A 72,089-nucleotide genomic window follows, 5' to 3' on the forward strand; every position below is an offset into this window, starting at 1 on the left:
GTGACTGTCACTGGGAGATCCCCGAATGACACTAGATTTGACAGTTTTTCGTGTTGTTTCTTTCCGCGGAGTTCCAGAGGGAGATCACCGCTTGCCAGCCTGGAAACTTTATAACCTGGACCAAAAGCTTCAGTCAGTGTTTTTGCAACCAGAAAAGGTGAAATAATTTTCGCTGCCTTTTCTTTTTTCTCATAATGGATTACATGAAATCTAGGAAAATTCTCAGTATTTCGGCCAAAAAACTTGAAAACTTCTTCGGCGCGCCCTCGTTTCAGACGGCGATCAGGGAGTGGGGGGAATGAACTTTCCATAAGTATAGGTGAATGTTTCGGCAGCGGCGCCAGCCACCCACCATGGAGCCCAACGAGGGGACGCTGCAGAGCCTGGAAAACATAGGTCCTGCAAACGCCAGCTGTACGCCGCCACTATAACCAGATATGGAATATCCAAGGTTGGCTACCCACACAAGGTTAACCCTCGCCGCCAGGAATGTTGGAAGTAAATGGAAGAGAAAAGGAGACAGGAAAGATTAAAAGTAAGGGAGAAAGGCGAAGATTGAAGGGAAGAACAGGAAAAGGCGACTGCCGATTTCCCCCGGGTGGGTCAGCCTGGGGGTGCCGTCTACGTGAAGCGGAGGCCAAAGGAGTGTGTTGACTCTGCCGAGGGGCCATAAAGGTCCAAACACCCGGCTTCGGCTCAACTCCCAGGACCCCATTTTCCCCGGACACGGCTAAGCCACGCACGACGACACGCGGGAAGGTCCAGCCCTCATGTGCTCGGGTACGTGGTGTCGCAACTCACCAAACGCCTGCTTACGCAGACGCCCCTGCGGGGATCTAAAGACTGAGCTCAGCAGTATTCGAGAATTTATAATGTGCCAGAATGGCCGAAATACAAAGGAAATTGCAATCTAAAACGTCACACTAACATACAGGTGCTGGGGTTTCAGTGTGAAATAAAATAAAAGGAAGGTTTTGCCGTAATTTTATTAACCTGTCATGAGATTAGGGAAAGTATGGTTTTCAAGTAATCTTTTTAATCGGCACTGATTTAGTGTTTCTGTTTAGTTCGTCTGATTTTCCCTGTACACATTTAGTTTGAGCCTGTTATGAAATTTCTGTTAAGATTTCTGTTCTTTGTGCACCAAAGCAGTGAAACATAGAGCTACTGCTGCTTTCTTATGTTGTGCAGCAGTGATGAAAAACATGGGCCGTGTACGCATGCTCAGTAGGAATTATTTCTCTTTACTAAGGATGCACATTGTAGCGGTCTAAGTGTTTTGATCAGTTGCCTTCTTTCATTTCTTTACAGGCATGCCAAAAGCGGACATGCTCAAGCTTGAAACTGCAATGTGTCAATAAATGCATTCAATTTATGTTCAGAGGTGCAGGATGTAGTGGTTACTTCTTTACTGGGCATGAAACACCAGAAATGGTTTATGCATGCAGAATACATGAGCACAGTATCAGTGTAAGTTCAAATAGTGTATAAGACAGATCACACAGGTAGAGTTATGTACTATTTCTACAGTTGTGTACACAATTATCCTGTAATTATTGTGTGTTGCACCATCTGAAGTGGCATACAGACTTAATAGCTTTAATGTACTACTCAAATTCACATTTTATGGCGTATTTGTGAGATATAACCCTCCATTTGTGTAAAAAAACGCTTGCATGCAGCAGACGCAAACACTGAAAATTCAATGAACGAAATCCTCCGTTTTTCATAATTTAATACAACGGAGAAGATTTTACGGAGCATTCGTTTTACGAAACCCTCCGTTGTTTCTTTCTTAACGAAAATGTGCTGTTTTCAAATAAACGGAGAGAATTTTACGGTGAATCCGCTAAACGAAACCCTCCGTTCTTTTTTTTTAAATAAAGGAAACTTGCTGTTTTCAAATACACAGACAAAATTTTACGGTGAATCCGCTTAAGAAAACCCTCCGTTCTTTTTTTTAAAATAACGTAAAATTTGCTGTTTTCACAACGATGGAAAAAAATTGCAAGGTGTCCGTTTAACGGAAGACACCATTTTTCATTTACGGAAAAGTGCCCGGCAACGTTTTACCTTCAACTTTTGCCGTAAACTGAGACATTTTTTTTTACAGTGTAGAATCCAATGAGTGATCACTCCATCTCCAGAGAACATACATCAGCTTCACCTATTTTCTCAAAGTGCACTCCGATCGGGACCATCCTTGTTCTCTAACCATTAATGATTTGAAGTGTGCAACGCTTTTCTATAATCGACCCTCTATGATGCGGCATTTGTCACTGCGTGTAAGAGAACTCATCGAAGAGATGGATGTCCCACTTCTAGAACATAGCCTAATGCCTCCAGCTAAGATGTCACCGCCCTGGAAGTGGCAGGTGATAGAGTGTGAACTATCCTTTGTAGAGGTGACAAAGCACGCTCCCGATCTCGAAATTGCAATGCATTTCCGCGAACTTCAATCAAAGTACTCGTGATCGGAATTCTACACCGACGCATCCAAGTACCATGCTGGCGTACCTTACGCGGCTGTTGGCCCCTCTTTTTCTAAATCTGACGTATTGAACCCCCTAACAAGTATCTTCACAGCAGAAGCCTACGCAGTACTTTCTGCAGTGAAACATAGTGACAAATTGAAACTACAAAAGGCAATAATATTCACAGACTCGTTGAGTCTTGTAAAAGCGCTAACGTCTTTACAAAAGCATAAGAATCCTGTTTTATTGAGCTTTACTCACTCTTGTGTAACATTTACCTATCTCATAGACAAGTAATAATATGCTGGGTTCCCGGCCATAGAGGAATCGAGGGTAATGTGCTTGCCGACGAAATCGCCAAATCAATGGCACCGCAAGGTATTGGTCTTCCCGCTGCTATCCCTGTTACAGATCTGAAGCCTTTCCTACGAAACAAACTGCGAAGCCACTGGCAACGCTGGTGGGACGCCGAAGCAAATAATAAGCACCACTTGATTAAGCCACAGTTAGGGTTCTGGCCCTGTACAACTAAAACACGACGAACTGATGTCCTATTCTGTCGTCTCAGAATAGGACACACATATGGCAATCACAATTTTCTATTGAATGGTAATGATCCTCCTACCAGTGGTAGATGTGGCGAGAGGCTTACCGTCCTCCACGTCCTCTTGGAGTGTCGGGAAGCCGAAAGAGAAAGAAAGAAACATTTTCCGCTAGCATATCGCTATTGTGTCCCTCTCCATCCCGCTATGTTTCTCGGTAAAAACCGCTTTTTAGCACCAACGCAGTCCTCGCATTTTTGATAGATGTTGTGCTACATGTTATTAGCAAAATAAGTTCATAGCGCATCCTCTTTCCAGAGGATGTTGCTGTGATAGTTTTTTATAGCACATCCCTCCAGGCCCTTGTATTTCAAGGGCTCTGTTTAGGCACTTCTGGCCAATTCTAGCATCTTTAAGATTTTGTAATTCGTATCATTCCTTCGCAATGCATTGTTCATGTCCATAGTACAAATAATTAGTCATTGCCATAATCTTATTACGTATAGATTTTACGCACCTTGCAGCGACTGTTTTTAGGCCCCTTTACAGCCATGTCACATCTAATGTTCATATAGTTCACTATTCATGTACCACTAATAAACCATTACCATCGTCTTGGCGCTCTTTGGCCAGATCTGGTCCTTGCGCCAATAAACCACAATAATCATCATTACCCCTCTGTTTTGCAAGTATTCGGCTGGGGTAAAGGCTACTGAATGACAATAGATTACTTCCTTCATGGCAAAGTGTGGGAACTCTGATGACTGAAATAGAGTGATTCGCGAAAAACATTTGCGCTCCCTCTTCCTCTCTGGATATGGATAACTCTAACAATGCCGACCACTCTGACCTCCAACAAAAAACTCTCGTCCACAAACTACGCATTCCTCCTACGTGCGGTCCTCCCAAGACACGTGGGGTTCCTCTGAAAACTCCTCCGTACCGACAGGAAACGTATTCCTACCAGTAAAAAAAGAAAAAAAAGCGCAGAACGCTTTTGTTAACACTGTAACGTTTCCTCCAGAGCTCTGGTGTTTCGGCAGAGTGCAATTTCATACTATAAAGTTATAATTTCCCGCACTCAGTTGGCGCGCCTGTCATACCCGTCTCGCCAGGGAAGAGGCGCGAATCTCGAACAGGTTTGCGTATGCCAGACATCGCGAACGTACTTCGAAGGCGAAAGATTTCTTGCACACTTTAACAATGCCTCAACCAACGCCTCGTAGTTTATTTAGGAGGCGTTGCCTCAACAATGGTCCCATGAAGAAATATCGGGCCTGCAAGCTCCCCACAAATTTCTGGAATCTTGTTCTATCTACAATGATTTGCTCAATTCCTATTCATGCATGCATTTACATTGTCTACAACTTGAGAGGGGAAATATTTGAGTAAATTGCGCTACTTGTCAATAATGTAAATAGTGTATGCATTTCGTATTGTACGGTGGTTCTCTATGCCTTCTCACATTCTTCTCCCTTTCTTTTTGCTCACTCTGTACTGGCCGGTGTTCGGGTGTTTATAAGCCAACAGAACTTTTGTTTCTTACAACTACTAACTTAATAGCTGCTTTTTGTACAGCCGCCTTGGTAAGTTGACGGGGACGCGAAACCATGAGCGCTTTACATGGCAGTTTCTGTAGGTGCCGTTTAAGCAAACAATTGTGGTCGGTAAGAAGGCTCTTGTCAATCATGTCAAACCAACTAGCCCAACAGCTTACTATTCACAAGGCTCAAGTTTGCCAACGAAGTTACCTTTGTTTGTAAATGGGAGAGAAGCAGAAAAGGTTGGGGTCATTGCCTCGACAAAAGAATGTCTTGTGGAGTCAGGACGCACACACTCGGGGTATCTTTTGTCCTCGTCGGCAAATATATTGAATCCTTCGTCATACCCTTTTATACCTCTTCCGTTGTGTTTTGACAGAAAGCTAGACGACAGCATTGCTTTGGAGCAATCGCGGCGCGCCCAACGCATGCTGTCACCTGGCCTATTCATTTTGCTAAATTCCTGGCGTCCAAAAAGTAAGAGCTGCACAAATTGTTCTTTTCTGCAAGCGTTTTGAACACTTTCCTTTTGGTTAAGAATTCAGAAAAATATGTGCGCGAATTTGAATTCCGCGGAACATAATTAATTGGGCAAGAAGACATTTGACAACTGTGTGCCAACTAGCTTACTACACTGTAAAAAAATTGCTTCAGTTTACGGTGAAAGTTGAAGGTAAAAAGTTGCCGGACACTTTCCGTAAATGAAAAACGGAGTTTCCGTAAAACGGACAGTCTGTAAAAATTTTTTCCGTCGAATGAAAAACGGAGAATTCCGTCAAATGGAAAACGGAGAGTTCTGTTGAATGGCAAACGGTGATTTCCGTCGAATGGAAAATGGTGATTTCCGTAGTTGTGATCACAGAATTGTCTGTATTTTCTAAATACAAAACGGTGAGCTCCGTAGAACGGAAATTCTGTAAATTGAGCCCCGTACTTTCCTAATTAAAAACGGACAGACCGTGGCGAGGAAAGGTATGCACATAAAACACACAAAAATAACAAAAAGGAAGACAAAAGCACCTTTCTTTTTCTTCTACTTGTGTCCATGTTTTCTATGCTTGCGTTCCTGGCACCATGAATCCGTACGAACTTGTTCAGCTTTATCTTGCTTCGTATCAACAGCTGAAAATTTGTTTTGTAAATGATGATGCGGGTGTATATGTCCAGACAATGAAAAAATTGTTTGTTTCATTGAAATAAGTTATACCAAGTTGTACATAACAACATGGCTAACTCACATCAGATATAGCTTGAAATGGGGCAGAAATTAATGCACATAAGCGGACATACACCACGCTGAACATGCTGTGTGTGCACGTTTCCTCCTTGTGTAACTGTCTTTTACACCGCGTCATTTTCGTGTCAGTGTTGCCATGTTGCATTTGAGTTCTGTACATGACGTGTACAAAGCATACATACAAATTCGTGCCCAAAAAGCAACAAGCCACCTGAATCTGAACGAAACTGCATGTTTATTGTGCTTTACTGAAAAAAAGAACTTGCAAGATAAGACACTAGAAATGGCCTGACTAGAAGAAGGATTGGTTGAGAATCGGAATGACTGGTTGCTTGCACATGCCTCCTGCTTTGCCTGAAAAGGGAAAAAAACACCAATCAATTAAGACTCTTTATTAGTAAAATCTCGTTACAAGAGACACTGTTACAAGAGACACTCGGTTATGAGAGACATTTAAAAATGGTTTGGCTGGTTTTCCTATGTTCGCCATGTTAACAACATTGCATACAAGAGACATGGTTACAAGAGACACTCGGTTACTAAGGACAACGTTTTTATGTCCCTAGAGCAAATTCTTCACTATTTATAAGAGACACAACCCAGACACGCTCACGTAATGCGGCTAACGTCGTACTAACCGGTATGTGCTGCAATTTTCATTCCCTTGGCTCGATTTTGTTCCATTCCGCAGCCAGCTGTCATTCCTCGCATGGTTGAGACTACCAATTTCACAGAATTTTCTGCGATTATGCTTCTATAATCGCTGTCGCGCTCCCACACCGACTCTGCGACAGAGTACCACTGAGTTGAATTTCCGTCACAGCGTCTGCGGTGCTGGTCGCTTCGTATGCCGGTAGTCAAACTCCGGAGCCATTGCCATGTTTCCATGAGACAGCTATGTTCGCATCAAAGATGTGTTTAAACACACTTTGGTGCTGATGTATAATAAAGTGGTCTAGTCCGACTCCTCAGTATTTTTAGAATTTTTGGTTACAAGAGACCTTGGTTACAAGCGACATGTTTCCCGGGTCTCTTGAGTGTCTCTTGTAACAAGGTTTACTGTACCACCATCATCACCGTTTTTAGTCAGATACATCAACAATAAATGATTTCCAAGTCACAAATATAATTACCAGTGCTCTGGTCAAAACAAATGGTTCATAAAAAAATGTCATACTCCCCCTTGTTGGTATATGTTCCTAGCCTTATAACATGAAAAGCTTCAGATGAAACCTACCCAAGTCATTTGATAGCTCACTTGGAACAGGCAAAGCTCTGACGAGCACATTGACATTCAGAGATTACATTTTCTGCATGTAGGTAGAGCTACCACGACCACATACTGCGGACCACGGTTTTCAACCTTCACTGCCCTAACAGAAAACCTTGCAGATTCCACTGTTTTCCAAAAACAATGAAGCACTCTTGAAACGAGCTCAAAGCACTCATGTTGTACAATTCCGATGCAAAACAACCAAGCCAGAGGTACTGTCCAGATGACAAGCTTATAAATTAGTAACAATATGAAGAAAGCATGCCTTGCACCACAACATGCGCGCCTTTTAGCCTCTTTCAGATTTGGTTTGTTTTATCATGAAAATAGCAATGTGCAATATACTTTTTACTTAAGCAATGATAATTGAAAGTTATGTTCGTCAGTGCGTCAACATGCTATCTCCATCTCCTTAAAAAGTTATAATTATGCGCTGTGTTGACCCAAAAATTAGCCGTTTTGTCAGTCTGTGCTTTTCGAAGCAACCTGTAGCACTTTCGCGACGTAAAGGAACCTGCAACAAGTACACATGGACCCCATATGTGGCAGCTACAGGCAGTACACCGTTTATTCTGTCCATTCCTTGACTTGCAACCCCACAACCAAACAAATTATGCAACATGTCCTTTCCAGACAGCATTACTTCCGTGACGTGCTTAATTTAGGAATTTTTTTAAAATCCCGCCTCTCCTAAAGAAATTTTTAAGTAAAGCTGAAACTAAAGCAATGCCCAAACGTGAGCGCTTCTCGTGGATTTTGAAAGTCAACGAGGGCAGAGCTATTTGCCCCAAATGTCTGGGACTTTAATGGCAACAGGATGGCCAAATTCCGTGCTGCTAATAGATGCAGATAAAAACACACATATGGGCGTTGTGTTTTCGAAGGTTTACGTCTTATCGTAGCAGGTATACTCCGTGGTAATTAGTTGGAATTCATGCTATTTGCCTGCAGTCTGAGCCAAAATATTCTTAGAGCCATAGCCACAACACTTTTTCTTTGGGATAATTCAAAATGCGGATTCGGCAAAATTCAGAAAGAATGCTTCCAATTCAACAGGTGCTTCTATATTGTATTTTCAAATACAATTCTTTTTCTTGCGAAACTAACGATGAGGGTAGCTATGGGGGCTTGTTTGTATGGCATCTTTTATTCTCTTGTAGCGCAAGGCTGAACACAGGTACAACAGAAAGGCATATTTGGCATGCACACAGTGTTAACTTCCAACAACAGATTTATTTCCCGTTCTCGTCACTATATATACCCTCAAAACGTCATACAACATAATATGTGTAAAGGCTCGGTAAACATGAACTAAAGAAAACCTGGAACCACACGCATGCAGTTTTTTTAGCCACAGAGATTGAGACATGTACACGTTTAACACGAACAAAGATGTACAAGCTCTTTCGAGGATAATGAAATTGAAGGCTTACTGATGCATGCGTCACCAAATGTTGATATGTTTCTAGTGTCTATAGTTAAGCGCTTTATCGTGCACCTGCTTCTGTTCATGATAACTGCTTTTTTGAATATAGGTTTGCACTTGCATCTTTGGCAATGAAGAACAAGAAAACCGTCAGCAGCCAGGGTATGTAATTTGTTATTGTGTTCTCATAGCCTGTTATTTATACATCTACCAGTTTGACCAATGTAGGACCCTCCACACCCAAGAGGAATGCGGCATACAACACACGCGATATAATCAATGAATTTGCTTTTATGTTCCTTCTGGCATGCAGTATCCGAAATTCTTTCTGGCCTTGACTTCCTACAAGGGCTCATAAATTTATTAGTCGTCGAAAAAACAACATTGATGTCACTCCTTCCAGCAATCTTTAATCTGTGGGAGAAACTATGCATGTAGGGGATGGCAGCAATCCTTTTCTTTATGTCGGTACTTGTACGATATACCTGCTCGGAACCTTTTTGCTGTGCCTTTTTAAGCAGTCCTGCTGCGACTGACACGAGCACGTGGCTCTGGTAACCAAAGCCGCTTAAACGTGAGACTCGCCATTCGAAGCTATGGTGCATTAGATGCAGGATAGCCATGTGGCGGGAAGATTATATTCCTTGACATTAATTTTGTGCTCACCGATAACAAAACCTGCTGGTGTTAAGAACCTAGGGCAAGTAAGCCCCTTTTACCATTTCATTCCACGCATACAAAACTTGTGAAGAGGGGAATCACGAAGGTGTGTTTCAGTGAAGCGCTGTAGAAGCCATGCCAGCACCTAATGGACAATAGCTTCGGACGGCAAGTCTCACATTTAAGCGGCGCTGGTTACCCGAGCCAAGTGGAAAAAGGTTCCGAGCAAGTGGATGGTACAAACACCGACATAAAGAAAAGAAAGGTTGCTGTCATCCCCTTCATACATAGATTCTCCCACAGAATAAAGATGACTGGAAGGTGTGACATCAACATTGTTTTTTCAGCTCCTAATAAATTGGGGAGCCAGTGTAAGAAGACAAGGCAAGAAAGAATTGCGGATACTGCATGCGAAAAGGAACATAAAAACAAATTCATTGATTGCATCACGTGTGTTGTATACGACATTCCTTTGAGTGTAGACGGTCCTACATTGGTCAAACTGGTAGATGTATAAATGACAGGCTACGAGAACACAATAACAACGTAAATACCTGGCTGCTGACGGTTTTCTTGCCCTCCATTGCCAAAGATGCAAGTGCAAACCTAGACAGTTATCACGAGTAGAAGCAGGTGAAAGATGATGCGATCTTTGTTCGTGTTAAACGTGTATATGTCTGTCAATCTGTGTGCCTAAAAAACTGCATGCGTGTGGTTCCTGTTTTTTTTAGTCCATGTTTACCGATTTTTTACACGTTTTGTATGATGTTTTGAGGGTATATATAGTGACGAGAACTGGAAATGAATCTGTTGTTGAACGTTAACGCTGGGTGTGCGTCGAACTTGCCTTTCTAGTTGTCCCTGTCATTCAGCTTGCACTACAACAAAATAGAAGATACCATTGATTTCATTGTCATCAGGCGCGGGCACCAAATAAAGTTTGTTCACCAAAATTAAGTGGTCACCAGGAATGTCTAGTTGAATTTATCTGAACATGCTCTACTGTCAGTGGTGACGATGTTGCCAGTCTAAAGGCCTGCAAGAAGGCACTAGTTATGTTTTCTAGGGCACGAAGGCAACAGAGTATGTTGCCTAAGGCAAGTAGTCACAGGAGTCCTGTATCAGTAGAAGAAAATTTAGAGAATAATAATTGGTCGGAACACTTATGTCACGCACTTCTGAGTCACGAAGCGCTTGTCTTTGTCTCCCTTTCTTGTGCCCGTGTATTTTTATTGCGCTAAGTTACTCGTTCATTTATGCACTATGATGATGAACTTGTTTTGGAAAACTTCAAATGTGTACCTGACCTTTGACTCACTTTTGCACGTAAGTAAACATTATGAACTTGTCGCTGTGACCAGTCATCTCTATCTGCTGTACACTTGTGAGATGGGGTTAACAGTATTTGAAGGTTTGTGCATTAAGGCAGGAGAGCAGGACTTGCTGGATGGCTCATCATTTAATTTGCAGAAAAATGCAGCAGTGTGCAACAATTGTATCACTAATGACCTTGAAAATCTTGTTAGTTATTAATTTGTAAACACCTGTTGTCAAACAGCCTGCTGACTAAAGGTCTGAACACATTATACACAATTATAGCACGTACTACTACACGAAAGAAAACCTATAATAGAACCTACCAAATACAGTATCAGTGTAGTGGCAGGTGAAATGGTTCCTCAATGCTTGTGTCCTTCCTGGGAGAAGGAAAGAAATGTTAAGCTTACACTGACAGCACCAAACCACACAAACGTAACTGCCACAGAACATCAGGAGTTGTAACTAGATACAGCCAACCTGCTTAACTATCTCATGTACATTCAATGACAGAATGTACCTTCATGGAGCCTTTAATCTATGACATTCATGCTGTAATACAAACATGCTAGCAGACAGAATCAAAATTGCATGTATGAAAATTCTCAGGAAAACTATATTTCCTACCTACCACAGTCCACTCTTTGTGAAGTACAAATAAGTGACTGTCTAAGCTACAATCAGAAGGTGGAAAATTCGGGATCCTTTCTAGTAAACAACTAACCATATCTCTACCTGTACTCAGCAATACAAAGGTGAATCGCAAGTACTATACCGATAAAGAACAGTTCAGAACTGCTGCCAAGTGAGTGCAATAAATAAATGATTTTGAATTTATCTTCACGTAAGACTAGACGTGCTAATTTTCGTTACATTACAGGAAAGACTGGTCAGAAAAATATTGCATTCAGTCAATATTGGGATTTGCAAAACAGTAGTAACAAGTTGAGGTGGGAGTCCCTCAGGTGGTATGTTGCGATGTTTCGAGAAATTGTTTCAAGGAGCGTCTTTCCTTAACCCTTTCATGTGCCAATTAGTTGTGTTGATTGAAAACTTAGCTTCCCCACATTTCTTACATCTTCAGATTCACTAAATTCTTACAGATGCACAATAGATTAAGAGTATTCAGTTCTTTAGTAAGTTTGTCAAGTTTATAAAATGTGCACACCATGCGAAAACTCAGTGCAAGTACATGAGATTTGCAAACATCAACTATTTCATGTCTACCAGGCTTGAACAGCACCTATCCAGCCACTCAAAAATTATGACTGGTGCAACACACTGTGAAAAACGATGAAAGAAGTGACTTACACCAAGCAATGTACCCAACCATCTACCTTCATACTTCCTTTACTAAAACAATTTGCCTGTGTAATTCAATCTTGCAGCACTATTTCAATCAGAAGAGTTCCAAGATGTACGGGACACATTTTAAATATCCTTACTTTAATCAATGCTATTGCTATTAATGCACTATCTTGGTGTATTGAATTGCTTGCATAGCGTCTGAAAGGATTAATCATATTCGAGTAATCTTTACTGAAACTCAAGGCATAATACTCATATTTGTTTACAGTTTTGTGATGAGACAACACGATAGATGCGGGAGTTAAAAAACAGCTTTATAAAATGCTGTAGAAAGCAAATTTCTACAACCTCTCGCAATACCGAGCTATTTCCTATGAGTGTTCTAACATTTCCTTGTAACATGATGCAGTGTTTTCACAGACATAGCTTGAATCGTTGTATCTCAAGTTTTGGAAGCAACTTAAGAATTGCTATAACAAGCAGATTTGAAGCCCTACCCAGACTGCACAGCCACTTACTTTCTTTAACACCAACACGTGTAATGAATTATGTCATCCACATGGCACAGTTTCCGATTATATTCTCAAGCATGAATCTCATAATTGCAAGTTATGCAAGAGTGTACCTATATGATTACTTGGGGACAGCACGAAAAGACAGGAGAAGGCTAGACAACACGAACGCAGGCAAAGAATTTTGTTTACAGACAAACATCTATATATACTAGGCCTGTGTGTCCTGCGTAGTTGCAGCTGCAGGATAGCGGGATAATGTAAACAACCGCACAGTTGATGAACTGCTGTTCTGCCTTTTGCTACACTTTGCGTCAAGGCTCGGTCCGAGTCACCTTTTCGCACAATGTACCCCGATTGCTCGACGTGAAAAATAAAAGTACAGTTCCAGCTTTCCCAACAGTCTATTTGAGACTATAACTGACCTTGTGAATATGATGAATAAGGATTATAAACAGGGATATGGTGCCTCAGAAAGGCTGGCCAACGTTTCGATAGGAGGACCTATCTTCGTCAAAGGCGGCCTCGTCATCCTCGGCGGGTTAGTTTTAAAGGGTTAGTGGAGTGACGTCACTGTCGATGTCCGCTGTGGCTGGCTGTAAAGGGAGAGACTGAAAAGAAAATGAGCGCCGGCGCTTGACTGGCTAGGCGCGGTTTCTAAGACGAGGGGACAAGAGCGGGAGAGCGAGAAAGTGCCAAAAAAATTTATAAAAAAAACCGTCAGAGGGGGTTGGGGGAGCGAGAGGCGAGTGAGCGTTCGGAGGAGTCGTGGTCGGCGTGCGTTTGGGGTCCCTGAAGAGCCGGTCAGTGTGCAGGTCACAATACGAGTTGAAAGCATGACTTGATTAGCGTAGCATCAAGGCATCGGGTAATTTTGTGGTTGACAGGGAGCAGCTTGGTCCGTCAAGGGACGTTAGCCTCACTAGTTCGCCCTAGGCGTCGTCGCGGCGGTATACAGAATTGGCGAGACCTTGTGTGGTCAAGGCGCCGAAAAAAGTATCCTGGCGTCTGGGATTTTGGACTGTCTCGGTGTGGATCTTGTGTGGAGAAAAAAAAACCGGCGCAGGAGGATGACAGTGTAGAAAAAATATAATTAGAAATTTAAACATGGGGGGGGGGGGAGACAGGTGTACCTGGAAAAGCGCTCTTATGGTTGATCAATGCGTAAAAGCATGGAGGACGATAATAAATTGAGTGGTAGGGGAGATGCAGGGAAGAACTGTAAATGGAAGAATAGGTGAGGTTGAGGGGAAAAAGAAGAAAAAAAGAAAAGAAAAAAAACTATATATAAAAAAAACGGCACAGGAGAGTGACAGCGGAAGAAATATAATTTGAAACATGAACACTGAGGGGACAGGTGTACCTGGAAAAGCGTTCGTATGCCGGGTTTTTTTTTAAATAGTTTTTTTTCTTCTTTTTTTTTCTTTTTCCCCTCAACCTCACCTATTCTTCCATTTCCAGTTCTTCCCTGCATCTCCCCTACCACTCCATTTATTATCGTCCTCCATGCTTTTACGCATTGATCAACCATACGAGCGCGTTTCCAGGTACACCTGTCTCCCCCCCCCCCCCCCCCATGTTTAAATTTCTAATTATATTTTTTCTACACTGTCACCCTCCCCTGCGCCGGTTTTTTTTTTCTCCACACAAGATCCACACCGAGACAGTCCAAAATCCCAGACGCCAGGATACTTTTTTCGGCGCCTTGACCACACAAGGTCTCGCCAATTCTGTATACCGCCGCGACGACGCCTACGGCGAACAAGTGAGGCTAACGTCCCTTGACGGACCAAGCTGCTCCCTGTCAACCACAAAATTACCCGATGCCTTGATGCTACACTGATCAAGTCATGCTTTCAACTCGTATTGTGACCTGCACACTGACCGGCTCTTCAGGGACCCCAAACGCACGCCGACCACGACTCCTCCGAACGCTCACTCGCCTCTCGCTCCCCCAACCCCCTGTGACGTTTTTTTTTATAAATTTTTTGGCACTTTCTCGCTCTCCCGCTCTTGTCCCCTCGTCTTAGAAACCGCGCCTAGCCAATCAAGCGCCGGCGCTCATTTTCTTTTCAGTCTCTCCCTTTACAGCCAGCCACAGCGGACATCGACATGACGTCACTCCACTAACCCTTTAAAACTAACCCGCCGAGGATGACGAGGCCGCCTTTGACGAAGATAGGTCCTCCTATCGAAACGTTGGCCAGCCTTTCTGAGGCACCTTATCCCTGTTTATAATCCTTATTCCTCGTGTGCTACTCCATTAGTCAGCCATCTTTTTTGATTTTGGACTTGTGAATATGATATAACAGTGGCCACCACACTGCAAGCAAATGTTAGACATGAGTTCAGAAGCTCTCCTCCACTTGGTGATGCCTCGATTTCTTGAGGACACCTTTGGTGTTCCTGTGATGAGCTTCACAGCCAAAGAGTGTGCCGACGCGGAAGGCAGAAAAGCCTCCTCCAAACATTGGGCATAGCTCCAGCACACATAACACTAACCAAAGAAAACCCTGCGGTCCAGAAATGGAAGATCACTGTCGAATGGTAGTTTTTCTCCGCACGTGAACTCATCTAGCACTGCAGAGAAGACATAAAAAAATCCCTCTACCCATTTAGTAGCCTTACTTCACCTAATATAGAGGAGAAAGTTGCCAATGAAGCAAAATAACTTTACTACACTGGTGCCCACAATAGCTAGTGTTTTACGGTTACCTGACAGTGTTTTTGTCTGTGAGAAGTTGCCAAGCAAGGCTACTCAAGGAGTTCAGCCATTTTTTTAATGTCTCCTCCACAGTGCCAGGTGTGCTCAGGGAAGTAAAACTGCTGGAAAGCAAGCTCCAATATCTAGCGTCAAGGTTTTCTGTGGTGAGCATCGTGCTGGATCTATGATCCACACTCAGAAGTGTCTTGGCCTTTCCTATTATCGCACTTGAGGCCGGCAACCCATCGGCCAATCAGGGGACGAATTCACAGTACCTCGGGATGCGCTATCTTGGGGTGCTATTCTGGAAATGGTCCAAATTCGCCATCTTGTCATCTCTGATTGGTTCAGAAGGGGTGCGAACACTGAAGCGTGTTGTTGCTACAGGAACACGCTTGGCACCACCACGAAGTGGAGGGGAGCTTCCAGACCCAAGAACGGTTGCTTTTAACAGTGTGTTCGCACTGCCTTTCGGCATGCGTTGCCAAGAAGCGTTTAACAGAGCTGAACATAGGTGGCCAAGAAGCATTTAACGGAGCTGAACATAGGTGAAGTCTCCAGTCGGAGTACTTCAAGGAAGCCAAGGCCTAACACTGCTATACAATATGTTCACAAAGGAAGCTGTCAATTCAAGCAAATTGCTGGGGACAGTTGGAACTACATTTTTATTTTCAGGGCCAAACAAACTGGGCAGGTACAAAAATGTCAACCGGACCAGGCCAAGATGTGAAGTTTGCATCAAGATGTATGTGCTGGAGGTCATAGGAAGTGCAGTTGGTGCTGTTTACAACATCCTACTGCCCTGCAGCAGCAATTATGTAGGACAAACAGGACGAAAACTCAAGGACTATCTTAGGAAACACTCACAGACCCTCGATACAAGATGGGGAAGCAATGTAGCTATCGATGCTGCTTTGTGCAGTTGTATATCAAGTTTTGAGCAAAGAAGAATCCTCATGGCACATGTTCAAAACATACAAAACTCGCAGAATAGCCCCCACATATGCTAGTGTGTATACACTTCTAGACAAATTAAGGTATACAGATGAACTGCTAGAGCGTTCTGAACTGGGCTGGTTGGTGCATGTATAGGAAGGAACTGAATGGTGCCATATACAGGATAAAGGGAATGTGTTGCTGTGCCCTTCACCTTCACTTTGTTCTGGCAGTAGTGCTGTTCATTCGCTTCAAAATATTCATATATTTTGGTCACCTGACCACGTGACACAGCTGCGTGCTCAGGCTATATTTTACCTTGTTATGATACTTTCCAGTGTCACACGCAAATCCGTCGAGGCATCTTCACCTATCATAGTAAGCTGAACAATGGCTAACAGTGAGCTTAACTGTGGCTACACTTCGTTACCATGGGGCCCATGCATGACAGTGTTAGAGGTCAGTATGCAGGTGTTTTTGCATACTCATAGAGGCAAACTGGACAAAGAATTAACATATTGGTGCGTGTTTTATCTGTTGCCTCAAATCCCGAATTCCGGTGCTATTAGTGTTTTTTGAACACCACTCATGTGCAACCTAGACAAGTCTGAAACAATACCACTTTCAAGTCGACGTCCTCATGCTGAACCAATTGGTTGCCCCAGGAAAAACAAAACATCATTTATATTTTGGATGCATCTGCAACAAGTATACTTGTATAGGCGTTGTCATTCCAACAACATTTGCAGTCAATGTCCATTAGGACTGCATATGCATGACTGATATACGATAGAATGGCCCAGCTTACCAGAACAAATAGCACAATGCAAGACTGCTTTGCCACTGGTGTTGCAAGCAGGCCCTCATGGCTGAGAAACTGAATGCAAGGCGGCACACAGACATCCTTCACTGGTGCAACAGCTGCAAATGAAATACTGATATCAGTTACTTTCTGGCCGGTCATCCAAAGCAAAGCACAAACATTTTTATATACAATTACACTACGCATATAAGCTCGTAACTGAGTTGCTGTTATTGCTGCGAGATAGCTCACAGCATTTTATAAAGTGCTAATGGCCTCGTTTAACTTATTTGCAAAAAAACTTTATGAAGCACCTTCTATTCGAAAAATTAGCTGACAAAATATTTTGCCCTGCATAACTTACAATACATGCACACATTTTAGAATTATGGCAGTATTGTTATGCAGAATTATTAAGCGGCAATCCTCCCTCCCAGAATACGTGATATCCTCACGTACTGCGTCAGAACGTTAATCGTCAGCCTGGTAGCTGTCAAAAAAAAAAACTAATACAGATTGCCAGGTAGAAAATAATCCGTTTCCTTTGCAATGAACCTTAACGGGTATCACGCGGACAACTTTCAATTACGATCGTGCACGAGTGCTCGGGCTCTACTACAAACGAAAGGGCACCGTGTGACACCCGTGTTACCTAGCACTGCAGATGGCACAAGGTTACGGCAATAAGCACGCTCCACCGTCATTTTATTGTAATGAAGGGGCATGCACACCAAACATGCTCTATGAGGTCTTCATACATGACCAATCTTCCAATCCCGGGTGTGAACACTGCGATTAGGCACGCCCAGCCAGGGCACTGCGTCCGAAGCTTATAATAATTGCTAAAAAATTCACTGTGATTCAATGCGTCACCGAATATTGGTAACATAGCGTTGCACCGCGTCGGAAGCGATAGTAATGGATACAACGCCTTCACTTAATTTTGGAACGCCGAGCACACAGCACAACACACTGCAAACTGGAATGCTAACGTCAGTAAACCAGCGGCCACATACAGACGACAAAGGAGCTACTAGAGGCGTCAACGCCGCTAATATTGCCTACGCGTCTCAGCTGTAGTGAGTATACATTCAACACAACAAATGCAACACCCCTTTATCACAGACTCGCAATGTCGCTTTGTCAATCCTCATGGCCAAGGAATCTCGCTAAAAGCGTGCTCACACAACACAATTGAGCCCATCACCGGCCATCGCGGAGCATTTCGCACGCGCAACGTGCACCAACAACGAAATAAGGACACGTAAATCACTTACTTGTGTAACAATCCAGCGCCGATTCCTTCCTATTTAGAGTGAAATCACAAATGCGCCAGGAACACCACCTCCACCGTCCGCCATTAGCGACCACTCGCTCGTACGGTTGTTTGTGCCGGAGAAATGCAACCCAGCGTGTAGGCGCGATGAAGGTGTGGTAAGCAGCGCCACCGCTCAAACCCTACCTGCTTCTTTTGTGTGTTTACTATAGTCGCACGCGAATAATGTTCAAACAGCGTTATCTATGGTGATATATGTAACTGGCAGTTAGAGTAGACAGTGTCTTTTCGTTATATTCTTTGCATGTTCATTTTTCACTCGCGACATGTTCAGTTGCCCTCCACATGAAATTACGGACGGTTCTCCGTATTTCAAAAACGGAGCTCACGTCCGTCTTTTTTACGTAGAATCCTGCCGTTTTTCATAAACGGAGCTCACGTCCGTCTTTTTTACGTAGGATCCCGCCGTTTTTCATAAAACAGAATGGTCTGCGTAAATTTTACGTAGGTATTTGCTGTAAAATTACGGAAATTTTTTACAGTGTATGACATAATAGATAGCAGTGCTTAAGCAACATGCTTTTAGCAACACATTCTTAAAATGATGGGGGCTCGTCAAAACATACAGTGAAACGGAGGGGGACTCTCGGCACGAGTTGTGTCAGCTTTGAAGACCCGACATGCCTCGGGGGAAGGGGTGGGGGAGGGCCCTCTTCTTGATGTGCCACTGGTTTCTAGTGCCGTGGGACACACTTTCTCTTTGTACAACTATTTGTTTCTGAATGTAGTAAAAATAAATTAAAACACCCTTACTTCCTCGCTCAATTTTCTTAGCCAGTACACCCTTATGGTGGTCCAGAGTTCGACGGAAACCCGTCTGGCGAGGAATGAGCATGGTGAAATAAAACGAACACTCGCCAAGCAAATATATGTATTGAAAAATAAAACTTGACATTTCGAGTCCCGTACGGGATCCTTGATCACAATGAAAGCAAACACGGTGGCTCTTGTTTAAATATGGGATAGATGGCGTAGTGCGCGTGTGTAGATTTCTGGCAGATTCCCACGTGTCCTGTTTATCGCATGTTGCGTCGTCTGAATGTGCAGCGATTCAAGCATTAGTCTTGCAGGCAGTTTCTTCTCTGTGGCGATTATGGATGCCGATTCTCAGTCTATGCAGTGACCTGTGTTTTCGTGGTGTTCTGATAACGCGTTTGAAGATGAGTTGCCCTTGTCGACATCGCACTGATGCTGTTTTATGCGTTTTTATTGCGATAGTAATTATATGGACACTCAAAAGCAGATTTCTGCCGTCGGCGTCGCCGTCGCCATGAGGTTCCGTATGACGTCAGTGGAGATGAAATCGTCGCCGATGATAAGTGGTTCTTGAGGGAAAGGGAAAGGTTGGCGCTATCTTCTGCAGCCCTTGAGGGAGCACGGCTCAGCGCCAACGGGGAGGGGTAAGTGGGAGCGAAAGAAGGGAGCGTCGCCGCGCGCCGAACGCTGTATGTGCGAGTGAAAGGGCGCGAGGGGCGCGCGCTTTCACGGGGAGTGAACGCACGGCGGAGAACAAACGCGCGTTCTGCGCCGTGCTCGCTTAAGGGCTGCAGAAGTAGGCGTCTCTTTCCTCCTTTACAATCACCATATATGTAGGGCAAACGCGCCTTCTTCCGACGCGCGAGAGGCCGTGGGGGAGGGGGGGGGGAAGGGAGGCGACGTTTAGCTGCGGCACTAAGTGCCTATTTATATCAGAGGCTCCGGCAACAGTCACCGACGCCGCACGCATTTTGAGCGAACGCGGGCAAAACGCCGACGGCGTCGACAACAGTTTGCGTGCTGCCGGTGCTGCTGCATGTCCAAGTTTATACAGCTGATAAAGCTAATATCATTACTCCGTATAGCTCTCTACAATTTTGCTATCGCAATTGATGCTTCGCCTTTCAGGTGAAACTGCGAGATTTTTTAAGCTTACCGGTCTCGCCGACATATGTTGCGTCACAATCTCTACTCTGATACTGTAAGCCAATTTCATACTCGGAGCCTTAAAAAGCAATAACTTGCGCTCCTGGGTTGTTCTTGCATAGCCAGTTGCGCAGCCTAGCGCGTAGCGGTGCTTTAACCGCCGCTTGGGCAGCATCGTAAACACTGACGCAGAAAAAGGCGCGAAAGAAGCGACTTTCAGCGACGGCGACATCGAAAAACAACGTGCAGACGCGGAAGCGGCGCACACTCGCTTTAAGTGCGCGCGACGACAGCGCCGCCGCTACTTTCTTCCAAAGCGGGTACGCGACGCGCAATGGGATGAGCCTCCGCTCGACCCACTGTAAAACATTCTATTGCACTGCAACTGGGTGCAGACACCTGGTCATGACCCCAACAATGACCTTGTGGATCGCATTGCGCACTCTTTCTCGACAGCCGTAACTCCTCTTTTCCTTCCCTGTGACCCCCGCGAGTCTGCTCGCTCCCAGAGTGTTACGGAACGGCGTTCGTGGAACTACTGTAGTTCCTTTGGGAGCAACGGAGGAACGCCACCGTTCCCTTAAGGGTTGGCGGAACTGTAACGGTAACTCGCCCCATTTATGAAGGAACGGCATAGGTAATGGCGTTCCTTCTGTAAACGTCCCACTGCATTGATCACACCCGCGCACGTAGGGTACACATCATGCAGGGTGGAAGGGCGACCGCGTGAGGCGCAAAGAACTACCGCTTGCCTGTCACGTGACTACGAGGCATTTTCCTTCGTGAGTTCGGCCGTTATATTTTTATGACTAATCTGGTAACGATTTCACCCATACGGGACATAATCAATGAAGCACGAATTCGAATGCGATCCCGGTAGTAAAACACGACTCAGGGAAAACAGATGATGGCATGCGAACAAGTCCATGCGAAGCCAGAGCCCGCGGAAGCGACCATAACGCAACCATAGGAAGCCCCACTGGGCATACGGAGGCAACAACGCTCACCCGCCAGACGAAACGCGGAAGCTAGAAAAATATTTGAATAGAGATTAGAACTAAGAACGCCGCAGCACACCATTGACATCTACACGGACGCTGCAATCAAAAATGACATGGCAAGCATGGCCTGAGTTAGCACATCTGCACCCCAACACAATGGCTATCACACATGTCAGCTTCCCGGGGGAGCAACCTTGCACGCAGAACTTTTAGCTATATGGGGAGCGGTCAACACCATTCCCATTGACATGGGAGACATTGTAGAGTAGAGTGTGCGAAATAATTATCGGATCCTAACTGACTCGTACGAAGAGGTGGCCGAATTAACGGTGCCTACGACAGATGATGCTGTGGCCAACGACACCAGAAAAAAGCTGAAGAGAATACAATGGGACAAATGTTGAAATCATGTGGACACCGGGACACACCGGCACGGATGGGGGAAACGCAGCTGCTTAAGCAGTTGCCGCGCAAGCGGGTGGGCTTGATTACACGTACAGCTCCCCACACTCCATTTCCTCGCCAAACCCCGCGGACCAAAATCCATACCTAAACATATTGGCCGAAGGCTCTCCTAGCAGAGCACTGATGCATTACATTCGCACTAAAATAAAAGCAGACAGTAAACGGAGACTGTTAGAAGCTACACCAGTACATGTGTTGGACAAGGGCGGGCTTACTCGCACGGACGAGGTTTTTTTGAACAAGGTTAAGGCCAACGCTGCATACACACCACACATACTTGAGAAATGGCACCAAACCAAACAAGCTACGACTGCGAACACTTATACCCGATGCACACACTGTCAGGAGTCATGCAGAGCAGACTTGCAACACCTCATTTGGAACTGTGCTGCTTTTTCACAAGGGAGATCCAACATTCAACATTTACTGCACGAAGATATTAGAACACTAGGAATTGGAAAACAAACTAACCCCGAAACACAGAAAGCCATTGTGACATACGGCAGACAAAGTGGCTTGTTTCGAGTAGTGTAGAAGGGGTCGACCAGCCCGTGCGAGAGCGGCGGAACTGAACATGCACATGAGTCTGCATAAAGCGGGAGATCAAAGACTGAGATGAAGATGTGCCTCAGCCAACAATCCGGGAACCCACATACCTTTCCCTCCTAATCCCCAACAGCGGCCTAGAGTCGTCCCCTTCCTTAAAATAAAGGCTTTATTCATGACTATGCTTCAAGATTGTCACGTGACGCTCCCTCTTATAGCTTCTTTCCTCCATGCCGGCCTGTCGGACGCCAACACCGAGATGTAACTCTTGTTGAGTTCAAGCAAGGGTCTTTACTAAATTGCGAATATGTATTCTGGACATTTTTCCCCCACTCGTACTGCAATATTTAATCAACATTCATAAACACCTATGTATTGTTCCTTTGGATGCGGTTTCTTGTGCAAGAAGTTGAACTATATCCTCCCAAGATCCATTGTACAATACATTGTACATTGCCTTCAACGTTTTTTCGAAATTCACTCGGAGGTGGTTACGAAAAATATTCACTCTGGGTGTAGAGTACGGTGCGTGTATAACTGTAAAGAAGTGGTTTACTGATATTCTTTTCTTCCGCTTCCGAGCAATTTAACAATAAGTTTATCTAGACCTCTGTGTCGTCCCAGACGGCCGAAAGCATCCTCGAGGCTTGTTTAGAAGTCACCGAGATTGCGTGAAAGTACCGAGCGCGGCAGCAACATGACAATGTATTACACGTAGTTCCATCTTCATCCCATCGTTTAAACAATGAAATGTAGTTTTACAGCGTAAGCTTTTATGGGCTCATTCCCATAGCCGTTTATGGTCGCGATGATGCCGCAGCCGCCCAGTAACCGCTGTCGCCGGAAATGCGAAAAAAAGTACCCGCTCTCCGCCGGGATCGAACCCAGGCCGGCTGCGTGGGAGTCGGATACTTTACCACTGAGCCACGCAAGCTATCTTTTTTTCTTTATTGCCTCGTATGTCACAGATCTGACGAGCGCAGAAGAACATACGAACAGGACCTTATATCGGTGAACCGTCAGCTGTTTGCTAACTACATGTCATCAGTATTTCGGCATGTGCGACGAAAGTTCCAATTTTGGAACCCAATCCGGTACAAACGTCTGCACCTTCTGCACTTCTACAAAATGGGACACAGATTCGCAAAAATGTTCGCGAACGGATCGCACATCAATATCTGCATTGTGTGCAGCCGTCTGAGTTCGCCATATGCTGTGCAGGCCCAGGAGCATGACAAGATCAAAAGGCACGCCATCGTCGTTTTCAACCGTAAGATAACGGATTTCATGCGGATTTAATGGCAACTCTTTTTTCAGAGTTCTCTGTAAGATGTCCCAGAAGAACACCCCCCTCCAGCAATCTAAAAACACGTGTTCAAAGGACTCTGGTTCTTTGCATAATAAACGGTTAGTACCCCACGGAACAAATAAACCCCTATCTTCTAACCATGTTTTAACGGGTAAGGTTCCCGTGTGCAGCTTAAAAAAAGGTTCTAGCCCCTGGCGCAACAAGCATTATTTTAACGCGTTTCAAGACATCTTTTCCTGGCCCTACACAGTATAATTCTCGGTACAATGGTGCTGGAAATAATACATCAACGAGGTGTTTATACAGTTTCTTACGTGACACCTCGGTCAAGTATTGAAAAGAAAAGCGTACCGATAAAATACGGAAAGATGTAACTACTTCTTTTACATATCCCCGTACACACACACTGAAGACACAACAAATTCCGGTGGCACTTTACCCAGCCATAGCTGAATCATAGTTCTGAGAAACGTGTCATCTACATCTCGGAGAAAAACAAATCGACTGACGAGTTGTCTCACATACAGATGTACTAAACCGAGCCCACCATCACGCACTCTTTTAAACAGATTTGTACGGCTCGTTTTTTCCCATACAGAGCTCCAAATAAAGACTGCGAAACATCTGTGCATTTTTTGTACATTTAACCTGCTGCAATGTAAGACCTGCATTATATACCATAGCTTGCTTACGAGAAATATGTTGCAAGTCGTGGCCCGTGCGAAAATGGACTTATCCCAGCCTTTCCATTTCTGTGCTTTTTCACGCATCACTTCTGTTTGTTTTTTCCAATAAGGCTCGCTGTCACAGTAGTACTGCAGCGGCACACCTAAGTAATTTGTCGGTGTTTCTTGCCATTTAATGTTCATAAACACCCTGGGAGCAACGTTCCATTCCCCATGCCCCATGTCTTAATACCAAAAACTGAAGACCCAATCAACTTGCGTGATGTTACATCGTATAGACCCATTAGTCTGACAAACATAGATTATAAAATATTAATGAAAGTATTGGCTAACAGGTTGCAGACAGTAATGAAAGATTTAGTCGGTCCGCACCCAACGTGCGGAATAAAAGGAAGGACAATTATGACAAACATACACATAGCACTATCAATCCTTGAATGCTGTGACGCAATGCAACGCAGTGTCGCTATGCTGCAGGTAGACCTTGAGAAGGCATTCGACCGCTTGCCGCATGACTTGCTTCTATCTATACTTGATTATGTGAATGTAGGCAACGTGATCAGCGAAGGTGTGCGGATGGCTTACGCCGGATGTACAACGAGGCTGATAACCCAAGTAACGCAAAATGTTGCCGTAACGTTCTCTGAATGTGCACAAATGTCGGCGTATAACGTTGCCTACATGCTGCTAATGTCCTCTTTTTTGATCGCCAGACAACGTTGGTCCGTAACGTTGTGGCAGCGTTGAGCAGCACATTCACGACGTTAACATAACGTTAACAGAACTTCCTGGCAACGTAATGTGGATGTTGCCGTTTGTCACTTGAGCTTTCAGGCAACGTACGTATGTGACGTTCAAGCAACACTCAACTGACATCGCAGAATATTTGTAGACGTACATAACAGCAGTGCTGTCAGCATGACACGGCTGACAGCACCGCAAACCCTTGAATTTATATTTGCTTGACAGATAATTTACTCTAGTAGTTTTCATGTTGCATATGCATGAAAATGTGAAACAAGAATTAGTGAAAAACTGCGTTTTTTACGTATATATCTTGTGGAGCTTACCAAGATATCTGTGTACCTTACCTTGTGGTAAGTTACACTATATACGTAAAAGAATGCTGTTTTCACCAGTTCTTGTTTACATTTTCATGCATATACGACATGAAAACTACTAGAATGCATTATCTGTCAAACAAATAAATTTAAGGGTTTGCGGTGCTGTCAGCCGTGTAATGCTGACAGCACTGCTGTACGGGCAGCTCATCTGTCTTGCACTATATATAGTACCAACGCGCCCCAAGCCAGAATCTTTAAAGTGTTTCACATGGTAGTTTGCCTGACTTGTCTTGCTGTTGTCCATAGCACAGCATATAAATGCTAACTGCAAGTAAAAGTGCACAATGCAAAGCTGCGAAGTGGTTCGTAAGAACAATTTTTCATTTTGGCTATAACAGTAAGAGAAGCAGCATGTACGTCCAATGTGCAGAGGTTCTCGTATAAAGGTTCTCGCAGCAGGAAAGTAAATATATTCCACAAATGTTCATTTCCTTGAACATATCATTTAGGCTTAGACCACAGAAAAAAATCAGTCTTTGCTTCCGACTTGCTGCTCTAAAAATCATGTGGCGGTAGCTGCATCTGCTTTCAAGAAATTGCATAATAGCCAACATCAGCTGTTAAGAACAAACGCTAGTATGTAGGAATTTTTGTGCAGGAGGAATATGTGGTGGTTGAATATGCACCCATGAATATGCATTTGTCCACCTTAAATAATAGTGAATGCCATAGACAAACCTGGTTATAATGTCAAACCATTCATTTATTTACTGTCTGCTTAATCATCCTGGCAAACAAATGACACTTATATAACAGTAACTTAAAAACTGATAACACATTTAAATATATTTTCTATTAAACATCAAGGTCTTCTATCGCATATTAAGACTCTACTAACAGCTACAACTACAACACAATACATTTTGCCTTCCCATGTAGGTCAGACTTCGAAATTTTTTGCTTTTTGTCGAGTTTCCTTATTTCAATGGCAGAACACAAGTTATACTTCTTAATAACAGCACAAATACTGTCCTCCTTCACATTGTAATGTACAACACAACACAGTAACACTGCGGTTGGATACTATCTCCTGCCAAGCATCCAGCCGGTCTTTTTGCCTAAGCTTGCAGACATGGCAGCAAGTGTGAAGTAGTCAACAGAGCCCAAGGCGTAGAGTAACAGAAAGTCATCCAAGCACTGACAGCCAGCCATCACTTTTGCAGAGGATGGCCAGCAGCACAAGTGATGCACACATGCCTTCCTCGGTAGCTTCACTTGCATCCAGGCCTCACTGGTTTCCAAGTCAATAATGCGGTAACCTGCAGAGACATCAATTACATCAAACTATAAAGTGCCATCTGAAACACTGAAGTAAGCCATGTTTACTGTGAAACCAGGCCATAAAAATGCTTACAAACAACTTAAGCTTCGCATAACTGTGAAACAAACAATAGTGACTTTACACAGGAGAATAATGCAAAACATCAAAATCAAATTTCAGTAAAACCTAACCATTATAGCTATAAATTTGGACACAAGAGCAAGGAAAGCACAATAAACAATACCCACAACTTCCTTTACTGCGCTAAGCAGTTAAGACGTTAGTATCAAAATATTCCTTTAACATAAAGCTTCCTTGCAATACCACGGCTGCTTGTTACATCCAGTTCAGTCTTGGAAGAAAACAAAAATTAACAAATGATGTGAATGCTCTACCACGGTACCAAACCACATTTCATTCGTGATGAAAGTTCCAATAAGTGAGTAATAAATTTGACTTGTTGGTACAACATATTGGTGAATTGCAGCACAGATATTGACGACAGAAAAGACGAGACAATAGACATGTGCTGGCTTCCAACAAAAAGCTTTATTTTCAGCGACCCATGTTTATAGCCGTCACTTATCACATTGCACACGCGCAATTCACACCCTTAGGAAGGTCAACTCTGTCTGATAAGTGTACAGATGGCGACACACACAGAGCCAAGTCGCGCAATCTTTTCAGCTTCAATAATTTCACATGTTAGTTGATCACCGCTTCTGCTGACAACAGTACGCCAAGCAAACAATGGTTCACAGGCACACGAACTGCAACAACACGCAAGCCAACTGTCATGCATGTGTGTTCTCTCAGCTGGTTATTGATACAGCGTCCTGTTAGGCCTATGTACTGTTTACCACAAGAAAGAGGGGTACAGTAATTCATGTTGCTAACATAGGTGACGAACAAATTTTTCTGCTTTTTGTTACACTTGTGTGCTGCGCTGAAACATTTCCTTTGATTACACAACTTTATAAGCTTCTGAGGTGCAAAGAAGACAACTTAAACTTTGGAGCGATCTGCAGTTTTCACGATACTGTGAGACAGCTTATGAATGTATGGTATGACAGCCACTTTAAGTCTGTCAGATGGAGTGATCACATGGCAACCACTCGGTGCATGCGCTTTTCAGAGTAGAGGTCATGTGGTCACTGCATCTGACAGACATAAAACTGGCCGTCATACCCTACATTCATAAGCTCTCACAATATCAAGAAAATTGCATATCATTCTAAAGTTGTGTAATCAAAGGCAATGTCACAGCACGCCACACATATGCAACAAAACACCAAATTCCGTTTGTCACCTGTGTTAGCAACGTGGTTAAAAAAATTATGGGGTTTTACGTGCCAAAACCAGTTCTGATTATGAGGCACGCCGTTGTGGGGGACTCCGGAAATTTGGACCACCTGGGGTTCTTTAACGTGCACCTAAATCTAAGTACACGGGTGTTTTCGCATTTCGCCCCCATCGACATGCGGCCGCCGTGGCCGGGATTTGATCCCGCGACCTCGTGCTCAGCAGCCCAACACCATAGCCACTGAGCAACCACGGCGGGTAGCAACGTGGTTTATTGTATCCCCCTTGTGGTAAACAGTAAATAGGTCAAATGGGACGCTGTATCAATCACCGGCTGAGAGAACACTCATACAATGTCAAGAAAAATGTGCGTGACAGTAGGCTTGAATGTCATTGCAGTTCGTGTGACTGAACCGTCGTTTGCTCAGTGTACTGTTTCTAGCAGAAGCGGTGAACAACTAACACGTAAAATAATTGAGGCTGAAAAGATTTCGCGAGTTGGCTCTGTGTGTATCAGCACACCTTCTGTACACTTGTCAGACAGAGTTTACTTTCTTCCTAAGGGTGCGAATTGCGCATGTGCAATGCAGTGACTGACGGCTATAAACATGGGCCAGCAAAAATAAAGCTTTTTGTTAAAGAGTTGCCGCATGTCTCTCTTCTTGACTCTTCCGTTGTTGCCTACATCTGCACTGCAATTCAGTGCCTGAACGACCGGCTACGACTACGCTACAGGTGTTGCATATCGGGAGAAGGGTCGAATATTGCTCTACACTGCAAAAGTTGTCGTTGCTATCCGCGGATGACGAATACGGAAGTTCTGGCCGTGGAAAAACCAAATGAGAACGCGAGCTTTTGAAAGCGGTGTTAATCGAAAATTCTGGACATGATAAGTAGGTTAGCACAACTTCGCAGGCACTTCTAAACAAAGAAATGCAACTCATGAGTGGTCACAAATAAGCTGGTTTGTTAATTCTGCTTTTGTTTCTTTTTAAAGACGATAGTGTTTCTTGAGCTACCTAAACGCGAAAAACTTTGTCACTCGATTCAACCGCTCGGCCAAAACCAAGCATAAGATGATTTTTTCTCCTCAGGGGCACCACATTTCGAAAGATATGCATCAAATGCATCTGAAAAGTTAATCATTTCGGTGCAATACATGCATTGTTACAAACATTACAAAAACAACGAAAAAATGTGAATTATACTTACTACCCACAGATTGCAATTTATCGGGGCTCAATGTCGACTTCTCAACAGCATTGCCGTCCTTCAAGCACCGACAAGGAGCCCCTGTGATGCTCCTACGCTGAGCGCCAGGGCTCCCCACATCAATTATGCCGGTCCTTTGCAGAACAGGGACTCCCACCGATGGCACTTCAGCAGGCCCCAGTTATCGTTGCCAATGTATACAACACTTCCTAGGTGTACCTGCAATAAAAGATGGCAGAGACACATTAAGACTGCTTACCTGTGGGAACGTGAAAGCACCTTTAGTCAACCAAATGGCTGCAATGTGACGTGCACAGTGTGACACGCACTAGGCACACCTTAAGTCAGCCAGAACCAAAGAGCTGCCGTGGCATAAGGGAAGCGTGCTCCTTTCACACTCCAGGTTCTATTCCCACCCAGTCTGCACAACTTTCTTATTAAAGCAATTAATTTGCTTTGTTTACATGAACCTGCCTAAATGTGACATCACTCCAAGCGTTTTGATGTGATTTTATTGCTTGTGCAATAGGCCATCGGTTTTATGTCAATAAGTTATGGTAGCAAAAACAAGTATGTCTAACCGTGCGATAAATGTAACCGGAAATGGCAGGTACATCCAGTGGCATTAGTGTAGGGGCTGCACACAAAATTATATAGCTTACCCTGTTTCAAATTTATTTTATACAGCAGTTTCAGTGAGCCCAAGTAGAGTCTTTCAGCTTTTTGCAGTGCAGAAACAGGTACAGTTTGTGCCAGCCAACCAGATGAAGAGCTCTCCTAGTAACTGTCTAATCACCCTCTCAGCAATTAGTGATAGCCAAAATACAGCTTGAGTCTCTACAACTGACACATGTCCCATTTCCTTAATGTGGTATTCGTCACTGATTTTGATGGTCAATTGGTGGCCATAGACGAACAATCGAAATCTGGTGCACAGCACCAGTCGTGTCAGTGCATCGTCAAGTGGCACGAACATATTTCTCCCTAGAGTGAATTATGGTGCTCTCCTGGGCACATGTTGAGGCACCAGCCAGTCTGCCGCATGTACATTTGACCGAATATATACATGATCAAAGGAACAGACTATGCTACCCCTGACGAACACAAGACAAATTGGGTTGCATCTTTAACTCAGCAAGCCTCAATTCTCATGTGGACTGCTATGCACGCACAATTCCAGCGAAAAATAAAATAGGCAGGATATGCACGACAGTCCACAAGTGAATTAAGGCGAGCAGGCAAGGGAGGTTTGCTTGGTTAAAGATACAACCAAATTTTCTAGTGTGTATGAGAGGCAGCTCACTGTATTCCTTTCACACCTGGTCAAATGTACACAGAGCAGACTGGCCGGTAACAAAATGTGCCAAATAAATTCCCATATTTCACTCAAAAGACCAGCATGCTCGTCCAGTTAGGCCGTGCATTGCCGCTATAGGACTTCAGGCTGGATTAAGATCATCTGTTTTCACCTACGGTGAAAAATTGACACGAGAGATCAGTGAGGCATACCACATAAACTAGACATGCGAGCCAGACCCCATGATCAATTCATGAAATAAAAGACGTCCTTTCTAGATGACAAGTGATTGAAGTTAGTCTGCGCCCCCCATATTTACTTTTCTTTTTACACAAATACCATTTATTGTGATTATATGCCTTTATATTACAACTTACGCCTTCCCCCTGAACGAAATTGTCCACAACATAAGCACACATCCAGTGTTGCTATTGCCACGAGACAGTGAAGGGGCTGCTACTGTCGATCGGACGAAGACGACGGCGACGAAGTGGCCACGGGCGCGCAACAGCCTTGCATCCGTCGCTGCTGCTTGTCCAAACCTTGTATATAGCCATACTCACTCCCTAAATAAACGTTATCCCCGTAAGATCTTTGGTGGAGGTGCTGGGTAAACCTGTCAACGTGCCGGCTCCGTCAACCAAGCACGGAACTTCGAAGCGGTCGCCGTCTTGGTTGCTCCGCGATGACCAGTGAAGTGTCGACGGTGCAGCAGCCACCGGCTCCTGTGATTCTTTTGCACCCACAAGACCCGGGAACCTTTTCTGGCACAGATGGCTTGGATGTCGAAGACTGGATCGACATGTACGAACGCGTCAGCAACCGCAACAGGTGGGACCCCACGGTTATGTTAGCCAACGCGATATTCTATCTGAAAGGGACGGCACGCGTGTGGTACTGGACACATGAAGAAGATCTTACACGTTGGGACGCTTGCAAGGCGAAGCTGCGTGAGTTGTTCGGCAGATCATTTCACCGACAGCAGGCCGCTAAAAAGGAGTTGGGATCTCGTATCCAGACGACCACTGAATCGTACATTTCGTACATACAGGACGTCCTGGGCCTTTGTCGAAAACTTGACGCACAAATGGCCGAAGATGACAAGATATCGCATATTTTGAAAGGAATAGCCGACGACGCGTTTAATCTACTGTTGTGTAAGGACTGTACGACGGTCGACGCCATAGTTAAGGAATGCCAGCGCTTTGAACAAGCGAAGAGTCGCCGCATCACCCGCCAGTTCCTTCGGCTACCTAACACTGCCGCCACATCATCATGCGAAGACCCACCGACGCCTGTACCGGCTACAGCGTCAGAAGATGTAACGCGTATTGTCCGCCGCGAACTTGAAGCTCTAGCTCCTACGGCCTTTCTTCCAGACGTTCAGTCAGCCAACCTGCCCACCGTGTCACTCATAAAAGCAGTCGTCCGCCAGGAGTTCGCGAACATGGGATTATCATCGGCCGTCTGTTCCATTCGTATATCCGAACGTACCCCTGCAAATGTCACCCAGAACCAGGTCTACCCTTCGCGCTACAGAAACCCGGCTGACTGGAGGACGGCAGACGACCGACCCATATGTTTCAACTGCTCTTGCGTTGGACACATTGCCCGTCACTGCCGCAGTAGCTGGTCGTCGCCTTCAAACTGAAGCACTGGATCTTGGCGTCGTCCTGGAGGCAACATTCGACGGTTTTCCCCTCGCTCTGATCCACATGCTTCCGATGCTTCCGATGCCGCCGCTCCACACTCCAGGTTTAGCCGCTCACCGTCCCCACAAGGCCGTCGATCTCGATCGCCGCGACCATACCGGTCATCGTCCCCTGCACGGCCTGGCACCTACGCTCCGGAAAACTAAGCCGTGCAGCTCCCGGAGGTGACGCTGCATCAGTGACCCGATATACAAATCCTCTATTGACTGTACCTACGCGCCGAAACCTTCTGGACATTCAAGTGGACGACGTCACCGTTACGGCCCTCATAGACACCGGAGCGCAGATTTCAATAATGAGCGCTGCTCTCCGTACTCAGCTCCGCAAAGTGATTACGCCCGCAATTCAGAGCACAGTACGGGTCGCTGATGGCAGCTCGTCTGCCGTTCTTGGTATGTGCACCGCCCGAGTGTGCATTGCTGGCCATCAGACCATTGGTTTGTTTGCCGTGCTTGCGCAGTGTCCCCACGACGTGATCCTCGGCCTAGACTTTCTCTCGACGCACTCAGCCCTTATCGACTGCTCCACAGGTGTACTTCAACTGGAGCTCCCTTTCGACGCCCATGTACTATCGGACACTCCCAGCCGCCTATGTTCTGTCGAGTTCCTCCACCTGCCACCGCAAGCCTCCACGTACGTCCCATTAAGTCCCTCTCCTCCTGTGTGCGATGGTGAATACGTTGTTTCCCCGATTCTCGACGTGGTCCTGATGCACTCTGTCGTTCTCCCGCACACTGTGGTTACCGTACGCGACAACAGAACCTGCCTGCCGCTTTTGAACTTTGGTCTTTCTACCCACGTGCTACCTGCTGGCATCGCGCTTGCCACCATGTCGTCGTTGCAAGAATGCGCGATTTCTGTGTTAGCCCTCGAGCTGTTTCCGGCTCTCTCACAGCCACCTCGTCGCTATGTGCCAATTTCGAGAAAATGATATCAGCCGACCTTTCGCATACGCAAGCAGATCTTCGCCGGGTCTTGCTGTCGAATTCCGATATCTTTGATCTCGAAAATCGCCCTTTAGGCCAGACAACAGTTGTTCAGCACTCCATCCACACCGGTGATGCTCAACCGGTTCACCGGCTCCCTTATCGCGTTTCCGCTGCGGAACGCGCCATAATCGAAAAGGAAGTCGATAAAATGCTGGCCAAGAACATCATCGAACCATCCTCAAGTCCTTGGGCCGCTCCTGTTGTGCTGGTCAAGAAAAAGGACAACACTTGGCGATTTTGTGTTGACTATCGACACCTCAACAAGATCACGAAAAAGGACGTCTATCCCTTGCCCCGTATCGACGACGCACTTGACTGTCTTCACGGCGCCCAATATTTCTCATCTATTGATCTTCGCTCAGGTTATTGGCAGATTGCTGTTGACCCACTGGACCGCGAAAAAACCGCATTCGTAACTCCCAATGGCCTCTATCACTTTAAAGTGATGCCCTTCGGCCTTTGCAATGCGCCGGCCACATTCGAGCGCATGATGGATTCGCTTCTTCGTGGCTTGAAAGGGTCAACCTGGTTGTGCTACCTTGACGATGTCATTGTTTTTTCGCCAACATTTGACAGCCATCTTCAGCGCCTCTCCACCATTCTCGAGGTATTCCGCAATGCCGGTCTCCAACTCAACGCCTCAAAATGCCGTTTCGGACGCCGTGAAATAACCGTACTTGGCCATCTCGTCAACGCGACAGGTGTCCAGCCCGATCCTGAAAAAGTTCGCGCCGTGAAGCATTTTCCTGTACCTTGTTCGGCCAAAGACGTACGCAGTTTTATAGGATTGTGCTCCTATTTCCGACGTTTTATTCGTAATTTTGCCGACATTGCGCGTCCCCTTACTGCGCTCCTCAAAAAAGACGTTGCTTTTACATGGGGCTCACCCCAAGCTGCTGCCTTTTCAGCGCTTATAGATGCCCTGACGACTTCCCCTATTTTAGCGAATTTTGATCCGACTGCACCGACGGAACTTCGCACAGATGCCAGCGGCCATGCAATCGGTGCCGTCAGAGCTCAGCGTCAGAGCGGCCACGACTGTGTTATTGCGTACGCTAGCCGCCTCCTGTCCGCACCGGAGAAGAATTACTCCATCACGGAACGAGAGTGTCTTGCTCTTGTCTGGGCTGTCGCCAAATTTCGTCCCTACCTGTTTGGCCGCACCTTTACCGTCGTAACTGATCATCACGCCCTCTGTTGGCTTTCTTCGCTCAAAGACCCTACAGGACGCCTTGGTCGTTGGGCTCTGCGCCTCCAAGAATACTCGTTTTCAGTGGTGCACAAGTCCGGTCAGCTTCATCAAGATGCCGACTGTCTCTCACGGCATCCCGTGGATTCCCCTGACGTCTCCGAGCAAGACACCGACGCCTGCGTCTTGTCTATCTCGGACCTCGTTAATATACGGGACGAACAACGCCGCGACTCGGCTTTACGGTCTATCATGGACAGTCTCAACTCCGCCACACCCGACCCTTCCCTCCACTTGTTCTTCCTTCAGGACGGCACCTTATACCGCCATAATATGCATCCTGAGGGCCCTGAACGCCTCCTTGTCGTGCCTGCCCATCTGCAGTCAGATGTCCTTCGCCAGTTTGACGATGAGCCCACTGCTGGTCACCTTGGTGTCACCTGCACTTATGATCGCGTCAGGCGCCGTTTCTTCTGGCCTGGTCTCTATCGCTCCGTCCAACGATATGTCGCTAGCTGCGACAAATGCCAGCGCCGCAAGAGGCCAGCTATGTTACCTGCCGGTCTGCTTCACCCTATAGACATTCCCGCCGAACCATTCTTTCGTGTTGGGCTCAACCTTCTTGGTCCCTTTCCAACCTAGACATCAGGCAACAAGTGGGTCGCCGTAGCGACCGACTACGCGACGCGATACGCCATTACCCGTGCCCTCTCAACCAGTTGCGCTACGGATATCGCCGACTTTCTCCTTCATGACATCATCCTGCATCATGGTGCTCCTCGACAGCTTCTGACCGATCAAGGCCGATACTTTTTGTCTCGCGTCATCGATGACATCCTTCGTTCCTGCTCTACCCACCACAAGCTCACAACTGCTTATCACCCCCAAACGAATGGACTCACAGAGCGCCTGAACCGAACTCTGACCGATATGCTTTCAATGTACGTCTCCGCCGATCACCGCGATTGGGGCGCTACTTTGCCGTACGTTACTTTCGCCTAGAACTCGTCCCGACATGACACTACTGGCTACTCCCCGTTTTATCTCCTGTATGGACGCGAAACTTTTCTACCTCTCGATACTTTACTTCCTGTCAGCTCAACCACCACGTACGTTCGCGACGCCCTAGCGCGCGCCGACACAGCTCGCCAGATCGCACGTGAACGGCTCACAGTGTCTCAGGCTTCCCAGAAAGCCCTGTATGATAGTCGCCACAGAGACGTTTCTTACTCCCCAGGCGCTCTCGTGCTACTGTGGTCTCCGTCCCGCCGCATCGGTCTCTCCGAAAAGCTATTGTCCCGCTACGATGGTCCTTACAGGGTGCTACGTCAAGTCACCGACGTTACGTATGAGATCGAGCCAGTCACCGGGCCAGCGCCGTCTAGGCCCCCGCCCTCTGCTATCGTGCACGTTGCGAGACTTAAACCAGTACGTAACTGGACCCTCTGGCCCGTCGTAGCAAGCACCGGGTCGGCGCTCTCGCCCCCGGGGGGGGGGGGGGGTAGTGCACGAGACAGTGAAGGGGCTGCTACTGTCGATCGGACGTAGACGACGGCGACGAAGTGGCCAGAGGCGCGCGACAGCCTTGCATCCGTCGCTGCTGCTTGTCCAAACCTTGTATACAGCCATACTCACTCCCTAAATAAACGTTATCCCCGTAACACTATTTTTAATCCTTCCATCAAAATAAATGGTCAGTTAGCAGCAGTCATGTTGTATGGTACCCTTTTCCTCACCATGTAAATTCTATCCTGAAAAGTTAGATGAACTGACCGGCAAACTCATAAGTACACTACAAATTTCACCTAGCAAACACGGCTGGTTCTCAGAAAATGCACAAATACGATGATAGGTATCTGTTGGCATACTGTAGCAATAGTAAGTGCCAGTTAGCTTCGACACTAGACAGTTTTAGTATAGCATATGCAACTAATAGCGTACGCCTATACGCTATAGTACAGCGTACGCTAAACAGCAGACATTTATTACAGTTTTAGTTGGCCTGCGAGATCTTCCGATCTCAGAGGCCATATGCCATCGTCGCACCTATCTCTCGACTTCACTGACAGGTGGTGCTGACATATCTCGAAGGTTTCCCTCGTTAGGCTTCGTGTCGTTCGAAACGAGAAGTGATCTCGAAAACTCCACAAGGTTAACCATATTACACTGTTGTCAAAGCGGCCTGAGGGTAAGCGAAAGCTGTTTGTTTACACAGTCATTTGCTACGAAGGAAGCGAGTTCTGCAAAAGCCACGCCAAATTCAATTCGAAGCGGGCAGCGGGGACCGCCGCCATGTTTAACGTAAACTACGCAAACCACGCACAGACGGTAATTCTAAATCTGAGAAATAGCCTGCATACGCTATCGGTCGGATAGCGTTCTGCACATGCGCAGTGATGACCCGCTATTTTATAGCGTACGCAATGACATAGCGTACGCTAAACTAAAACTGTCTACTGCTGCAATACTTCAGCTGTCAGGCATCTACAGTGCTTAAGACACCACAGAAGTGTAAGTGCACAACAAAAACAAGCGGCGCATCAACCATAAATTTGGCTTGAGAGTAGTGACAACATAGGCTGTTTCGTGTAGCTAAAACACTAGCCAATATGTAGAAAGTATATGCACAAGTATACATCCCTATTAATATTTGCCTACCTAACTTAAAACTATAAGAGTTGCAGTGCATATGATGCTTGTTCTAGACACTGGTATTTTTGACAAAAATACTCTTAGAATTAGATATAATGCTTTTTCAATTCATCCAGCCAGTAAATGAAGTCGTACACATATCATTATGATTTGGACTTGCAGGTTGAACATATTCTGACCTGAGCAGCGCGAAGCAGAATGGATAGACCGAATGCCCACTGTGCTGACCAAATACACACGATGAAACAGAAAATATAGAAAGGGACCCGAAAGTATTAGAAATACTTGACAGCTGTAGAATTAGGGCTTGTTGGTTGATTGTCATTATTAAAATTACACTAAAGCCAATAAGAATGTTCTGTATGGTGTAGTTGAAATCAAATTGATTTGACGAGCAACATTGCAATAACCGGCAAACATGGCAAGAGCAAGCAGACATGTACGAAATAGTGTGCTTTTTTAATAATAGAGCATCAATACAATGAACTACCTACCAGTTAGCTATGTGTTCTGCTGTATTGACTTGAAAAAAAAAAGAAAAATAATGTAACTGGACGCAGACTCGCAAGTGCTACAATGCCTACTTGCATGAATGGGGATAGCTTGCCAAGAATATAAAAAATGGGAGAGAAAAAAGCAAGCTTACTAGAAAACACTTCAGAACTGTAGTAACTGCAGCACAGTGAATACTGGCCTTAATGTATCATTTCAAGAAGTCTAAGCTCATAAAATGTGTATTTTCCAGTGGCAGTTATTCTTGGAACAAGACAGAAATAATCGTGAATATGAATGCTAAACAATGGTAAGCACACTGTGTGCTTACACCTATGACATATTTGGCCCATTCCACTTTGAATACTTATATGCGCAGAAGCTGCACAAGAGTGTAGTGTAAACACTAAAAATTCGGAAATAAAACCCTACAGCATAGGAAACAGTTTCAAAACAAGAAAACCAAAGTGAAAAGTGATAAATAGAGTGTGTACTAAGCAAAATTAAAATGTAACTTGCAGCCAAGCGATTGATGCAAGAAAAAATACTTAACATCAGGACATGTTAGGTCTACTTTTATATAGAACACAATAAGGTGTGCATAACACCTATGAACAGAAATAAACAGCAAGTTGCATAAATATTTGGCCTAATTAGTAAGCTGTGTTGACTAATGTCGATTAACTTATCCACAAATGATACCGAGATGCTACTTTTTGGAACACGTACACTACATATATACCTGACCCGACCATCCAGATTACACGTTGCACTACGGCAGGCATAGCCAAGGGGTCTGGTGGCTCCTCCGTTATGTGGGCACTGTTATGGGTCACAGCCTCGCCACTATAAAATAAGTTCTGTGTTAACTTATAGCAGTGGCACGTAGCTTTATAAAGCTGTCAAATTCTCTACACATGCATGGAGCATCTAATTATAGTCACAAAAACAATGTTTGCATTATTGCAGGGTGGCAATAGAGCACAAAGTAGAAGTTACTGATGAATGTCTTGATAATGGGGACCCTTTGATCACAGTAAAATTATTGACACGCAGCAGCACATAGCAAAGAAATGTTTGCTTACAAAAACAATTCATTTTTTTTCATGACTCAGTTTAACTTTCCCCTGTCATGTTTAGTTACGTATAAGGTATGTCAAAACATCTTGTCTTAAAAAGTAAGTTGAACTAGTAGCAAGCTGTAATTGCTTAATTTTTTTCTCTAAAACTGTCGTAAACCGAAAACTTCGTAAGCAGATATTATTTACAACGTCGAGGCAAGAAAACATGGCAAGGAAACAAGTTTCCTTGGACAAGTAGATATGAAACAAGTTTTCTTGCCATGTAAGCAAGGAACCGTCATTGCAATAAGAATCGGTGAAGAGGCAAATGAGTCGTTATTATGCAACTTCAGCAGAAAAGCGGGAGCTCACGCGCAGCCCGCACATGATGAACACGATTATTTTCGAAGGTTGTATTTCTCATCGGAAGAAAACGCTTATCAAGATTTTCAATTTCGCATCGAAGCAATAAACTTGCGTAACTAAGTGCTGACAACCAGCGTTCAGCAAGCATCAGCATAGGTATGACTGTTGTCGCGGGACTTCTATTTCATACGTTCGCGCACGCTATGCACACACGAGAAGCTCACATAACACGCGTGTAGTTAGCCACCACGATTACTTACCTTTTGAATGGTACGACGCGGTCGCGAAGCGCTCTCCAAGTTGCCGGTGCTGCGTCGACGATGTTACTCCCCGCATACATGCCGCTGCGTAGTGGACGAGCTGAGGCGCGCTAACACACATTATTTCTTTGCGACGTCCACCCAACTTTCCACAACGAGACAAAGAGGCCGCACTCCACGGCTTAAAATCGTTCGGCCACATTTGCCTGGCGCGCCACGCATACGGCGAGTTTGCAGCATGACACAAGGTATCTTCAGGCACTTCTGCTCTCGCTAACTGCGACCCACTTCATAACAGCAAACACAAAAACACACGATCAAGCAAACGCGACGCTCGTAGCACCCCGCACATACGACCGCCATCACAGAACACGGAGGAAAAACAATAGCGCCACCTGCATACTTGTGAGAATGTTGTGGCCTCTGTGATGACAAAAATATTAACCAGTACACTCGCATACTAAAATTTGTACCGGGTTACACACAACTACGTGTAGATGTTGCGAGACAAAATAACCGTAGAACAATCTATATTTTACACTATAGTTTAGCGTAGAAACAAACTTTCTAACGTATTTTACCTTTGAATTGCTTCCGCCATCTGCAGCCAGCATAAGCATGGCCTTCGAGATCAGCTTACCTTATCCTTATCAAGCCGTCGCTGTGGCATGATTTGAACGGTTTGGGCTGTCTCGAAGCTGTTTCGAAGCCAATCCATGACGTTTAGCGATGCTGCCTACTTTTCCTACGCCGTCACTTAGTTTTAGATAACTTTCTGATGTTGTCAACATGAATTGTAGCCTCAGGAATTGTGGACACGATATCGGAGGTACAGATGTGCAGTTGTTTCCGTGCGCGTTGTGACTGTTTCCGTCGGAAAGGATCAAATCCACGAGGGTTGATAGCTCGTGTGACGCAGGTTACACCCGTATCGTCCGCATTTCCTTTCGTGTCGGTGTGTTGAATGTGCGCGAGTTTTGCTCCTGTCGTCCGTACCTTCTGTGTTTATCGTGCGGCTGGCGAAGATTCCTCCTAAAAAACATGTCTGCAGCGTGCATGTGTCCTGTGTGGTGTGTGAAACAAATGTGCGCTGGTGTACGATGTGTTTGCAGCCGTATTGGTGGCTTATAGTCCTTTGCTCTAGTGCCGTTTCTATGAGGTAAACCATACGTGAACTGAAAAAAATGCATTGTTTTTCTTATGGACAAGTAGATATGATCTATGTGTACCCATTGTGCAGTGTGAATGTGTTCGTCATTTTTATGAAGCTCGTATCATGGGGCTTGTGCCTATTTGATGGCCCTTGCTTAATGTTTCCACTTTTAGGGGCATGTGGTGTGCAAGCAGTCACAAAGTCTTGTGCATTTGGTGTGGAAGAAGGGAATACATTTATGCGTAACTTTGTCTACTATAGGTGAACCGTTGCAACAATTAACATTTTTTCCATGTGAATGCTTCTGCTATTTGATATAATTTGTAGCAGATCTTATCTGTGGAGAAGCATAATAAACATAATTAACATGGTGTTCCTTAGAAGATATTAATTACTGCATAACCACTATACATCTCCATACCTCACTGTATGATAAAGATGAATGTTCAGTTGAAAATGAAAATATCTTATAGTTGCCTGAACATATACATGTGAAATGGTACAGCAGCCTGGCATCACATTAATGTCAATATTGGTGACATCCGGCAACGTTCTGGGAACGTGCTGTTTTGTAACGTTGCTACATTGATACCATTTACATGTTAAATTGGTGTTTACATGCAACGTTGACACAACGTGTGTGTCGGGACGTTGCTGTGACATTTATTTGTGACATCACTTGAACGTACAGCTGACAACGTACATTCAACGTTGAGATTGGCTGTTTAACGTTGCCTGACATTTGTTACAATCAGGCAACGTATACGCTACGTTCTGTGTTACTTGAGAATAAACAATTCAGTAGGAGAGCGCATACCGGTACAGCGCTCAGTAAGACAAGGGTTCCCGTTATCACCGCTTCTCTTTTGTATATATATTGAACATTTTTGTCTAAGCGTAATTAGAAGCGAATCGTAGAGCTACATGCGCGGCTACAACCACGCATCATTGGGCTCATCAGAGTGCTGTGCAGAGAGCATTAAAACCCGCAGCTCGCCGTCGACGCTGACGCCGGGCGGACAGTTCAGATTGTTATCGTCAAAATCAAGGCAAAGACACTTTGCCGCGAAGACCTTGTTGTGCGTGGTGCCGAAATTGGAGCTACTCTTGCGCCGCTCAACCAGCTTACGCTGTGACTGTGCTGCGTAAGCCGCGCAGGCCTTTGATTTTTTACCGCAGCTAGCATGAGGAGATGATGGAGATAGGCATTTTTTTCACGCACATGGAGACGGAGCTTTTGATATCTATCTGTGATATTCAAATTTTAAAAATTGTTTCTCAAGTTCAAGACATAACAGTAGATAATAAAAACCACCTTCACGACGATTATGTTCCGTTGTTGTGTTCGGGGTCTCAGGAGGATACTGGTGTATGTAACTTTCTGTTTGCAGGTCTGAAGCACAGTATCCTGTATGCGCATTTGAAGACGGAAATGTAATGTGCCATATGTGTTGCGCTTGTAATAGACGAGCACCAAAGTTGCAGTCAGACATGTTTGGAGCATGACCAGTGCTCCCTGAAAAAAATTCGTCTAGGAGCGTTTCTTTGGATTCTTTTTATCTCCAGATAATCTGCCGCCGGCGCTGTTAAAATTCGCATAATATACGTAGTTCGATGTGAGTTTTATATTGCTCCCCTTATTTCGCCTCAGGATTGTGCAATACCATATTTTATATTTTTTGAATCAAATGTAACGTTAATGTAACGACACGTTCCAATGTTCGAAGTGTAACTGGAAAGCGTTCCTTTCGCCTTAAAAGAACTTGTAACGGGAACTCGTTCCGAGATTGGGTAGGAACGAGCTTTTTTTCCTGTTTTAGAGGAACGTGTACAACGCTGCTCTCTTCCCCACAATCTTTCTCGGGTGGAGGAAGTCTCTCTCCGGAGACTTCGGGCTGGGGCTTCAATTACATCAGCCGTGACTTGTGCTTGGGGTCAACCGTACGAAGAGACTGCCCAGTGTCCGAAGTGCTCTACTCCTGCGTCTGCAGCAGTTGCCCACCATCTACGTTGGACGTGTCCTGGGAAAACGCCAATTCGAGAAAGTGTTCTCAAAGGCGGGAAATTGAAGAGTGATCAAGTACAAGACTATGGTAGATGGATTATGGAGAACGCATTTTATAAGTCGCTGATGCAGTATCTCCATGAAACAGGTCGGCATGCTCATATTTAACCCCATCATAATGTTATGCCGGGTGGCAAACCAAGCGAAAAAAAAGACTAGCTGCAGGGACTACTTAAGCTTTGGCAGTGATCGATAGCCAATCAATAGCTTATCGATAATCCATGAATAATCAATAAATTCTAGAAAATGTTGGCGATGACTTAGTAGTGCTTAACCTAGCCCAAAAGCCAAGACTGATTAGGTGCCCAACAGCTCCGCCTTGTGCCTCCAGTGCAAGCTACACAGGCAAATTCTTTTTTAAAGTTGCGCTAAAAAGGTGTGTAGCAAGCAAAGCACAAGACACGACGCTATAATTGAACTGACATTTTAACATGCTGAAACAAATTTATAGGATTTTTGAGATGCGCAGAAGCCCAGCGCAGGAAATCAACTTTGATTTTCGTTGCCCCTTCCCCCACTCTAACACAGTGGCTATCAAAACAAATGAATAGGTAGGTTATTTTCCAAATAAGAACACTCTATCTTGTTGAGAGCCAGAGACCAGGTCCTTACATACATATTGCCCATTTTTTGTTCTTTTTTATTTGTGCGAAACGCTTCGAATATTTCTTTATCAATCTGCCGCTGAGCAAGTGTTTTGAAACTGTGCGGTGGACAAGCACCTATGACAATGGTCTGCAAGAAAATCAACAGTCGCAAGAGCGTTGCGTTCTCAGGAGCAGCGTGCAATTAAGTCTGCGCGTGGCGTGTGTCTGAATATTTATACGAGGAATATTGTTTGAATATATTTGTGATGCTGTGTCGATTTCGCCAAGCCCGGGAGGCGGTATAAACTTTTTGTTAAAAAAAAGGAAAGAAAACACCAAAATAACAGGCTTTTGGCCTCACCTCCTACAAGAGGAAAAATTTGAATATATTTTTGTGTGTGTTTCAAATAATTATTCTTGCCAGTGACGAAAGTTGGTGTCAAATAAATCCGTTGATGTCTGGTGTATACTCTTTATATGACAGAGTGTTTATTCGGTAGAGCTGATAACGTTTATAGGACAGAACAGACAAAATGTGTATGAATAATGAATGCTAGCTTTCAATGTCCGAACGAAAACCTTGCTGCGTTGGCACTGAGTACAATGACCCCAAAACTTTTTCAAGGCTCAGTGGTGCTTTCGTGTCACCAGCGGCAGCTTCCCTGAAAACTGAGTAATACCTTCTAATATATCGGAAGGAAAGCAGATCGTTGCGTTAGCCAGCTATTGATTGCCGTGAAAGATATTGGAAATATGTACAGCCGCCATCTTTATGAAAGCACGTGGCAGATAGCCTCGTAGTTCATGCATGTGGCGCGGCGCCGCGGCGAGATGTGAAACGAAAAGGGGAGAGTGGTGTCGTTCCATTTACTGCCTACACTCCCGTCACGAATGTGTCCTTTTCTCACCCGCCGTGGTTGCTCAGTGGCTATGGTGTTGGGCTGCTGAGCACGAGGTCGCGGGATCGAATCCCGGCCACGGCGGCCGCATTTCGATGGGGGCGAAATGCGAAAACACCCATGTACTTAGATTTAGGTGCACGTTAAAGAACCCCAGGTGGTCCAAATTTCCGGAGTCCCTCACTACGGCGTGCCTCATAATCAGAACTGGTTTTGGCACGCAAAACCCCATAATTGAATTGAATTGTGTCCTTTTCTTACGCTTTCTTTTTTATTTTCATCATGTGTTGGGACATGTCAGCAAACGAGGATTGTTTTCGATAAGGATTGTTCCTATTACAGATTCGGAAGCATCGAGGCAAACGAAGAGCATAATAAATTTCCACAGACCAGACCTGTTTTTAATATCTCACGAGCTGTTGATACAAGCGAAAACCGTATGATAAGAGCACTAATCATCCTAGGTGAATATGACGCGTGACCGGCCGCTCGAGGCCATTTGCGTGTATTCGCGGGCTTCTTTGGGGCTCAGAAAAAACACTTTTATGCCGCTCGTATTGAGCAACAGACAGCTGTGTCGGGAGTTTTTCATGTTACTCTGCATTTGTTTCATTGACACTTTTCAACTTATTATAATATTTGAAAAGTTGATTAAATATTTAAGCCTAATTATCTAATTAGGCGGAATGCTAAAAATATCCGAGTATCTCCAAGCGATGACAAACAACATTACCTTCGTTCTGTCCAGTTGGGTGGAATTTGCATATATTTAAATCATGGTGCATGATAGTTGGGACACCCTTTACATCTGTTACATGGCGTTCCTTTACAGCAGCACAAAACGCAAGATATGACTCATCTACGCAGGTTCAGCTATCGCCGTAGTTATTGGCGATCACTCCGGAAGATGGGATGCCGTGATCGCAATGTCAGTTACGAACAATGCGCTTATGTACGGTCGTCTGCCCTAACAAGATAAAGTCAAAAAAAGAAGGAAAACTGCACAGAAGGGTGTAGGGAGTAACAGGAACGGCACCCCTCTCTTCTTTTCATTTTACCTGGAATGCCACATGTGGGCTTTGAGGCTATCTGCCACGCGCTCGTGTGTTCCCTTTCATAAAGAAGACGGCTCTATCTTGGCAGCGCGTACAGAAATTGAATGATAATATGGACGTCACTGAATTGAATACGAGGTGGCGTTACATATGTTGTTTTTGTTTTCTTAATGTTTCCTCTGGTAACGATCATTTTTTAAGTTTAATGCAATTTTGAAAAATCCCCTTTGGCAGAAGGCATTATTCTTCACGTTGAGCTGAATTATTGGAAGAGGCGGACATTTCTAGCACGAGAAATTGAAACATATATTCAACTAACCAAAAATCGCTAATTAACCTCGTAATTATAATTACTTTGCAGCAAACAGTGCAAATTACTATTTGTGGCCGGTCAGCTTGCAAGACGTATCTAATTAGAATGAATTTTCAGGATGACACCAGTTTCGAGATATAGTTGGCCAAATTGGGGGACGAAATACATGAGCGTTCCAATTACTTTTGTGCTTCAATGCATAAATGAACGTTTTGTTGAAAATCTTAGTGGAACAACAGTGCATTCTTATCGCCACTTTGATGGTGTATATCCAAAAACTGGCGTCATTTATGAAATTCATTCCACGTGGATACGCCTTACAAACTCACCGGCTACAATTCGAAAATTACAATATGTGCCGTAAAGAACTAAGTCAGAACATAATAAGGCAAATTTTGTAAATTGTTTATTATGTGTTTCGATTTCACGTGCAAGTAATGTCCGACTCTCGGAATAATCCACCTGAAGGACTATATTCGTGTGATCTGGAACAGGCTATTTTGAGAAATTCTGTAAAACTGAAAGATTTTATTACACTGTATGTCAGCATTTGTCGAATAAATCAGCCAGTCTCTTGTGCACTCCCTCTTTTGGGATGTCGTAAGCGCTGCACTAATGAATATATTAGGTGGTTTGCCGAGCTCCCAGAGCGCTTGAAATATTGTTATGCCTAGCTTCACATTGAAGGACATGTTTGCAAAGAAGGAGTTTGCTTATAACCACTTCTCGTTCATGCATTAAAACTTCCCTGTGAAAAAAAAAAAACACCAGGTGGCACTATTCTTCACTTCATTACCCCTCTTGTGGTTCTACCTCTTCCATCTTTAAAAACATTGTTCCCCCTTGCAGGAAAGTCAAAATCAAAGCAGCGTCAACAGGTATCTGATGGAACTTGCATTTTTCTTCTTGTTCACAATATGTCGATGAGTGATGTCTGACTCCTCACTTTCCAACCTACCTTCTCGCGCACGTTTTTAAGCCATTCACATTTCTGACAGCTGTCAGCGGTGACGGCGGAGCCCTTCCAGGAGTGCGCTTATAACTAGCACATTACTTAGTGCATTGGAATGTCTAATCCTAGCCTGCCAGTGCGCAAACTTAGTGATACTTCTAAAGCCACCCCTTCCTTTCCAAAGGAAGTGGCTGCACAAAGTCGGTAGAAAATTCACCCGACAATTTGAGGGGCTCATTGTCCACCCCCCCCCCCTCCCTCCCGTTTGCACTACCTCGGAGAAATGCTTTGTGGGCATTCAACATACCTGAATATCGCAGAAACAAGGGAGGTAATAAATTCTTGCAAGGACGCTGTTGTTTCCGAACAATACATCCATGTGCCAGTCTGTGGTCTAGTGTATCTGTCTACAAAATAGCATTCTGACGCATGCGCACCAGCCCATCTGCAAATAATAAAAAAGAGCATGGAGACTCACGGAAAAGGCAGTAGTTGCAAGGCTATGAGTGAGTTCACTACTACACGTGCGGGATCTTGTGCCCCGTGGTAACGCTCCTTGGACATCGACATGGATGGTGATGCGATGCTTAAAGCAGCCGATCAGGCGATAGCCGAGATTAAGAAGAGCCGGCAAGATTTGCATATATACAAGTACCTCTTACTGAAGAAATTTGTGTCAACATTTCCGAGTAAGCAAAGCACGAGGCAACAGCAACTGGACCGCGGTAAACGCAGCAGCGATGGTGCTAGCCACAGCGCCAAGAACCGGCGCCCTCAAATGGAAGAAACATCATCCAGACACCGTCAACCGCGGAAGCGTCGTGCAGAGTGCTCGGAAGGTAAGTCGATTTCTAAAGATTTTATTTTCCACATCTTTCAAATACTTGGTCAGCAACAGCTTTGAATTTAATCGTACAGCCTGGCGTGTACATAGATCCAGAAACCTTTGATAATTGAATAAATAAACGAACTGTTTTGTGCCACAAAGGTAATGTTAAACAGCCTGGCAAGGAAAAAAGAATTCAGGATCACCAATCAGCCTCTAGAGTGTAAAAGAGTATGTTTATCTAGGTCAATTACTGAAAGGGGACCCTGATCATGCGAAGGAAATTTACAAAAGAAAAAAATTGGGTTGGAGTGCATACAGGCACAAATTACCAATTACTGACTGGGAGCTTACCACTGTCGTTGAAAAAAAATGGCAGCATATCCACGGGGTGAATGATAAAGAGTGGGGCGAAGCATCACCGACGGTGGTGGCGTCGTGGTCGGGAAAGGCACGAGCAACGATGTGATGGTGGTTATTCGAGCGGTGTCGTTCTTAATGGACGATATCTTGGTTAGATTGTTCGAGAACCACAACTGGTCGCACACGTCGCAACTGTGGCCGAACGAAACGTCCAGAAAGTCTCTCTTGAACCGGGCGTCGGCACCTTCGTGTTCTTTCTTGGCACGTTTTGCAGCCGCCTCTCGAACTCTGACCTCCTCGTTCGCCCGTCGATAGGCACGCTTTCTCGTCGCTTCTCGTTGCCGGACGGCTTGGAGATCATCTTCTCGTGCGGCCTGGCGCCGCTGCCGCGCCGCTTCGGCCTCTCGTTCTCGTACACCGGGATCTTGTCGGCGCCGCCGCGCAGCTTCACGGCGCGCTTCTGCCTCGCGCGCCCGCACGTCGGGGTCCCTTCTTCGAGCGCGAGCCGCCGCCGCCCTGCGCGCACGCCGCTCAGCAGCCTTGTCCATCTTCCGCAGACCCTCTGAACGCGCGCGCGCCAAAACGGCGCGTTTACTGTATTATAGAGCACCCCCTGGCGTACGGCGCCGCCGAAGAACACGCGATCGTCTCTCTCCTTCCGTACGTGTGACGTCATTCCTGTTTTCATAAAACTAACCTTTTATTTTTTCATACTACAAGTAACGCCCTCTAGTATCGTAGCATCTTGCATTTTTCAGCGTATATGCATTCGTTATATTGTACAAGCACCGCCCTCTACGGCCAGTTCAAGCACGCGTTCGTTACGCGGACGCTGGCGGTTCACTCCATTTATATATACGTGCGAGCGAGTGAACGGGAGAGTGGGGCGCAGGGAGGAGAGAGAGCGAACGGCGAGAGAAGGAGCGGCAAAGCACTGCACCTACCCTCTCCTACACTCTCTCCACACACGCGGGAGCTGAGCTCCGCCGAGCTCCCGCGATGCGAGCCCCCCTCACACGCCAGAGCGCGCTCTTCCTCTCCACTCACTCTCCGCTACTCCGGAGGCGGTTACCTACGACGGGACGCTCGGGCCACGCCATAAGGAGCTTCGCCCCTAAAAGTGTACAATAATTACATTCTACCGGTGCTGACATATGGCGCAGAAACTTGGAGGTTTCAGAGCGAATCTCGAGAACAAGTTAAGGGCCGCACACAGAGCGTTGGAACAAAAAATGTTAGGCCTAGCGTTAAGAGACAGGAAGAGAATAGTGTTGGTCAGAGAGAAACGGGGATAGCCGATATTCTAATCAACATTAAGAGGGAAAAATGGAGCTGACCAGGCGAAGTAATGCGTAAGATGGATAACCGGTGGACCATTAGAGTTACAGAATGGATACCAAGAGAAGGGAAGTGCAGCCGAGGACAGCATAAAACTACGTGGGGTGATGAAGTTTGGACATTTGCAAGCGCAAGTTGGAATCAGCTAGTGCAAGACAGGGGTAATTGGAGATCGCAGGGAGAGGCCTTCGTCCGGCAGTGGACATAAATATAGGCAGATGATGATAAGTCTGAACTCTACCTTTCCAAATTGCGATATTTAAATGCTGCCAGTTTATGTAAAGGGGATTTCTTTGTTGGGCTATTTGTCAGTAAGAAAAATGGTCTTTCCCATTTGAAATTTGGCATATCCAATGTGAATGTGATTCCAAAACAATGACGATGAGGTTGAGGTTTTTTGTAATTGTTTGCACTGACGAGAGGGTACTTAGGTGTTTCTTTTTTTTAGGAGTATGAAACACAAGTTTTGGCTTGTTTTTATACCAAGAATGGATAGCTGTCAACTCAGAAGTTATGATATGCAGCCTCAATTACTTGTTTAATAATACTGAAATAATTATAATTGTTACATTACATTCCAGTGTGACAGCTGAAAACATGCGCCAAGTGTAGTGTCGCTTCGGACGTCAATCAGAAGTCTGTTCATGTCACCAAAACTCGATGCGGCGGTCTCATAATTCCAGACACGACTGATGCATACACACACACAATAACCATGCTGCAAAAACAGATCATTCGACACTCTACAGGATCACAGGAGAGAGAGTCCTCCTGCATTTAAATATGAAGCCCGCAATTAGAAAGGTCAGTTTGACGACTTTTAGTGACAAGGTCATTATATCACACTCAACTATTGCAGTTGGGCCTACTAGCTCATGCTTCTGTTGTTTGTGACACCGCATGAATGCCAACTATGGTTTCGATGATGTGAATAGTCTCCTGTTTCATTTCTAAAACAGTGCTGCACTTGGAGCGATTTTAATCTAGGTGCACAACATGTGCTGTAATAATTGTTAATGGTGTTCAAGGAATTGAGGTTCCATGTCATAATTGTGGCGTCGGCAACTACCTAAAAAACACGATATTGGGACACCAAATATTTGTGTCAGTACCGCCTAATGAATTTCTGCTAGGTGCATTACCTGATTTTGAAAGAGACTAACAATGTTGATGCACAATTAGTTTTACGCTGTTGGTGTCTTGTTTCAAGTGCAGAATACTAGAAGCCATTGAGCAAGCAAATCCCTTCGTAAGCAGCTGCATCTTTCCCTGATGTACGGAGGAAGTAGCGTACCCGCTATCTTCGTCGACCAACTTTCTGTATGGGAGTCCCGGTTGTCAGTAGAAGATTGCAACAAAGGGTTCCAGGGTGAAAATGAAGCCTTTCCGGTTAGCAGAAGTTGTGGGCCTCCTAATCAAAACATAGCTCCAAAGCCCACAACGAGCTCTTCTTGGTAGGCCAGCCACAGTTTAGTTCTAATTAAAATGGTAATTTTCAAAAGCACCACAAATCAGTTTTGTGTATGTGTGTGTTGTGAGAATGGTGTAGTTACTGCTGCCAATAATTTGGACAAAATAAGTCTTCCAAAACATTGGTTACCAAAAAGATTTATTCAGGAGGGCATTGTGACTGCACCTTTGCTGCCTTATAATTGCGTCCAAATCTAATATTTTAATTCCGTCCAAATCTTAGCCTGCCCTTTATCTGCGCTGTTTACTTTATTTGAACATAAAGTGTGCTACATTTAGTAATTAGTTAAAATTAACAAATATTCCCATGGCGGCTGAAAGATCGCAGTGCCCGAGTTTCATCTAGTAACTACTACGAATAGTTAGTGAGCATGATTGGAAGATTATACGACACGACGCCCACTAGCTTTAACATAAATTAGGAAACTCCCTAATGTGTGATTCAGCTTAAGCAACTTGTTACGTTATTTATTTGCGCTTTAGTAAGCATATACTCCGTCTGCAGCACGCACAAGGCATTTTACGTACCACACTGCAGCTCGGCCCCTGGTGCAGCCGACCCGATTTTTTTTTGTACGTACATGTATGCTTGTGCACGCGTTCATAAGTGTACATGTGTGCGTTTTGTTAGACATGTTGGTGTGTGCACTCCGCAGGGGCGTCTGCGTCAGCAGGCGTTTGGTGTGCTACGACACTACGGAACCGAGCACATGAGGGTCGGACCCCCCCACGCTTAAAAGCGCGGCTTAGCTGTGTCCGCGGAAAAGGGGATCCTGGAGGTTGAGCCGAAGCCGGGTGTTTGGACCTTTATGGCTGCTGGACGAGGCTCGTCGGACGTGCATGAATGAGATTGCGGCTGCCCAGCCTAGAGGAGGTGTCGATGGATGTTAGGCCTAAAATCGCATCTTCATGCCGTCATCGGCGAGGCGGTCGGAATCACCGTCGTGTGCAGCGTGCTGAGCAAGACACCGACATGTGGTTGCTGTCATAGTGAAGCCAAAGGCTTGTAGAAACGGCCGCTGATTACGCAAAGTAGTATCCATGAGTTGAAATGCACGAAAAAAAAAACAATTGCAGAGCCCTAATGAAACCGACTATGCCTAGTTATGCGACTGCCGCACTAGCCTCTATTTTACTCCATTTACATGTGAAATTTCTCGTGAGGAAGAAAATTCCCGTTTACGACCGTTTTTGATACATCTATGAGTGTTTGGAACAAATTCACGTTTTTATATTGAATACGTTTCCGCTGATGAAATAAAATGTGGCACCGAGGAGTTTGAAAAGGTTGTGCGTCGCACCCCGTACTTATGCCTGCTATAATTTGAGTTTACAGTACATGGAAGAAATACATTTTCACTCCATTTCACGGCACGAGGTTTTCGCACTAATAAACTCCATTTTCTAAATGGAGCGATTCCAAGTAATTCCGTATTTTTACTCCGTCATTTAGTTAAGAGGCTAAAATCATGGTTTTATGCTGTTTTACCCCATAGTGATGGAGTATCCATATTGGCCTATGGAGTTCTAAAATTATTCAACCACAAAAAAACCCATTCAGGCTTATTTGTGTTTACAGTGTACTTTGAGTATTATTTAAAAGAAAAAGACTTTTAGTCCTCCATTTTAATGCACTCACATCAATTCATCGCATTCATTAATAATTTTCAACAAAATATTATCTCATCCTCCCGTGCGAGGAGCATATAGGTTGCTAGTATTTATACATGCTGGTGTGAAAATAGTCTGCCATGCTCGAAAATAAGGCACCCGTCCGGACAGAATGAAAGGAATTAAGTTTGGTTCAAGTATGTCCGCATAGGCTGTTGTAGAGCACTGCACGGGCCGATTTTTGCGGCCCGGGCCCGGCCCGGGCCCGTTTTTACATTGGGCGGCCCGCCCGAGCCCGATCTAAAACTTTTATGGCGACACCCGGGCCCGGCCCGGGCCCGGAAATAATCTACGTTACTCGCCCGACCCGGCCCGCCACCCCTTCACCTTAAGCCCGAGCCCGGCCCGAGCCCGACTCGAAACCGGCCCGAACCCGGCCCGAGACCGAAAAATACATGTTTTCCAGAGTTGAGAAGCCCGAGAATAACTCTCAGAAAGCCCGAGCCCGGCCCGGGCCCGCGTCAAAAAAACCCGAGCCCGGCCCGAGCCCGTGAAAAAACTCCTCTACCCGGCCCGGCCCATGGGCCGGGCCGGGCCCGGGCTTTCGGGTAAACCCGAGCCCGTGCAGTGCTCTAGGCTGTTGCGGTCAGAGCACCGTCTATCCGGATCAGCGGTGCAAGCCCTCGGTGTGTTGTAAGACCCCACACATTAACGGACCGGTGACCGCTAGCGGCGTTGTGTTGCGTGTACTCTGGTTCCTACCTGTAACAAGAATGTATCAACATTTTGTTTGTTACCCAGCAGCTTAATATTTCTTACGGGAAATTCACATAGTAAGGTGTAAATGAAAAGTAAACTCTTTGGATAGAGTCCTCAGAATTTACCAGGAGTATAAAAGTAGAATAAAATTAAATGAGCGCCGGCGCAGCTGCCATGAACATTTAACCATTTGTTCTTAACGAATTGGCGAAAACGAAAACACGTAGAAAGTCGAAGTGTCGCTTCTTTGCTCTTTTAGACACAAAACCGCATGACCTACGGGGCACAATACAGCTGCCAAATGTGGCGTTGTTGGTCCCACTTGCTGCTGAAGGTGGATTCGCCCGAGAACACTACATTCATCCATTCCTCAATCGTCCACAAAAGGTGCCTAGTGGCAAACTCCAACCTAAGCACCTTGTTTTCTCTTGTAAAAAGTGGCCTCTGGCAAGCCACTCCACTGTGGAGCCCGACTGAGCGAAGGCGCTCTCTGATAATAGTAAGGGATATTTGCAGGCCAAGTTCCTGTTGTATCTCCCGAGCTGTAATAAAAGGGTCACAACAGGCAGCGGCCACAATCAACCTGTCTTCTTCCTCAGTGGTCTGTATTGGGCGCCCATCTCGAGCCGCGTCTCTAATCCTTGCCTCTTCGAGAGAGGCCTGAACGATGCGCCCATAACGCGGCCAAGTGAGCACCCGACCACCACAACAACGTTCTTCCTCGTCCGACCTGCTTGAACACGGGTCAAGATTTGGACCCTTGTCGCCTCGCCGATTCGCAACTTCCTATGTCGTATGTCATTCTCGCAAAATTAATTCGAACTACACCTGCTTTTAAGGTGGCGGTCCCACTCCAGCGGCCCGAGCCCCCCGTTTTCGGTACTTTTGGAGCAACCGAGGCGGCTCTTCTACTTAGGATATGAAGTTGTCGTATATACCATAAACAAGATTAATTCTTGTGTGTTCCAACTATATATATATATATATATATATATATATATAATAAAGAAATCGATTAACGTGATTTAGAAAGAATTGTTCAAGAACAAGCATGAGATACATGGTTTTTGCGAGCTGTGTCTCAGTTGTGACCATATTTAGAAGTACCGCATTTACTGCATTTCGGCTTGCTCTGTAGCTTTAGGACATATTTATCTATTTCCTAGATGCAGCAAAATAATGTTGAATTTTTACTTTTTGGACAACTTGCTTTTGAAGATTGCCAAAATATCGCAACTCCTACTGTAAACAGCCCGGCAACTACACGCTCAAGGAAGCGAAATTTAGCACAGATTAGAGTTCAAGAAATTTCCATTTAGGACGCAAAGTTTCATTCTTTTACCTTGATCAGCTTTCCTAATAATGCGACCGAAATTAAGCAATATTCAGAATTCTAGTGCCACTTTTGCCCATTCTTGCGGGAAGGTACTAAAGCTACGAAGCTGCGGTTTAAAACTAATGTAGGAACTCACAGGGGACCCTGATCACGAGAAATAAATTTACAGAAGAATAAAATTGGGTTTTAGTGCATACGGCAGGCATTGCCAAATACTGACTGGGAGCTTACCACTGTCGTTGAAAGGAAAAGTGTACAATCACTGCGTTCTACCGGTGCTAACATATGGGGCAGAAACTTGGAGGTTAACAAAGACGCTCGAGAACAAGTTAATGACCGCACAAATGGCGATGGAACGAAAAATCTTAGGACTAACATTAAAAGACAGGAAGAGAGCGGTGTGGATCAGAGAACAAACGGGAATAGCTGATATTCTAGTTGACATTTAGCGGAAGAAATGGAGCTGGGCAGGCCATGTAATGCGTAGGATTGATAACCGGTGGACCATTAGGGTTACAGAAGGGAAGCGCAGTAGAGGTCGGCAGAAAACCAGATGGGATGATGAAGTTAGGAAATTTGCAGGCGCAAGTTGGAATACGCTAGCACAACACAGGGGTAAGACAAGGAAGAGGCCTTCGTCCTGCAGTGAACATAAAATATAGGCTGATGATGATATTCATACTTCGACGTAACGCCCGCGCTCGCACGCGTCATGGCGACGTTACGTTGGCGAAAGCGCGACCCTCTACAGTCCGGCGTCTTCTAGCGCGCTCGGACGTCGTCCGGTGCCGAATGCAACCGACTGCATTGTGCGCCGACCGCGCCAAGCAAGTTAGCGCCTAGTGCCCTCTCTCGTCGAGGTAGAGACTCGCTACTCGGCGAGCTTAGCTGGACAATATGGCTTCTTCGCAAGAAAGCGTGCCCTACCTGTGTGGCTCCGAAATGGAAAGGCTTCTGGACGCCGTCCAGCGACACCCTTGTGTCTACGACACCAAAAGAACGTACTACCGGGATGCGGAGCGAAATAACAACGCGTGAGAGCAGATACGTGTGCAGTCCGGCCTCTGAAGAGGTGCGTCAATGCTACACACGTGTGTGTATACGTCCCCGGACATGCTATGCACTCAGTGCCTGTTTGTCTTGCTTTCCCTGTTTCAGTCCAAGAGGGCCTGAAACTATGGAAGCGGCTGAGGGATCGGCATAATCGTTAACTGAAAGCTATTGAAGTGACGAAAAGGAGTGGCAGCGGCTACGTGTCTCGGTAGGCCTGGGAATTCACGGAGTCCATAGCCTTTTACAAACACTGCGGCCGTCCGAGGAAGTAAGTTATGCATCTTTGAAGTTGTGTGATCACATTCACACCTGCTTAGTATTGCGTTCACTTAGATGGCTATGTTTTCATGACTGGGTTTGTTGCTTTCTTGTATAAATATTTCCGCACACGACAATCATGTCATGCAGTGAAGCAGACGGAGTTTGCTGGGCCCTTTACGCGATCGTGATTCGTTTTGCGTTTTCCGAGTGCACATCATTCACCTTTTTTGTGTGTGTTCACTTAAGATATACAAGTTTGTTGTACTTGCCTCCCCCCGCGCCCACTAATTTCTTCCTTCACAGAATGTTCAGGGTACTATACAACTGTCCCCTTTATCCTTGCACCAAATATCAAATTAGCACTGAATACTTCGATAAAATTTCAGGTCTCATTGCAGTTATCCGCGTGTGGACGGCGGCTAGGAATTGCACGCGACTTCTAAAACCAGCTTTTTTTTAATGAGTAGAGTGGTATTATAGTTTACATATGATAATATTGGTCCAAAAAATCCTTCGGCATTCTAAGCAAGCCATGCATCCAAATGTAAAGGGGATAGAAGCATTTCTTTAGTTTACAGTCGTGCACCTGTTTCCCTTTGCAACAATGTAGACCTTTTCACTGCAGAACGACATGCAGCCTGGAGGCAGCCGCTTCTGGTGATGATGGCGAGACCGCCGAGAGCATCTTTGCATCTCTAGAAAATACGCCGCCATCATCCTCAGGTGTTCAATGTTTCATGGATTCCCCACAGAAGCTACCAATGCCAGCAACGCCGCCACCATTGGCAGAACCACCATCGGTAACCGGTAAACAAAAGGCTGCACTGAAGCATAAAAAAGGGGGAAAAAACGACAACTTTGAAGAGCAACTGTTTTGCAGACTCAACAGCAAAATGTCAGAAAATGAGGCATTTGGAATATCCATAGGCCTTAGCTTAGACAAGATGCACGTAAGGTGGCACTGAAATGAAAAGCGCAAATAATGGCACTAATTGTAGAAATGGAAGAAGAAAACAATGGGCACACCGTCAACATTAGTTAAGCTTTGCTCATGATAATTCTTTAATATTTTTTTTCTTAAGTAATGCTGCACTTCAAAATTAGAAGTTTTCAGGAGTTGAACTCGATAGCGTAAATGTGACATGTTCGCATCGGAAATCATGGAAGGCCATCTTGCTTGTTATGCTTCTATTTTTGCTCATGGACCATGCCGACACCGGATTTTCTTCGAAACGATCTCCTAAATGCTATATCCCATTAAAAGGTAACTAATCGATGCAAATACAATTTATGGTTCGCTACATGCCAAAACCATGATGTCGATATGACGCACACTGTAGTATGGAGTTAATTTTGACTGCCTGTGATACACTATGAATCTGCTAAATTTAAGTACTCTGGTGTTCTGGCATTTAGCCCCTATCCAAATGCGGCCACAAGGCCTGGAATCAAACCCTTATCTTTATTCGCAGAGCGACACTTCGCCTGCTAAGCTTCCATGCTGGGTTATCAATACAAAGAATGCAAATGTGATCTGATGGAAGTGTGATACGTGTTAACCAATGCTGTGATAAAACATTTTAAGTGCCACTATACGGACAATTGTTCGTATGCATACAGTATTACATGTTGAACACCACATAGTATGTTACTGTGTGCATTTCTTTCTTGGTGATGTGTATTCCATTACTATCCGAGATCTCATTCTTGTAATGTAATTAAGAGTGGTATTCCGTCTTTTGTGTGCATTTCCCGCATGATATGCTTTAAAATGGGCACTTGGTTTGCATTCCTAGTCCGTCTTTCTAATGTGGGAATATTTTACAATATGTCATAGATATTTTTAACAATTTTTCATGATATTGTGCATCTTATCAAAATTTTCATTTTTGCCACACGCAAGGTATTTGGAGTGCCGTGTATGGTAGTACAAAAAGTTCAACATTTGTCTAATACATAGGCAACAGGTTGAATGCAGCATCAAACAAAAGGCTCAATTGCACTGTAATGATGAATGTTTATTCTCAGGTGTTTTTCCTACACATTTCGGATGTTTGTTCAGATTTTTCCAATGTTAACAAGCAAACGAACAACACAGGCTGGCAGTTGAGATAACACGCATACACACACACATATATATATATATATATATATATATATATATATATATATATATGTATAAAATTACCTGACTGTCCGCATTTTTCTTTTCACTTGCTACATTTTCATCTCTGTGTTGCACACAAATATATCATGTTATTAATGCTTAAGTAGGTGTAACTGCTCTTGATTTTATGTGCACTTAATTCTAAACTTATTATTAAATTCCGTGTTTTCTATGTAATGCTCTCTGTGTTATCTATGCATGCGGTGAATATTTTTAAACAATGTGCTCACAGACAACTGCAATGCACACTTGATACAAAAAGACACGCAAATGCCTCGTGATTCAAAATTTGGCTACAGCGTGCTTCTGGCTTATATATAACAAAATAACAGCTTGTTGGTCATCGATTTGCACTTACTGGCGTACATTGCTAACAAATCCTATGTAAGAAGGGCCTGAAATTAAGCTGTCAGGGTGAAATTTCAGAAATCACATTGGATTAGTTCAAAGACGAAAAAAAAGTAAAGGCTTTATTTGTTTATTTCAAGGTACTTTAGTAAGGGGGGCGCCACTGAAAAAATACATAAGGGCCAAAATTGCTTACAGTCATAACACGCTTGAAAAACAGTGTTACAAAAAGTAGAACTGAATGGGGAAACAATGAGATTACTGAGAAAAAGAATGACAAATACAATTCTTGGTAACAAAAGAAGCAGTAGATTGCATGCGTATAAAACCAGCGAAATATGCACATAGTTAAAACACATAAACAAACAGCAATGAATCAGCTACAAAAGATCTGCTTGCAAGGCAGTGCTCAACTTAAGAGAAATGCGGCAAAAATACTAAAAAAATATTACATATAATACAGTCTTACAAAACACAGCACTACAATGTGCTGTGTTCTGCTAGGAATAAAGGAACTCAAAATTAACGGCACAAAGTATGGATGCATATTTACAGGAGATTTTAGCATCGCCTGACAACCTTCAGCTGCCACCGCAATGAGCCTTCTGCATACATAAAATAGTCTGCTACTTCGTCCCTCATTGCCATGGCAGCTGAGGTGGGGCGGTTTGGCGGCACTGTCTTTGTGCCAACTTCCGTGACAATGTGGCGCCATTCTCCGTCATGGACCGTCTCGCCGCACAGCGTGTCACTGTACTCATTAGAGCAGTAGGCAGTGTCCGCCATAAAAAAAAGTTGTGTAAACACACGGCAGCCTGAATCATGTTGAGGAGCTATGGCTCGCCTTCCACCGTTCCGAGAAACACCCGCCACCGGGAGACCAGAATGCCGAAAGCATCTTCAATGCGCCTGCGTGCCCTCGACAAGCGGTAATTGAAGACATTTTTTATCATCCAGTTTCCTGCTAGGGTAAGGCCGCATCAGGTAAGTCCGCAAAGGGAAGGCTGCATCACCAACCAAACAAAGTGGCCACTTCGAAATATTTGAAGGCAGGCCCAGAGCACCCTCTTCAAAAACTACCTGGACGGGACAGCTCTTAAAAAAAGAGGCGTCTGAATATCGGTCTTGGGCTCCAATGTCCACCATTACAAATCTATAGTTGCCGTCTACCTATAGCCAGCATAATTAGTGAATAGAAACCTTTGTACTTGTAGAAGTCTGAGACGCTCTTGTTAGGACATTTCATCGCATAATGCTTGCCACCAATGCTCCCTATTGTGTTTGGAAAATCCGATTTGTGACGGTATTCCTTAGCTATGTCGTAGCACCTCTGTGCGCTTGGGCGTGCGAGTACCAGGGGCCTTAAGCAGTCCCAGATCACTGGTAATGTCTCCTTCAGTATGCTAGCTACAGTAGATGCATGCATTTGGTAGCTCAACGCAATGTCCTCCACCCACTCTCCTACGGCCAGAAATCTGCAAAGACGCTAAAAGTGCAGTCCGTAAAATTATGGTTCAAATATTTTGACATCTATGTCTACACTGAACCTAATTGTTATCAGCATAATTATGTTCTCTAATGCCTCCGTCGCATTTCACAAACACCATAGGGCCACGGATAGTAGCAAGAATAGTTCGTCAGTGACTCGATATAAGCATACCTAGCAAGCACTATTATACGCGACGAAAGTTTTTGGAAGTACAAGCGATCGCTTAACACAAAAAAAGAAAACTTATCGCGAACCAGTATTTACGTTAATCTCACGCATGTGGTAGTTCAGGAAGGAGAATAAGTGGGTTCCGTATTTCCGAAATTACGAAAGGTAGGGAACACGAAACAAAAAAAAATACATATTTTCAGGAACAAATTGTTGCGACACGTTAGCAAAAAAAAAGTAATTTTCTAAAGCTACAGTACACATGCATGCGCGTGGGCTCGTGGACGCATTGGCTAACTTCTAGGAAATATGATCGGCGTATATTTTTCCTCAATGTCACCGCGAGCCTTTCTGCCGGTGAGATGGGTCTCCTGTGAGTTCGAGGATGAACAAGCCTGCGGTAAACAAAGCTCAGGAGCTTGTCGAACAATGATTTGTCATCCTGCGTGCGACAAATGCATGAAAGTTACGTATGAGATATATAACCGAGCTGGAGCTACACAATTCCGAAAGGAGCAACGTTGTCATTTACCTGAAATACTTGAAATGATATTCAGAATCACTGTGCCGCAGCTCCTGTACTAGGTGGTGGTACTCTCCACGCTCTGGACGCTTGTCAAATATATCCCTTATGTAGAGAGAATCATGTTTCGGCTTGCGGAATGTGTCAGCGTCCGTGCCACCGCCGAGCAATGGGCGGCTTGCGCTGGAGTTTGAGGTATAGTAGCGGCGCCTGGTGGCGGCGAAAAGCGTCATCTGGGTAGTACCAGCTTGGATAGTATTGAGCCCTGCCTGTGGCGAAGCACGTTTCTAGCCCGCGTTTTGCGTCGATTCGCACTTTTTTCTGCCCTGTTTCGAGTGCGAAAAGGCTCGTCACTTCTCACAGACCATGGCGACCAGGCTGCGAGCTGGCCGCAGCCTATAGTTATACGAAAACGGACTCTCCGTGTGCCGTGGGACGTAATGCTGGAAGCAGAATTCATCGGCGACGCCGATCGGGAGAGACCTAGCTCAACCTCGAAAAAACGTCACCGTCGTTACTGCTGCGTCGTGGGCTGCCATGAACAAGAAGGCCTGAATCCCAACATCAGATTCTACCGTTTTCCTTCAAGGCCTCACGAAGTGGAGCGTCGGGCGCGCTGGATAACTGCATGCAGTTCGTCACGCCATGGCCCATGGCTAAGCGAAATGGAAGACCGACATAGCAGCAGGCATGGCTGGTGATTCACGATTCGAGACCCGGCCACAGCGGAAAATTAACAATTCGACCGGTGCGAAGTGGTGAAGTGACCAGGTGTGTGCAAATGACCACAAATGGTCGGGCTGATTCGGTGACAATTCACTACCCCACTACGAGCAGCACAGGTTAGAGAGTTGAATGTGCTCATCCTTGACCTCAAGCCAACACGCTGAGGCAGCACAGCAAGGTAGTATTGATTACAGCACATCGTTGTTCGAGCGCTGTCATTAAAAGCTACATCAAGCGAGCAGCGCACGAGCTCGCGCTGCAGCGTGATTCGCACGTACGTACGTACGTTACTGCGAAATTATATGCATTGCATCAGTTATTTATCAATTGCTAGAGGGACACATGGCCGCTACTACAGCGCAGGCATAATTACTTGTCTAGCGGCATGCAGTCAAGAAAGATTGCAGGAGGCCCGCCGTTTCGCGGCATGTCGAAAGACCGCTGCCGTCGCGGCGCGTACGATCGTGCGCTCGAGCAGTTCGTACACCGCGGCATGCTGAAAGACCGCTGCCGTCGCGGCGCGTACCGTCGTGCGCTCGAGCAGTTCTGTACACATGTCTGCTTATCGCTGCTGTGAATTCATTTATAGAAAGCATTTCCTCGCGTTTGTGCGCCTGAATCTAGCAGCGTGCAAACCTTACCTAAGTTCAACTTCACACGTGCGTGACTCGCTTCACTTGCGATTGACACCGCGCTAAAACTTCGCCGCTTATTTCTTGAACGGCGTACACGTATTCGGCGTTGCATAATTTCTTGCCTTTACGCAGCATGCCACCCATGAAAAAATCTTCGGCGCCCGATATTCGCTGCAACCCGTGGTACAACACAACCGAAAGTGGCGAGTCCATATTGTAAACGTGCTTCCCGAAGCAGACGACCGAGCTTGGTACTACCCAATTTCGGATTGAGGGCGCTTTTTAGCACCATTTTTGCAGCGCCCCCTGGGCAAGGCAAGAGCCCCATAGTCCGGTCCGCGGTGGCGATCGCTACCGACAGAGAAAGCATGCGAAAAGATTCGTTTCTGTGTTCCACGACAGGCGGCATGGAACGGCGCGGTTTTCTTCACATGCGCTACTCCAGCTGCGCGACGTTGAACCATAGAGAAAGGAATTCAACAAGAGGGGACACTCCCATAGGGCCCAGCGGCCGAATTGGCAGCAGCGTGCCAAGCGGTCGGTGTCAATCACTTACATCACTTCCGGTTTCGGGCGCGCGTATTTTGAACGCAAGCTAGCACGCCGGCTGCGCCCCCCCCCCCCTACTTTTTTTTTTGCTCTTCGTGCAGAATCGGTTTAATATTTAGCAAAATTATTGGGAACGATCTCGTAAAGTCCCATCGAATCTGTGCCACGTGCAATTTCACAAAGTAGACGCAAGACCTTTTGTGCAATGAGGCAATATTTATTTTGCTCTATATAAAAGCTCGTTCCGCGCTTTTTGTGCGTTCATCCAACGTTGTGACACCAGCAGGTAAGGCAGTAGTTCCTATATTAAGCTCCACCGGACGGCACCAGCTGAAAAAAAAAGTAAATTACAAGCATGTTACATTTGCAAGCACGTAACAGCGTGTTAGAAGCATGAGTCATTTTGGTATTTAGACATAGGAATACTGCGTGTAGAGGCGAAACGTGCGAAAGCGGTGAATGGGCGGCATTACAAACAAAAGCAATTCGCTTTTACATACATGGCGTAGAAAATACCCGACTCATCCCAAACATGTATGAAAACATCTGATTTCCAAGCGTTCCCCCATTCCCGGGCATTATTTCCTGCACTTTGGCAGCACAAATACACGAGCGACTTCGCGTTTCCAAAACTTGGCCTCGGGCGACGCGACGGTACGCTACATACATAGAGACGGACACAACAGGCACTCAAGACAAATGCGTGGGTGCAATGCCTTTTTTCAGTCCTTTAGAAGACGTAATTTTCGAATTACAAGTTTCTGATATGTTCGTCGTTCGCGCGTTCTGCCGCCGCCAGCAACACACCCCATTTTATCACTCTTGGCAATCGCCCATCGCGTTTTCAACTGGCGTGAGTACCGAAAGAAGGTATATGTTGTTGCCGATCCACAAAAAACGTCACAGACTTGTCCCTCTAAGATTCATTACACGCCAAACTAACTTTATCACCACGGCCGAGCGTCTTATCGCTAACTGCGTCACAGCGTGCTGTGCGGCCAACGTGCCTCAAAAGTACCCCAGAAAGTAACGAAATTACTTTTCAGTAATGTCTGGCGTCAGAGAAAGCGGCACAAACTTCTCCTAGCAAGATGCACTAGACTACGCACCACGGCTGAGTTCTTCCTAACTGCGACACGGCGCCCTGTGCGGCCAGTGTGGCTCAAAAACCGATATAAGTTACAATAGCCCCATAGGAAGCGTCGGAAACATGTCTTAGCACGATTCATGAACTCAAATTAACTGTGCCAGGATGGCCGAGCTGTTTTTCGCTAAGTGCGTCTTGGGTCTCGGTCCCGTGCCGTAAGCCTAATTGCGTCGTAGACTGTGAAACAAGATTTATCACCTTGCCGTAGTCCAATAGTGCAGTGGTGTCTTGTCCCAGTGCAGAAGGAACGCAAGAATACGCCGAGAGCCCAATAAACCAGGTTACATTTAAAAAAGAAAGGAAGATGGAGACAGACGGGTCGCCGTGCGCGAGTGCTCAAACGCGCGCGCAGCCATCCTCGCTGACTTCGGGGGAGTGTCTGGCGGATGATGCATGTATCTGGCGCGTCATTGACCTGTGGCTAGGTAAGGCAAGGAAAATAAGTCGCAACGCTCAAGTTCATTTATACACAAAACGTTTTAGTTTTCGCGGCAAAGAATTAAAAAAATAAATCAATGCCTGTTGACTTAAGTTCACTTTCTTTTTTTTCGATGCTCGCGGCAGCTAACGTTCGGTGTCAAAAGTATAGCGCGACGTATGGTGACGTGTTTCCTGTTGCCAGTTTTTGCCGAGTGTCCCCTCTTGTTGAATTTCTTTCTCTATGGTTGAACTGTAGAGGGACGGACATACGCCTGGCGCGGCGTAGCGAAACTGGGGTGATGCACCGCAACCACCGTTCGCGCGCGCGCGCGCGCCAGCTCACGTCGAAGTGTATTGGCGCCTTCAGGGCGGGTGAGCGCCCCATGGACGTGTTCTTTTTTCTGTTTTTTCTTTCGTGAAACTTAGCATTATTCTTGTTAGTCAGATTAGCAGTATTCTGCGCCCCAGAACATCGGTGTTGGTTAAATTGCGTGTGGAGTAAACAGGTTGCTCTGGCTTTGGGACTTGCGGTTGTGAACGGCGTTTTAGTTTCTGGGTGGTTTGGGTTCAAATCCCAGTGAAGGAGGTTATGGCGACGTCATCTTTCTTTGTTTTTTTTTTTGGTGCTGTGGCAATGGTGAAACTGCGAATGACAAGGTTGCTGTGTGTCGTGGATAATGGCAACGGCGGTCGTCAGCATAATGCGATGGACAGGCGGACAAGGGAAACCGAATTTAGAACACTCAACTGCTGTCGCAGTAAAATAAAGCTAGTGTAGGGATATCTAGAGGCACACCCAAACTGCAATAAATCATGCAGCGTAGAGGGTCTTGCGTAATCAACCGATGACCCAAAAGTAACGCCAGGTGTCTTTATCAGCAGTCGCATAGCAGTTCATGAAATGAAGTTAAGCCGACTTTACTGTGCTGGCGACGACCGAGTGTTCTGCACTTACGGTATAGTTGAAGGAAAAACCGAGCCGTTGAGGTAGCAAATTCAATTATTTTATTTAAATGAGGTTGCAAAGTTTGATCACACTAAGACGGGTACAGATGTTTTAAAACAAGTAATATAACGCATGCAGTTGTCAACGAAGCAATAACAAGTTCGTTAACACAGAAAACACAGTATTTGCAGCATTTAAGTATGCCAATAACATTCACAGGGTGTGAGCTGTTGACCACCGTTTGAAAGGCTATGGTCAGCTGATATCAGCGTCTGCAAGAAATATCAAGTGACAGAGCACCCTGTGCACGTGACGTCCGCCAAGAAACTTTGCAAATTAAAAACGCCAGGTGTCCGAATTCAACCGAATATTTACACAGCTGCTGGTCGATCAAGAAACGACAAGTCGGAGCCAGTCCCACTCATTCCCCTACTGAAAATTCCTATATATATAGGACCCGTACATACGATGTTATTGGATACGGATTATGTATCATACGGGTGATATGGGGGCATATGGGTGATATAGGGACATATGAGTGATATAGGGGCATATGGGTAGTATAGGTGATATGGGGCATATGGGGGCGTTCGAGCGATATAGGAATGCGTTTTTTTGTGGGAGGTATGACCAATGTGGAATATGAAGCAATATGTGTTTTAATTATGTGTTTCATGAGTACAGAAGACTGTGTAGATGTGTGTGAAAAGCATTGTGCACCATATGAAAAAAAAACGTCTAAATTAATTATTTCTCCCTTAACACTATTTATTCAAATCGTTCAGCATCTCTGCAAGGAACCTATTCATCTTTCTTAATCGGTCTGCTGTGGGTGTCTCGGAGGGCTTTTTGCTGACGTAGGCTGCAAAACCATCTGTTGAGAAACAGGAAGAAACAAAGTCGAAGCAAGTTTTAAATATATGTCAGTTGCTCATCTATGAAAAAAAGTCTAATATTAAAAAATACGTTAGGTTTAATATACTCACTCGCAACAGCCTGCAGCTTTTCAGGCGTCAGTGCTTTACGTGGTGGCGCCAGCTTTTCGTGCTTAAGGAAGCGCCGACAGGGTGCTCCTGTGAGGCTCCTATTTCTCAAGTTAGGGATACCCCACAGGAGCTTCGTGGCTTCCTTGCAAAAAACGAGTCTTTAGGTCACGACAACAGCCATGACCACTGCTCTTCTTTGACAAAGACACCTTTGCCAAAGTGCCCCTGTATGGAGGAGTAATGTTCAGACTCAATTATTCATTTATTATTAAAATAAAATTGTTATGTTTTAACAGTGATCCTATAAATAAATATTGCTAAAGAAGTAATATAAAGTGCTTTACATAAATGGCACCAAGCTTATATATATGTCGATATAGGATTGTGAGCTTCCTCTTTTTTGCTGTGCCTATGAATATGTTGTGGAGGACATTGAAAAATAATCAATAACAGCCTTTAAAGCAACATAATGCTTGCAGTCTTTTTTATTGAAAAAGAAAATATATAGGCGAAAATTTTAAATTACCTCGTGACAATTAATGCATTCCCATGGCAGAGCATGATATCAGTGGTCTCATTTGTCAACCTAGTCATGTATGTCGTTTATTTTGCGTGTGTGCAAACCACGGAAACATTTATAGTTCATTATATGGCACAAAATTTCTATTTCCCTGCGTCCGAGCTACAATGCACAACACACTCCAAAAATGCCAAAACTGAAACAGGTTGCTTAGGCTTGCATTCCAGGGCTAAATAATAATACAGCTATTTCTGTGTGGCTGCCACTGAACACCCACATACCGCAAAATTTAGCAACTTCATTTAAAAGTTGTTTTGGTGCAAGATAGCTTAATTGGCACAGCACTTCCACTATATCTGCTATTATAGAACTAATTTTTGAAATTCTTGCCGTAGGACACTCCTTAAAGGGTACATAACTCTCAGAGTATAAATAAAATTTGCTATGCAGCCTCATGAGAGGCCGTTTAAGGGAATGTTATCTTTGAATGTCACCATTTTATCACAATTTACAGAAATACAATTAGGTATAATGTATTTAGGTATAACAGAAAACTACAAGCATGGTGTCAAGTGCATCAGTGCAATTTGGATGTTCAGCCTATATGACCATGGTAGTGAGCAAAACAGTCTGTCGCCTTCAGCAACAAGTAATAATGTGTCAGGGGGGCAAAACAATTTTCTGAAAAATAAGTCTCCCTACCTCACTATTTACCAGTGCCAATAGTGGAGGCAGCGTGGCCACGGCATCTGCATCCTAAAAGACAAAGAAATAGTGAGTTAATAAGTAACACAGTAAATTAATCCCGCACATGCACACCAGCGCATGTCAGTTTGCTCTTTCTTGCCAACGCACCTACCATGAAAGCATCTTCATAGATGTGCCTAAATGCACACATCAACATCTGACAAAAATGCAAATACACTTTTGCTTGACAGCACAATAGTGCTACTGTACTTCATATCAACTCTGTTCAGAGCTCTCAAAGCCACAGGTCATTTCAACCCAGAGGAACATGAACCAGAAGAATGGCTTTTCTATTGTCTATCCTCCCATGAACATCAGTAAAAAAACTAGATATTTCCATTGCACAATGAAAGATGTTCTTCCTGTGACATTCATGCATTTCGTTATTGGTTGGCTTTTGGAACCTGCACCATTAATTAAACTACAAAGCACCTGTTTGGTAAAATGAAATACGAAAAATAAAAATTAATTTCCAGAGCTTTATATGCCAAAACCACCATCTGATTACGAGGCACGCCGCAATAGGAGACTGTGGGTTAATTCTGACCACCTGCCATTCTTTAATGTGGGTGATCGAACACATTTACTGCATAAGTAAGTTTAGCTAAATAAAAATTGCAATAACACAGTTCGTTCAAGGTATGCTACATAGAACCATGTGTCACATTCAATAATGCTGGCCTTCATAACATTTAAATGAATAATGCAAAGCCTTCAGAATATTTATTTGCCTGATTATCAAGGAAACATTAAACAAATGCTTACTACACTAACACATTTTAATTACTGAATGAATGCAGAAATGAAAAGCAGAAGCTGAAATTACCACGATCTCGCGATTTATTAGTGTTCGCAGCAGCATGCACCTCGTGACTTCCTTCGTGGTGAGCCACAGTACAAAAGTGCCACACCTTCATCTGAGACGTGCTTCACTACAGCGTGCACATCCCAATTATTTTTTTGCCAGTGAGCTGGTTAGAAACAGATTGCGCATCCATTGCAATGTAGCCGGCAGAGTGGATGCCAACGTGCAGATCATGGTAGAATAACTCTTCATCCTTGGCTGGTTACACTGCATTCATGATATTGCCACCTGGTGTTTTGAGCCAGCAAACGATCAGCATTGCGTGCCCAGCAAGAACGGCGAAGAAGACGACGAAGTCGAAGATCCCGCGCCAGCTGGAGAACCGTCTTTTCGTGTCTGGCATTCTTCGGGTCTGGCTGCTAGCACTGTTGATTGATCTTGCCTTAGCGCGTGACAAACTGGTGGAGGTGCTGGGTAATCTAATCTATGCACCAAACCCCTCCGAGCAGCAGGAGCTCCAGTCCTGTACCGGTGGTTACGCCTGTACACCGCGCCAGCAGAAGGATCCGTGGACAAGCCCCTGAGTTTGGACTCCTCCCAGAGACAATGGCAGCTCCGACCACCCCAACCGGTATGGAAGGCACTACGCCGATTCATTGCACGCTACTTAGTCCGCGAACGCCGAATCCTTCCACGGTGCCATGCATGAGGATGTTGAAGATTGGCTGGTGCACTATGAACGTGTTGCCTCGTACAACAAGTGGAACGATGCAGACAAACTGAAAAACGTATATTTCAGCCTTAACGATGGCGCACGTGTTTGGTATGAGAACCGTGCAGATGCCCTAACTTCTTGGGAAGAATTCAAACGCCGTCTTTTTGAGACGTATGCGAGCCCTGATCGCCGAGAACGAGCTGAGCGTGATCTCCAGTCCCGTATACAAATGCCGAATGAAGGTGTCGCAATGTACGTCGAGGACATGACACGTCTCTTTCGACGAGCCGACCCCAGCATGTCGGAAGAAAAGAAGGTGCGGTACCTGATGCGCGGAGTGAAAGAGCAGCTGTTCGGCGGTCTCGTGCGCAGTCCTCCAAAGACTGTGTCAGAATTTCTTTCCGAGGCCGTCACCATGGAACAGACTCTTCGGCAGCGGGCACCATCATACGAACGCCAAGTGAACGCTGCCTCACCTACGGACTTCTTCGGAGCTCTCGGGGGCCACGTCGATTTCTTTCGAGAGCTCATCCGGTCCGTTATCCGCGAAGAACTGCAGAAACTGTCGGTACCCCCACAGCCGACGCTCAGCTCTTTGTCCAGCGTTGTCCGTGACGAAGTGCATCATGCGTTAAGAGAACCACCCTTCAGCACAGACGCTCAACCGCTAAGAACTGACAGCACCCGTATGTCATATTCGCAAGCTTTGCGGCAACCTGCCCCACCTTCCTTCCCGCTTCGGACCGCGTCTCCGGCCATACTACAGTCCGACCAAGCGACCTCTTATTACCACGACCACCGACAGGCCCCAAGGAAATCAGACGTGTGGCGGGCACCTGATCGCCGTCCGCTTTGCTTTCACTGTGGTGAAGCTGGGCATGTCTACCGACAGTGCTCTTATCGAGAGCTCGGATTACGCGGATTCTCGGCAAACTCGCCGTGACCTAGGTTCGGCCAGCGTCCTCCTGCGATTGAAGAATACGTTGCCCAGCAGCGCGGATCCTCATCAGCTCGACACCAGTCACGCTCCCCTTCGCCGCGGCGATTTTCTCCGACTCGCCGTACGTATTCGAGCGTGGTGCAGGGTCGGTCGCCCAGTCCACGCCGGGAAAACTAACCACAGCGGCCTTTGGGGGCGAGGCCGCTCTGTCTGGACGTACTCAAGGACCCCTGCTGACCCGTACGCGACCCGACGATACATCGACGACGACAGTACCTGCTGATCACAGACGACGAATTTCCTTGGACATTCCTGTATTGCTCGACGGTCGTGACGTGACTGCTTTAGTGGACACTGGAGCAGATTATTCGATAATCAGCGAAAAACTGGCCACCCTTCTGAAGAAAGTGACGACGCCTTGGAATCAAACGCCAGTTCGTACAGCTGGCGGGCACATCGTCACACCACTCGGCATGTGCACGGCACGAATACAGATTCGCGGCTCTACGTTTGTTGCCAGCTTGAGCATTCTCCCTCAGTGTTCTCGTGACCTAATCATCGGCATGGACTTTCTCAGGGAGCACGGAGCTATCATCGACATTCGACAACGCCTCGTCACTTTCTCGACAAAGAGCGCCGCTGCGACGACCAACACCATCCACGCTCGAGCACCTCTTCGTGTCATCGACGACGCTGTCACGTTACCACCGCGTGCAAGTATCGTGGTTCAAGTGGCATGTGACAGACTCTTACACGGTGAAGCGGTCGCAGAAAGCAATCACTCTCTCCTGCTTTCTCAAGGTGTTTGCGTAGCAAGAAGCCTTATTGATCTCCATGATGGTCACTGTGACGTTCTTGTCACGAACTTCAGCTACGAACACCGCCACCTTTTCCCTGGTACTGTCATCGCCTACGCCGACCCGATCGCCGACGTCACTGAATGTTTTGCTTCCCAGGCAATCGTCACTACTAAAGCACCTCTAAGCAACGTCGACATTAGTGCAACGCTTTCTGAAGACAACAAACAACCCCTGCGTGACCTATTGCTCGAATTCCACTCTTGCTTTGCACGGTCGTCGAAGATACATCAAACGTCGATTACTAAACACCGTATCATCACCTATGACGACGCGCACCCCATACGGCAGCAGCCTTATCGTGTTTCCCCGACCGAACGACATGCCATTCAAATGCAGGTGAAGGAAATGCTTCAAGACGGCGTAATACAGCCTTCATGCAGTCCCTGGTCGTCGCCTGTCGTGCTTGTTAAAAAGAAAGATGGCACGCTTCGGTTTTGTGTGGACTACCGGAAGCTAAACAACGTCACAAAGAAAGACGTATACCCGTTGCCTCGTGTCGACGATTCTCTGGACAGGCTGAGGCGCGCGAAGTATTTCTCCTCTATCGATCTGAAAAGTGGCTACTGGCAAATTGAAGTAGATGAGCGGGACCGCGAGAAAACTGCCTTTGTGACTCCGGACGGCCTTTACGAATTTAGAGTACTTCCTTTCGGCCTCTGTTCCGCTCCAGCCACATTCCAGCGAATGATGGATACCGTTCTCGCTGACCTCAAATGGAAAAGCTGCCTCGTCTATCTCGATGATGTCGTTGTCTTTTCGGAAACTTTTGATGAGCACCTTCGACGCCTTCGGAACGTACTCGAAGCCATTCGATCGGCTGACCTTACCCTCAAGCCAGAGAAATGCCATTTCGGTTACGAGGAACTGAAGTTTCTCGGTCACGTCGTGAGCGCGGCAGGTGTTCGGCCCGATCCCGAGAAGACTGCTGCCGTAGCTGCTTTTCCAGCTCCAACCGACAAGAAAAGTGTCAGACGATTTTTGGGCTTGTGCGCATATTATCGACGCTTCATTGAAAATTTTTCGAAGATTGCAGAGCCGCTATTTCGCCTTACGCGTGACGACTCGCCATTCCTCTGGACTGATGAACAACAGACCGCCTTTGCCGAGCTACAACGTCGATTATCTTCTCCTCCCGTGCTCGGTCATTTCGATGAGGACGCTGACACAGAAGTACGCACTGACGCCAGCAATATTGGTCTCGGAGCTATCCTGGTGCAAAGGCAAGACGGGACTGAACGAGTTATAGCTTACGCGAGCCGCACTCTGTCACGCGCCGAGTCCAATTATTCCACCACAGAGAAGGAGTGCCTCGCGGTCATTTGGGCTACTCCAAAGTTTAGGCCGTATCTCTACGGGCGGCCATTTAAAGTTGTGACCGATCATCACGCTTTGTGCTGGTTGGCCAACCTCCGAGACCCTTCTGGACGGTTGGCACGATGGAGTCTGCGACTCCAGGAATTTAACATCACCATCGTATACAAGTCTGGCAGAAAACATGAAGATGCTGACACGCTCTCACGAGCACCTGTTGAATCTCAGAATCCTGACGAGGAAGATGACAGCGCCTTCCTGGGAGCCCTCAGCCGTCCGGATCTGCTCGCTAAACAGCGATCGGACGCTGAGTTAAGGCCCATCATCGATCACTTAGAAGGCGACATCGCGTCCATTCCTCGCCCTATTTCGCGACGGTTGTCGTCATTTTGCCTACGAGAGGGCATCTTATACAAAAGAAACACAGGTGCCGGCGACAAACCACATCTTCTAGTAGTGCCTCAAGACCTTCGCGACGACATCCTATTAGCCTGCCACGACGAGCCGCCATCTGGTCACTTGGGCTACTCAAGGACTCTGGACAGGGTACGACAACTGTACTACTGGCCTAGACTGACTGCTTGCGTCAAACGCTACGTGAAAGGATGTCGTGAATGCCAGCGCCGCAAGTCACCACCCTTCAAGCCTGCAGGCCTTCTACAACCCATCGACCCTCCGCGTACGCCGTTTGATCAAGTTGGAATGGACCTTCTTGGCCCATTTCCCTTGTCTTCCTCCGGCAATAAGTGGATCATTGTCGCAACCGATTACTTGACGCGTTACGCTGACACGAAGGCACTACCACGCGGGACAGCATCTGAGGTTGCCCAGTTTTTTATGCATCACATTGTGCTTCGGCATGGCGCACCGTCATTCATCATCACTGACCGAGGGACGGCGTTTACAGCGAAGCTTCTGGACGACATCTTTAAGTTGAGTTACACGAGTCATCGAAAGGCCACTGCATACCACCCTCAGACTAACGGCTTGACAGAAAGACTAAACAGAACACTGGCAGACATGATCTCTATGTACGTGGATGTGCAGCACAAAACGTGGGACGAAATCCTGCCGTACGTAACGTTTGCGTACAACACTGCCACGCAGGAAACTACACGATTCACGCCGTTTCGCCTCGTTTATGGTCGAGAT

General features: G+C 45.5%; 2 long non-coding RNA genes across 2 annotated transcripts; both read right to left on the reverse strand.

The window, feature by feature from the left end:
- Window positions 1–6,010: 6,010 nt before the first annotated feature.
- LOC125943793 (uncharacterized) lies at window positions 6,011–10,939 on the reverse strand. Its single transcript, XR_007465898.1, has 2 exons — window positions 10,794–10,939; window positions 6,011–6,148 (listed from the first exon to the last, which is right to left on the reverse strand). It is a non-coding gene; the product is annotated as an uncharacterized LOC125943793 (long non-coding RNA).
- Window positions 10,940–61,736: 50,797 nt separating this feature from the next.
- On the reverse strand, window positions 61,737–63,111 carry LOC125943792 (uncharacterized). Its single transcript, XR_007465897.1, has 2 exons — window positions 62,886–63,111; window positions 61,737–61,870 (listed from the first exon to the last, which is right to left on the reverse strand). It is a non-coding gene; the product is annotated as an uncharacterized LOC125943792 (long non-coding RNA).
- Between the last annotated feature and the right edge of the window lie 8,978 nt (window positions 63,112–72,089).

This window comes from Dermacentor silvarum, chromosome 3 (genome assembly GCF_013339745.2).
Source record: "Dermacentor silvarum isolate Dsil-2018 chromosome 3, BIME_Dsil_1.4, whole genome shotgun sequence".
Lineage (NCBI taxonomy): Eukaryota > Metazoa > Arthropoda > Arachnida > Ixodida > Ixodidae > Dermacentor > Dermacentor silvarum.